The sequence below is a fragment of the Bemisia tabaci genome, chromosome 1 (assembly GCF_918797505.1).
Source record: "Bemisia tabaci chromosome 1, PGI_BMITA_v3".
NCBI lineage: Eukaryota > Metazoa > Arthropoda > Insecta > Hemiptera > Aleyrodidae > Bemisia > Bemisia tabaci.
In genome coordinates this window covers 74,623,650-74,684,597 of record NC_092793.1, presented here as the reverse complement: position 1 = coordinate 74,684,597, position 60,948 = coordinate 74,623,650, and the positions used below count along the sequence as shown (strand labels likewise).

The 60,948-nt window shown below is 37.5% G+C and overlaps 4 protein-coding genes across 6 annotated transcripts in view; 2 read left to right on the top strand and 2 right to left on the bottom strand.

The window, feature by feature from the left end:
- Window positions 1-260: 260 nt before the first annotated feature.
- ND-SGDH (NADH dehydrogenase (ubiquinone) SGDH subunit) lies at window positions 261-6,110 on the bottom strand. The gene is made up of 4 exons (XM_019045729.2): window positions 5,820-6,110; window positions 4,486-4,703; window positions 3,161-3,267; window positions 261-625 (listed from the first exon to the last, which is right to left on the bottom strand). Exons 1-4 carry the CDS (start codon window positions 5,914-5,916, stop codon window positions 466-468), a joined length of 582 nt encoding a protein of 193 aa, XP_018901274.2. The 5' UTR covers window positions 5,917-6,110; the 3' UTR covers window positions 261-465.
- A 3,020-nt stretch (window positions 6,111-9,130) lies between these two features.
- On the bottom strand, window positions 9,131-20,640 carry RpS24 (ribosomal protein S24). Of its 2 annotated transcripts, none has more exons than XM_019045605.2 (5): window positions 20,462-20,640; window positions 19,322-19,393; window positions 16,109-16,318; window positions 14,629-14,742; window positions 9,131-9,275 (listed from the first exon to the last, which is right to left on the bottom strand). In XM_019045605.2, the coding sequence occupies exons 1-5, from the start codon at window positions 20,462-20,464 to the stop codon at window positions 9,273-9,275; spliced, it is 402 nt and encodes a 133-aa protein (XP_018901150.1). In that variant the 5' UTR covers window positions 20,465-20,640; the 3' UTR covers window positions 9,131-9,272. The 2 variants fall into 2 exon arrangements, with proteins under 2 accessions (XP_018901150.1, XP_072162258.1); XM_072306157.1 differs by having other exon boundaries at window positions 9,227-10,981.
- A 211-nt stretch (window positions 20,641-20,851) lies between these two features.
- Sirt1 (Sirtuin 1) lies at window positions 20,852-43,606 on the top strand. The gene is made up of 13 exons (XM_019045602.2): window positions 20,852-21,035; window positions 22,968-23,055; window positions 23,828-23,943; window positions 24,908-25,029; window positions 26,486-26,608; window positions 27,579-27,772; window positions 28,954-29,060; window positions 29,556-29,678; window positions 31,339-31,482; window positions 32,888-33,098; window positions 33,587-34,212; window positions 35,509-35,653; window positions 36,351-43,606. Exons 1-12 carry the CDS (start codon window positions 20,888-20,890, stop codon window positions 35,649-35,651), a joined length of 2,145 nt encoding a protein of 714 aa, XP_018901147.2. The 5' UTR covers window positions 20,852-20,887; the 3' UTR covers window positions 35,652-35,653; window positions 36,351-43,606.
- Window positions 43,607-51,366: 7,760 nt separating this feature from the next.
- Window positions 51,367-60,948, top strand: part of LOC109033147 (carboxypeptidase E) — a 45,112-nt gene continuing 35,530 nt past the window's right edge. The window contains exon 1 of one of the 2 annotated variants that reach the window (XM_072306156.1): window positions 51,367-51,545. The gene's annotated coding sequence lies outside the window, so the exon portion shown is untranslated. The remainder of the gene's footprint in view (window positions 51,546-60,948) is intronic. The other variant, XM_019045610.2, reaches the window with a different exon arrangement.

Below are 60,948 nucleotides of genomic sequence, written 5' to 3'. Positions count from 1 at the left end.
GGAAATTTAGATTTTGAAACACCGCAAATAAGCTACATATTTTTGCAGTTCCCCTGTCGATTTGATACTTTTCAGGTGATGTATTGCCACTAAAAAGATACATAATTGGTTCTGAAAGTTGCAAATGCTGTCTCTAGTGACGATATCAAGTGTCTCTATCTGTCCTCGGTTTCAGGAAATAAATGAGGGTACAACCACACTAGCATTAAGTACTTGTAATACTACGTCAGATGTGTAAGGAGAAGAAACTCTTACGAAAATGCTTTTTATAACACATAATTTTATTAACATTTTTAACACGACCTTGAGGTTTACAAAATCTTTTTTTCATAGGTCTAAAAGGAGGTCGGGACTAAAAATAAGAAACAGTGCACAAAGATTAATGGACAAAATAAAAATTCTATAACTAGACTGCATAACCGTTGAGGAGAAAGAGAATAAGGCCAAAAGTGAAAAGAACATTGCCTATGGGACAGATGACTGATTTTCTCCGATAAGTTCTTCTTCGTGTTTTGCCCATTTCTTTCCGGAGTGGATGTGATATTTAGTCGTCACAGGTCTATGCCAGAACAATTTGTAATCTTTCTTTTTGGCCATTAATTCTTCCACTCTGCGTGTAAGATCTCTGAAAAAAGATAAAGGTAAATTTAGTCAGAGACATTTAAGAATGTTGAACCATTAGAGAAAAAATGATTCTTTTGTCTCGCCTCATATTCACTTCGATACTTGACTTTTTAGGAGAGATGGGCAAACTAGGAAGATTAGGATCTCATTATGTTGAGATCTGGGCTTGAATAAAAGATCATCAGTTAACACTGATTTCCCTGATGAGATTGTTTTCAATCAAATTATTATGAGCTAACCTCTGCCATGTCTTCCATGTGTAAAACTGGCAAGTTGGAGAAAATTTTCATGTTTCCTTAACTTAAGTGTTACATTGAAAACTACACAATTCCACTGGGGTCCAGAAAATTTTCTGGCGTGAAATCGTGCTCCCACCCTTTTCGTGAAAGCACTCGATGTTAAGATATTTTTCGTGAAAGCACTCAATGTTAAGATATTTCTCGTGAAAGCACTCGATGTTAAGATATTTTTTGTGAATGCAGTCAAGGCTTTTGAAAAGAGACCAACTAGCAAGTTGATTTTAGTGAAGAAAGTAACAGAGTGGATTACTTTTTTATTAAAGAAAAATGTCAAGTGCACTACTTTGCCCTACCTTGTCACTGTAATGTATTTTTGTGAGAGTGTTTTATTTTTATTTTTGTCATTTTACATTAAATAAATGAAGCCTTCAAAAGGGGCTTTCGTACTAGTCGACAATATGATAGTTACGAGGGTCATCCAAAAAGTAAGTTCATCCCTTTCATATCTCCGAAACTAAAAGAGATAAATCAAATCAGTAAAAAAGAACTTCTTACTTATATCCTCACCTCTCCATAGGTACCAAGATTTTTGAATTTGGACCACTGGTTGCCGAGATATTCGATTTTTACGTGAACAACTCCCGACCAGTTCCGTCCACCAAACGACGCGCTGCGATTCCCGGCACGCTACCTGAATTGACTGTGTTCCCCACACATCTACGTAGGAATAACCAACTCAAATATTCTAAGATTAGCTTTAAACCAATCTTACCGTATTTTTCGACGTAATTTCCGTTCCTACTGATGCATTTTTCATAGCGTTTCTGAAGCTTCTTAATGCCGTTCTCAATGAACACTTTTGGTTGACTCTTGAACCAGCCATTGATTGCTTCCATCACCTACTGATCGTTCTCGAAGTGCTGGCCACCTAGTATTCTTGAGTTGGGGAAAAAGATGATAGTCACTCGGGGCAAGGTCTGGAGAGTATGGAGGAAGAGGTGACACCTCCCACGCAAATTTTTCCAACACATTTTGGGTCTCTTTCGCCGTGTGAGGTCTGGCGAAGGAATAGGGGACCACGAGACAAGAGACCCGGTCGCTTTGTTTTTTATTGCCAATCGCAACGAATTCAATATTCTACAATACCGTGGTGCACTGATTGTACACCCTTTCTCCAAATAATGGACGAGAAGTACTCCTTGAGAGTCCCAGAAGACAAAAGCGACGCGACAGCGCGCGGTGCATCTCATATCAGCGCGTCGTTTGGTGGACGGAACTGGCCGGGAGTTGTTCACGTAAAAATCGAATATCTCGGCAACCAGTAGTCCAAATTTAAAAATCTTGGTACCCATGGAGAGGTGAGGATATAAGTAAGAAGTTCTTTTTTACCGATTTGATTTATCCCTTTTAGTTTCGGAAATATGAAAGGGGTGAACTTACTTTTTGGATGACCCTCGTACAACAACAAAAAATCACGAAAAAAATAACCTTCATTTATATTGAAACAAAAAACTTTCTGCTTTCCTGCTATTCCAAAGCCAGCTGAGATATTAGAAAATTAAGTTACATCTTAAAATAGGGTTTGCATCTGTTCCAGTAAATCTGTTTTTTACATTCCTTTAAATGATAATGCTTTATTGTCCTTTATACTGCTGCTTAAAAATCTTAAAATGTTTGATTTTACATTCTCCATTGTTAGTCATTGTTAGGTGCATATAAATAAAACCCACATGGAAATAGTTGAATGTATTTTTATGGGCATCGCAAAACTCCAAAATCAAATTATCCACCAAAAATTACTTTTCTAGCCAATTTTAAAAGTATCAAAGCGTACTTTCCTGAACAAAGGTAGAAAGAGTGTCTGCATCAATAGAGAATACACATACTAGTGTGCTAAAAATGCCGATATCTGAAAGTTTCAGTGACTTGCATTATACCTGCTTAATTAGGCGCCAGAGACACAATTTCGCTCAAATCCCGTAACTTTTGAAGAATTGAGACAGCACTAGAAATGTTTCTTTTTGGCAGAAAATGTTTGCACTAATTGCTTAAAGATTGTTTCACTAACTGCCGGTGAGTCACATTCCGATTTTGGAAAAGTCCAAAATAAGGACTGCCCTACTTACCACATCAATGACTACAAAGGTTTGATTTGAAACTATTTTCCTGCAAAAACAAATTCCTGCTCCCATCATTTCAGGGCTCTCAGGAATTTCCCTATTTTATAAAGATTTCTCTGACAATGTAAAACATATTTTTGTCGTACATGATCAAGCATAAGAGAAACATATACGTACTGCATGGCTTTTATCTCGTCGTCTTCGTAGAGAACATGCAAAGTTCTTTCATATTCCTCTTGAGTGGATGGCACCACATACTGGGCAATAAATCGCGTCAATGGATGCTGATACAAGAAAAAAAATTGATTAAAACAAAAACAGTTAAGTAGGTTACAGAACTAAGAGATACATTGAGCAAACAAACGAACTTAGGGGATTGGGTATTTGAAACTTATACCTACTCTCTAAAAACCTCCCCCCCCCCCCCTTAGCGTCGAGAATGTACTCTGAAAACACGTCTGGTTGAAAAATAACCCCTTCTTTGGCGGCAATGACCTTGACAGAAGGAGAAGTGGTAAGAAAAAAGGCACTGCCATGATGCACCTGAATAACTGCCCACATTTCTTGGGACCTCAGACTTGGGCTGCCTGGCATTGCGCAGAGATCATGTGTTATTTTCCTGCAGCTAAAAACGAGAGAATCAAGCTTACAGCTAGTATCAATTAGCTCGGACTCAGCGAACTCCTTTCCTGTCTCAATTCTCTGGTTAAGTCCCTTGTTTTAATTTAGCCCACAGCAAGCAAGCTTCTGTTGGTCCATGTCCTGGCTGCATATCACAGATTCATCATCTCTATCTTTTCAGCTCTGATACTTCCACTGTGATCTCATGTGTATTTCTGTTCCTCCCATTATATTTTTACTACAATTAATACATTTCTTGATCACCTGTTTTTTCAAATACATTGGGAGAAATTCAGTCAATTTTATACTAGTGATTTTACCTTGCTTACCCTAACTGCACACTGAAGAGCAGGAAGGATACTTGAATACATATCACACAATTGTCACCTCCATACCGTGGCAAGTACGCCATTTATATTTTTTTAAGATTTCCGTTCAGTTTTGAGAGATATTGAACATCAACTCCGGAGTTCAAATAGTTGCTCTCTCAATTTCCGCATGTGAAAAAGTGATTAATTGCGCACTTTTTATCTCAGTGTCATAGGAAATGCGCAATTTTTTCAGCGGTAAAATCATTAAAAATGATTGTATAGTAAATCCCTCTTTATTCACCTCAATATACCAGCACTTATTCAAATTTGCTCAGTAATGTTTGATTAAGAACACGAATACACAACTCTCACCCTCATATTGCGGGAAATTTGCGGTTTTTATATTGATGGGAGCATAATATTAAAAAATGTCAGTAATATGAGACACTTGAAAAGCTAAGATTTTCCTTCGGTTTTGCGTGATACTACATATCTACTTCGAATTTAAAAGAAATGAGTTTCAAGTCTAAAATGGGGACTAGTTATCAGTTTCTTGATTGGAGTACTTACTCTATGGTATTCATGTTCCTTAGGGACATAGCCTTCAGGTATTGGAGCAAGTTGAGCTGGTCCGATGAAAAGGTTGAGGTACGTAATAACGCAAACCCATGGGATTAATCCGATCATGATGTAAAAGTGCGTGGTGTCCTTATATTTCACCCACATATATTTTGATGGGTGGATTTCAAATAATCGGTGCCCACTCATTGCACGCAGAGGAACCAAAACTGTGAACAAAGAAAAGTTACTTAAGGTCACTTTTGAGTAATATGTGACATTGACTAAATTCATAACTGCTTAGAAAACCTAGTGTAACAGGTTGAACTTATCTGAGTAAGGTAACCTATGCTAAATGTGGCAATTCACTTTGACTAAGACATTGAGTAGAATAGAGTCGCAATGAACTAGAGCGCCAATGAGGTCAAGCCATGAATGGGCCATTCCGAGCCCCTTGTTCGCTGAAGTGTGAACCAAACAGCATTTTTTAACACGGCGGCTTATGAGATAAACACGGGCTGTAAGTGGTTTTCCAGATCTACTAATTAAAATCAATAGTTATTATTGCAAATTTTGGCTAATAATTATGTTGAACAATATCAAACCAAATTAAAAAATGTACAAAACTCTCGAGTTCTATGAAATAAATCTTATACCTGTACTTTACTTTCTGAGCAGAACACGGATCTGGGACCCTGCGTATACAGCCTTGCTAGTTACTACACACTTGTCTCAGCAGGTCGATTGTTGGATCGTTATCGAATGACCTTGATCGATAAATAGCATTGTAAAGATAGGGATTTATCGATCAAGTCCATTCGATAACGATTCAACAATCGACCCGCTGGTGTACTAGACAAAACAGTCTCAAAAAAGTAACTTCATCGGTGCTCCAGTTCATTGCAACTCTATGGTACTATTAGGCCTAAAAGGAGTAATGGATTATAACCTGAACTACATCCCTATTGAATGGTGGAACTAGAGATCTAACTTATGCATTGACATAAAGTCAGCCTGCTCTGTAGAATTGGCTCTCTTAGCCAGCGTGCAATTGTACTTAAACATAACCTCACTTTTTACTCTCGGAGATGGAACAACGGAGGTGTAAGTTGATCAAGCCCATCATCCAATCACCCTTCAGTGACAATTCCTACGAGCTTTAGGGAAATTTCATCCTTTCCAAAGTTGGAGAGTTCATGATTCTTGCTTGTTTGACCCTAAATGCCAATAATTGTTCAAACTGTACTTGTGCATCGATTGCTGTAAGTGAGCATTTAGATGCATTAAATGACTAAAAATAAGGAATCATGATTACAGAGGAGCGAATGTTAAAGGATTATACTTACCTCTAGATGTATTTGCAGGAGCAGTTGCGGAGGAGAGCTTAACGGCAACATTTGAAAAGAGGGAGCCGAAGGGCCGAAAGGAACTCCACGCGACCATTGTGGTATAGGTTGGTGTTTAAAGAAAGAGAGTAAAATGAAGTTTAGGTAATTTGCGCAACAAAAAACTAAACAGGACCCTCAACTCCTCAAGAATAAAGGGTCTGACGATTTTCCTGTGAACTTGAACCTGTCCCTACATGATAACTCATATCAGACAAAAAGGACGAATGAATGTGTGAGGTAAATAAACCCTTAAATATCTGGCATGACGTCATACTCTTCAACCCCGGTGTTGTCGGTTTTACTGTTATTATACTTTTCCTTGCTACTCTCTGTTGCAACCGTTGCTTAGGTACTTACTTAAAATATGTTTTAGTTAAGAGCGCCAACACTGATGAGTAGCCATGGCCGCAAATGAAAGGCATAAAGGGTTAATAGTATGAAATGGTATGATTAGGAGCTGTATCAGACTATCAAGTAAAATCGTAGGTAGCTCTGATTTGGACCATGGTATTGCTACCTTTTCCATGGACAGATTTCATTTAGGGTCGCCGTGTACCAGCTTTTTATGAAAAGTCACCAATCCCAACACAGAACCACAAAAATTATTGTGGTCTGTAAGTGATAAAGTTCACCCAAGTACGAACTAGAAATACTAAAATTCTTGTCTCGTTCATTCTTGTCTCACTTTCAACTCGTCAGTTAATTCCGTGGGAGATACTTCAAGGCCCAATCCAGACAATCAAACTTTCCATTCAACAAAAGCATTTGATAGGTTGAATTGAAAGTTGGCTGAAAAAAAAATTTGATTCGATTACAGTTGAGTACCGTGTGATATTGTAAATAAAACGGAAAGTTAGACTTCCAGCAGTCCCCTACCCTAAAGACACAGGGAAACAAAATAGAGGCAGATCTTATGACGCCTGATGAGAGAAATCAAGCTTTTTCTTTTAAACTTGACGCATTTCATGGGAATAGGTGACAATTGTCCCAAGCAACTTCCAACTCAAGACAATTTATGACTCTCATGGGTTCTTAGGAAAATTATCTGGAAACTGGAAAGATAAAACGGTCATGAGAAAAGATTAATGAATATGAAATGTTAGGTTCTCCTTAAATTTAAAACGGAATTACTTAAGATGATCTGATGACGGCTTAACTTGAATCTAATAGGTAGGTACCCTTACCTAGGTCTACAACTATCTATGAGAGGGTACTTACCTGCAAAATGTCTTGATATATTTTCATGACAAAAAGTCATCTAATTCCTGTGAGTCAAATTATCAAGAATGATCATTGTGTACCTATTACACAAATACTAAAGTAAATCTGACCAAGATAGGTACCTTCCTATTGAATGAAATGTTAATTTTAACTCTAGAAAGCAATCTTTAGAATCCAACATATCCAAAACGTTGTGCTTCCTTTTCCAGTTTGATTATGTATTTCCATGTCCAGATTAGGTTTTTTTTTCCTTCAGAAGATGGCGCGGATGCTTGTCTGAGAAAATTCTCTGAAACATAACTCTTTAAACCTAAAGCCTTTACCAAGCTATCACCTCAGAATTTGAGAACTACAATAATTGATACTTGATTGAGAATGAAATAGGTCCATTCTCCAACTTTACTGATGAAGATGACTTTTTCTTGAAAAATTTGCATTCCTATCCTGACTGGATTTGAAATTAGAGAAATACGGGCTAGATGGGTAATTAATTCTAAAAAATTGAAACATCATAATTCTCTCAAGATGGTTCCATAGTACTTTGGAGAACGATTTGCTAACTTGTTGATTAATTAATAATTTCTTGACTTGAAACCATGTAACCAAAGCTCCTGCTCCTCACGTCTTGCTGTAGTGTATCACGTAATTTGCATGAAACGTATGATCAGGAAATACTCTGAAATAACTCCTCAAGTGCATCCTAGGTTAATACTGCAAGTTCTTAGACAAAATAATTACAGATTAACAAATATGTAGGAATGTACTTCTAGAGTTATTGCAAAGTGGTTTTTGTAAAATTTGTCGATGGATACCTGACGCACTTTGATGAGATGTGACTTTCCAAGATTTTAGTAAAAATATACAGCTTAAAATCTAGATATTCTATACTAATGGGATTAATTAACAGAAGAACCGTTTAAAATTCGAAAATTTAGTAGAGTAGAGAAATAAGCTGTTGGCGATATGAACTGAACCTTAAAATTCTACAGGATAATTCTTTCTGCCTGATTCATACAGATTGTACGCCATTTTTGTCCTTCTAGGCGATATAAACTGATTGTGAGTCTTAAAGTTCTACAGGATAATTACTTCTGCCTGATTCATGAGAGTTGTACAGTATCTTGGTCCTTCTTTTGAGGACTTTTAAGGATGTCACTAAAAAAAGCTCCCAACTTCACCAGTGATCGAGAGGTGTAAAAACAAAAAAAAAGTTTTCAACTCCACTTGACAAAGATTGAGACTTGACTGAAAATTTCCCCTCAGTGGACTGAGGTCTCTTTAACTGTAAATGGTTGCACAAAATGATGCTTACTACTCCTGACAATATTAAGGATAAATTACAGCTAAAATAGTGGGGTTCTTGCCTTCTGATAACCAAAATGACAACTTTAATCACACATGATAAAAAAAGTTCGGTAATGGGTCAGTTTTGCTGGTCACAGAATCATGTTTTGATGTTTGATCCCTGTAAATTAACTAAAATTAATAAGATCTGTCCAAACAGCAACTCTCTACATTCAATGTTAAAAGCGAGATGGCACTTGGAAAAGTCGGGTTTTTGACATCATCCACCGCGGTAGTGGCACCCTTGGTTCCTTCCTCTTTTGTTCGATCGGTGATGCAGGAGGCGGAACGCGAAACCTCAAGTACACTAACATAAACAAACTCAAGAAACAGACAGATTCGCACTTCAAGGATCTTATATCAGGAGATAACGCAACCGACGCAAATCGGTTAGCCCGTCAGTCAGTTCTTCAGTTTGTTTATGCTTAATGCCGTTGCAGTTTCGCCAAACGCCTGCTGCATCACTGATCAAACATAAGAGGAGGAAACTAAGAGTGTCACTACCGCAGTGGATGATTTCAAACACCCGACTTTTAAAAGCGCGGTACCTCTGTTAATATCGAACGTAGGAAATTGCGATTTGGACAGTTCTTATTATTTTAAGCTAATTTACAATAATCAAAACATGATTCTGTGACCAGGGCAACTGACTCATTGATCATTCAGTATTCAGATGAAAGTTTGATGAATGTTCGTCAAATAAATGGAGCTTGAGTTTCACTCAAAGAGTGATCATTTTTTATTGGAATATCAATAGCAATAAAAAAGAATGTTGTAACAAAAATTAGTTATGTCGAAACTTTTCGGAGGTGTTTCAGGTCACATGTTGTTGGGTCTTCAATTGGATTACTGTGAACAGAAAGAGAGACAAGATAAAATTAGTTACAGTATTTGCCAACATGTGCTATCACTTTAAGAATCAAGATTCATTTACAATGGTGATGTTTGATTTAAAGATACAGTGAAAGCTCGCTAGTTTGAGTTGTTGAGAGACCAAAAAAAAAATTGGACTTCAGCAGCAATTAGTCTTTACCGCGTACATTGCGTCTTATGGATGTGTCTAGGGACCGAAAAAGACTCGAGTGGAATTTCGTCATAACCATAGTTCTACTTAGGGAGCTTTAACTGTGTAGTATTAGAAACGAATTTTAACAAGAACCTTTTCTCCATAGTGTTTTCAAACTTAGATTTAAAGATAACCCACAAAGCCTTGTTTTCTGCTCTCTAAATTGGTGTGGAAAATTCCAATTTTTTCGACATAGAATCTGGAGACAAGACTCTGGGACAAACCAGGGTATCTACCCATGAAGGGGGAGAAATTTCCTGACTTCTTACATCAACAATTAGCATGAGAAAAACTGAAAATGAACAGTCTTTCGCAATATTTTCAATGTAAATGACAGAAACATGTATGTGACCACCTAGAGCTTGTATGATATTACAATGAGTGTTATCCAGCATTCAGGTTCAACATGAGCCTGGCACACCTAGTCCTCGTGCTTGTTTGAACACTAGGACATTTTTCACTGAATGTGATGACATTCATTGAGACATGGAAATGCACACTCACAGTGATGAGAGTCAATAAACTGAGGATCACAGAAAAAAATGAGATACCAGATAAAACCGAACTCACCAAAAATATGAGTAATAGGTATGAAACAAAATTCAGAAGAGGAAGGGATGAACGCGGATGTGTAAAAAAGACAACTTTAAAATAAATCAATGCCTACTGATTAGATTATCACTACGAGGAGAAAAGACAAAAAACAAAACAAAAAATCCTACAGGAAAAACCTCAGGATATATTTTGAGGAGCCTGTTACAAATAAAAGAGGGGTGCTTAGAGAGTATTCGTAATTTTGGGACGAAGTGTTTCAAGTTGACAATTACAAGAAAGCTCATGCCACGAGGGAACTTTAAATTTGAGTAATGAGGCAAAAAAATGAGCTACTGAAGATATTTGACTTTTAAAAAGCATATCCTTAGGCTAAATTTACTCCGAATAAAAAACAGATCAATATTTATTTATGAAAATCCTAACATTTCATCTCATACTAACTTTAAATAGTAATCAAGTAGAAAATTTGTTTAAGCTTTCAGCCTGTGAAAATAAAATTCTAGTTAAACGATCTGATTGTTCCTTAAGAAGACATTACTTCTTTCCTTCTATTTCACAGTTACACTGTTTTAACTATTTAAAAATTGCATAGATTGCATTCAGTCTGAAAAAAAAACAAGTGAGAAGGTTCCCTCAGCTGTAAAGAAGTACTAATACAGGTATTTAGGCTTCCTGATTAGACAACAAAAAAAGAGTTAGTCACTAATTAAAACAGGATGAGACACACAGTTGGGAAAAATTCCTCACATGATTTACAGTTCAAAAAACGGCAAATGTTGAATAGTGAGCCGTACTAAAGAAGTATGGAGGGACAAACAAGGATTGTATGGATGCAAAGGATGAGCAATCACACCAAATGAGTGCTAGAAAATAGAATTGATCACCAAATAAGAATGAAGATGGGAATCGCATGGGATGCTCATTTCTTAGTTCCCTGAAAACAAAAATCAGTTCCTGGTGAAACATAAACTCGATTTTTTACCATCAACGAATTTGTCAACATAGATATTCTTCGACTTAGCATCATGAAAATTCCTCAAGTTCAGCAACACAAAAGTTGCGAGTCCATGCTCTTAGATGCTGATTTCCCCAAGAGGGCTGCTTCTTAATTTCAATTGCTGGGAAAAAATTCTCAACAACTAAAAGGAGTACCTAGAGCTTAATAAGAAAGACTACATTAGAGGATTGTAGCCTTTCTGACAATGAACTTCTCTACTACTTACGATACTGTTTCAGTCATTTTCCGTGCACTTCGAAAATTATTGGGACGCGGTGCAGCTGCTAAGTCATGCAAATTCTTGTGACCGTCTGCTCCTAAGAGTTTTGCCTATTGATACATTGCAAGAATCGGCAAGCTCATGGGTCAACACCAGTCGCGGATCCAGAGTGAGTCGGAGGGAGGGCCGTTGACTAATGTCGAGTGGGGGGTTTAGAGGGCCTCCTCCGGAGAATTTATAAAAAGAGGCCCTTCCAGATTGAATTTTAAGATGTTTTAGCATACAATTGGTGCTTTACTTGAAAGTTAAAAATTAATGAATGATACCATAATTTTATTTTAGGGCATGGACTGGGTAATTATTTCTGCGGTGTTGAGTAACCTTTGGTTGAACAGTTCTGTCTCGAAGCCGTTTCAGTAACTTTTTCAGAGCACTTTATTTTCCCTCCCTTTTCCCTTCTTGTCCTTTATTTTTTCCATTTTCCATTTTTGGGGATGCAAGGAGGGCCATGCCACCATGCCCCTTTAAATCCGCCACTGATCAACACTCTCACCAAGTAGTCCAGCAGCCGGATTGTTGAAACTTCAACTGGCTATATCGGCACGATAAGACAAGACATAGCCCTATCTGCGCCGTGTAATATATCGAATTTCGATTCTTGTCGTGCCAACATAAATTTCAACAATCGGGCTGCAGGCAAATAAGCCATGAAAAGGGCTATAGCCTACAAAAATCCCGGGTAGCAATGTTTTCATCGTTTCCTATGTAATTTTGGACGCTGAATCCGAATTTCAACTTTGCGCCATTAAATTCGGACCGGAAAGTTGCCAAATTTGGCAAAAATGGCCTAAAATCGGACTTTTTTTCCGGATTATGGCCTGTAACTTGCCAAAAATTGATCTGACGATAAAATTAGTTATTTTCAGAAATAAAGCTCGTTAAATTTCCTATAAAAATGTTCCTAAACACTTTTTTGCTCAAGGAAAAATCAAGCGCGCTGGCGGGCTCCAAACTTTGAAAAATGAGCGAAAATTTGGTTATTTGCGGGTTATGGCCTGTGACTCGTCCAAAATTGATCTAACGACAATTTGGTTGTTTTAAAAAAAAAGTTCGTTAAATTTCCCATAAAAAAGTTCCTATACACTTTTTTGCTCAAGGCAAAATTAAGCGCGCTGGCGGGCACCGAACTTTGAAAAATGAACGAAAATTGCGTTTTTTTGGCGGTTTTTGCAAAAATCCCGGGTAGTTATGCTCTCAGTGAATCCTACGTAGTTTCTGACGCTGAATCCGGATTTCAACTTTGCACCATTAAATTCGGACCGGAAAGTTGCCAAATTTGGCAAAAATGGCCTAAAATCGGCCTTTTTCCTGGATTATGACCTGTAACTTGCTAAAAATTGATCTGACGATTAAATTAGTTTTTTTCAGAAATAAAGCTCGTTAAATTTCCTGTAAAATAGTTCCTAAACACTTTTTTGCTCAATGCAAAATGAAGCGGGCTGGCGGGCTCCGAACTTTGAAAAATGAGCAAAAACTGTGTTTTTCGCGGTTTTTGCCCGATGTCTCCTGTTTTAATCGTCCGACGAGTAATTTCTGGACAAATTAAGTGAAGATGATAAAATTTACACTGAGTGAAATGAATTGATGTAAATAATAAGGATAACCCAACACATTACAGTATGCGCAATTTTCGCACATTTTACAAAGTTCGGAGCCGCAGCGCGCTTGATTTTGCCTTGAGCAAAAAAGTGTTTAGAAACTTTTTTATAGGAAATTTAACGAGCTTCATTTCTGAAAATAACTAATTTTATCGTCAGATCAATTTTTGGCAAGTTACAGACCATAATCCGGAAAAAAGTCCGATTTTAGGCCATTTTTGCCAAATTTGGCTACTTTCCGGTCCGAATTTAATGGCGCAAAGTTGAAATTCGGATTCAGCGTCCAAAATTACATAGGAAACGATGAAAACATTGCTACCCGGGATTTTTGCAGGCTCTTTTCCTTGTTTGCCTGGACTAAAGATATACCTTAGCATCCTATCAGGCTTGTGATGTCAACAACAGCAGACTGATGTCGCACTGATATCAACTTCTATCAACTAAGGGCAAACTGACAGGCCAACTGCCAGTTACTGTATGCAAACTTGATATCAATATCTGATGACCTTGCTTCTGGAGTTTTTCAGACCGTTCATTTAAGTTTCGCTCTTTGGACCATGTTTATGTAAAATCACAGGGAAAAATGAGGCAAAACATGTCGGCAATCAACATGTTCACAACTTCAATGCCACGCTGGTCATACCGACTTTTTTCTTTGTTGGTCGTGCCAAGCAAAGAAAGGCCACAGTGAGAAATGTTTTGTGTGGCCTGTTTCCATCGCGCTGTTGCATAGTAACTGTGCTGCCTGCCAGTCTTCCAAAGGATTAATTGCAGAGTGATGGTAACAAGTGTAACCGATGGCAAGTGTAGTATCATGGTGATCAAGATTGGAGCATTCACACTTTCCTGTTTTGCTTCGGCAAGTTTTTCTGGCCCGCCAGGGACAAATGCTCAAGAATATTGGCATTGAACATGTTAAAATAATGCTTTCAATTAGGAAATTCTTCAGATGACAGAAGATGCATTTTTCAGAGCTTCAAATATTACTGGTTAGGAATATGAAAATAAAGTTGCAACAGACTCAAAATTGACTACTACATGTGCTTAAAAACTCTAATAAAATAATTTTTCACTCATAATCAAAATGTTTCTTAAAAATTCTGATACATAGTCTAGCTGAATCGTTTGTTAAAAGAATTCCAAAGGTCGAAGAAACTTGAACCAAAAAATAAAAATTGTGGACAGACATGCATTTCAGGGCCAATATCCTGTTGGCATAACTTACTGGGCTATTTTTCTATGAGAGGCATGTGTGTTAGAATTGACAGTCCACTTGGTTCCAAATTATAAAGATACGGCATTTTAGGCATGCAAGTTCGCTGCACAAGCTGGCAAAGAAAGCACAAAGATCAGTCAAAGGAACTCGATCAGATTTCCCTTAACAGAGAGTTATGCCAACTTGCGCACCTAAAATGCCGCACCTTAAACTATTGATGAGGGTTTTTCATGATTTGCCATCCTGAATATTTATTCACTTATTCTTTGAGAAGAAAAATACCTTGGAGAGTAAAAGTTGATCTCACATTAGACACTAGCAAATTATTGAGTAAATCAACTGTCTCTCTTAACTCCATCGACAAACAGCTGTTTTAATAGTGTTAGCTATCAATATCCTCAGCCAACTGTTGAGCAGCAATTTAAAATTACTTGGGAGCGTCAGCTTGCCTTCTACACGAAAAGAAAAAAAATTAAGTAAGGCCTGTTACCTTCTTGGCTGCGGCTCCTACTTTAGCTTTCTTCGTTCCTCTGACCTTCTTCATTCTGTTCTTCTTTTCTTTACGCTGTTTCCTGGCTATCTGTTTCTTTTCATAGAGACCGTGCTGAAAAAGAACAAATAAAATGAGCTGTGCACATTCATAGTAAATAAAACATGACACTAACAAATATATTAATAAGGAAATGAATGAATGAATGAAATACATAATAATGAGAAGCGATTAAAACAAAACCCCAAAAAAAAAAAGAAAAAAGAATAGCTATTGCACGGAGCATTACATGAGCTCAGTTAGGATATAAATACGATTTGGATAATTAAAGAAAAACAAAAAGACTAAATGTGGGAAGAAAAACCGAGCAAGACCAAATTTTATTACCTACTGTGATCTGTGAAGTGTTCATCAGTTTTCTTTAGAATTTTTTAAGTACCATCATAATATGCTCAAGCTAATTAATTAGAATTAATTTTTGTGGTTGGGAAACCTACATTAGCAGGGTTGCTACAGGAATTGAAAAATGAAATTCCCTGACACTTGAAGATACGCTGGAAGGTTATAAAAAAAGACATAATTTGAAATACTTTTCAAGCATTCGGTGGATTTCAAAACGTCAAATCCATGATAAAAAGCAAATGAAGGTGACAAACTAATTTTTCCCAGCCACCTTTTTTTTTTTTTTTTTTTTTTTTAGTAAACCCTGCCTTTTTAAAATTCCCTTACATTTCTTGTTTTCCCTGGTTATGATAACCCTGCATTAGACATGACTGCTAAGTCGAAGTAGAAGGAAAATCGGATGAAACGATTACCAAGTGTGCTCATTGACCTTCAGTTCCTTGCGCACCTTTCACAGAAAGTTATAAGCCTGCAATATTGGCACAGACAGCCTCTTGTCTCAACAATCCTCTGGATCGTGAAAAATCCTGCCTTATCTTTGATATCCTTCCATGAATTAGTAGTTCTAGAACTACTGTTAGATAACATTTGTAATATGTATTTATCTACCTCTATACTGGAGAAAAATTTTGTTCAGATTGTTTCTGTTTTTCAAACAAGTAGAGGAGGTTGACCAACTATAGTTTATATTTGTTTGAAATCCTCTCAAATACCTATGAAATGAGAATTATTGAAGTTCTCAGGGTTAAAATTGAATTTTTAATGCCCTTCATGGAGGCGGGAAAGTAGAGATACAGTTGTCTGACTAATCAAACCAACATGAGTCTTTCGGTAAGGTAGTTCCTAAGCGCTTAATATTTTAAATTTTTTCGAAAGAAAAAAATGAAGTCTTGTGCTAGATGTGTTTTAAACCCTTTAAAATAGCAAGTTTTGGATCGATTTTCTCCACTTAATTCATCAACCACTCACTTCTTTCCTCTGCACAGTAGGTATTTAGTTTTTCCTTAAAAAAATTAAGAGTAGGTACTCTTTCTTACCAAATCCAAATGCTATATTGAAATATGATACGGGGACTTACCCTTGCTAATCTGTATTTGGGTTCAAATTTCTTAGCTTTGTCCATAGAGTCGTAGATTAATCCAAAACCTACTGACCTACCGCCACCAAATTTAGTGTGAAATCCAAAAACGAATACTAGATCTGGAGTTGTTTTGAACATTTTTGCTAATTTTTCTCGGACATCTGTCTTCTTTACTGATTTCTGACGGGGATGGTAAATGTCAACTACCTGCAGGACAAATCAAGGAGAAAATTAGATTTAAAAAAAAAAAAAGAAGAGAAAAAAAGCAGATACAGAAAACAAGATGAAAAATAAGGGAGGTATGACTAATAGGTATAGGCCACTAGACAAGGTCTGGGCTAAAAAAGGACATCACCCACTTTTACTTCAAAATCTTATGCAGAAAAACAATTCACAAAATGGGAACTTGAGAAATCAATTCTTAAACACTATATTAACAGGTATTTTTTAAACAGATAAAATGGATGTCAGATTAAAAAAATGATGTCATTTGTATTTTTGCTATTTAACCAATGTTGACTTTAAGTACTTAAAGGGCTTTTTTTTATGCGGATCGCAGTGGATTGCGATGAACATTGGTATTTTTTTATTCCGTTCCTCAGCCGTGATCCAAGCGTTCCGAGTAGATCAGGGTGGAACGCTGGATCGCTCTTCCGAGGTAGGGCGAGCTTGCGATCCAATGTGATCCTAACCTAATGCAAGGAAGTTGCCGTCCCCAACAAATCAAAACAATAACAAATCCAACCAAATTCCAAGTTTGGATTTTTTTATCACTTGGAACACTTTGGATCGGTCCGGATTGCTCAGGATTCCGATCCAGTGCGTTCCATTGGGGTCCACCCTGTTCCGCGATAAAAAAAAAAGCCCTTATATCATGATGGGAGTTGATTTCCAGACCTCATTTTGTATGATTCGTTTTCCTCATAAAATTTTGAAGAGAAAACATGCAGCATAAAACTATATTTCATATTTTGTATGGAGGCTCATTACTAGGAAGGCACTAATCTTTGTCTCTTAGGGAGTCAATTCCTTGAGACTAACTAAGGAATGATGGGGGAAACAAGCAATTTAGGAAGGCATACTGAGTGGTATAATGGTAAAGGAAGAAGCAAAGGTGTTTAAAGAACTTTCCACTTGACTTTGCCCACGATGCAGTCACCTTATAGTGGGAAAAGAGGAAAGAGGATAACTCACAACACTCAGCATGTACTTCGATAAATGTCTCAATAATTAAATGGAGGACATCTTAATTTAACAAAATATTAACATCCTGACCGTGAAACTTAACTTCAAATGTGATTTCTGGCGCTTTTAAGACTGAAGATTTTTTCCACCCTATTTTGACATGTATAAAAATAATAACAAAAGTGTCTCTCGGTCGAGATCAGATAATTCTCATGTATTTTTAGGCGGTAAATCCGAATATGACCTCCGTTTTGGTCCATCGTCCTTAAATTTTCCGGAAAAGCCGATTTTACCCGGAAAAATGGACATTTTTGGTGTTTTTGCGACTGTTGACCTCTGTAACATGTAGGTAAAATTTTTTCCAGGTACTAAATAGTACTATTTCGATGTATTTTGATCTACTGAGTCCGAAAATGACCTTTGTTTTTTCTTATCACCTCTTACTTTTCCGGAAAAGCGACTTTTTCCCGGGAAAATGAGCAAATTTGACGTATTTTTGTCATAATTGCAATTCATGTTGATAAATTATACTGGACCCGTGGTAAAGCGATTCTGTCATGTATATTAAGCTGCTAAATCCGAATATGACATAGGTTTTGGTTTATCACCCTCCAGTTCTCCGATAATGCCGATTTTTCCGCGCCTTTTGAGTAAAACCTTTCCCGGACTCATGTGTTAAAAATACGGTTTAAAATTGATTTCCATGTTTGATATATCGATTCTCATGTATTTTGACTTGCTAAACCCGAATATGACCTTAGATTTTTCCTATCACCCCTCACTATCCCGGAAAATTCAATTCTCCTCGGAGAACGAGCTTTTTCGGTATTTTTGCGCCAATATACGCCAACTCCCTATAACGACCTACTATTTTTAAAGAATCTATTAGCTTTTGATTCTGTAAATTCTACCATCAGTAAAAATACTGCCTTAAAATTCCGTCGACACCTTTGGTATTTGTCAGAGGAGCTTGTTAGCTTAGCATTTTTTGATAATACATTGCCTGTTAGTGTCAAAACGTCAATGGCGAAGTCTGTGTTTAACAATAGGTCTGCTAACAATAGGAACAAAGTAAAACGACTTAAAAGGGCAGAGATCACTTTTGAAGATCTAAAATGTATAAAAAATAAGGACTTATCATCTTTTGTGACACAAAACAGTCTAAATTTCTTTAAAATTCTAAATATCCCATATACGTTTTTAAAACAAAGTCCGACTAAATGGCCAAAGCTACATGATTTCCAGCTAGCTCTCAAAGTAGTGAAAAATCTCAAAGTTGTGAACGACAATGCCGAAAGAGCAGTTTCACTTATTCAAACTTTCAATAATACCATCACTAAAAACGAAGAGCAAAAACCATATTTGTTGAAAATTGTCATGGAACATGGAAAGGCATTTCCAACTCCTGCTAAAAAGTTCCTGTAAATCCAAGGGACCTCGTTTTATATTATCGTAATAAATGAGTATCTCAACTTCCGTGTGATTTATTTCACCCCATATCATTCATCAACTTATCGATGAGAAGGATCAGCGAGGGGGGGGGGGGGGGGTTGTGACATACTTTTTTTCAATGATATGCTATGCCATTGGTTGATTGACCCGTATTCTGGATGCTGCTAGCTCCATGCGCCATTACAGGTCTTGACGCTGCCGTTGCGCTTGAGTGCCAAAATAATAGCGAATCTTTAGGTTTATCCCCCCCCCCCCTCGTTCAACCCTTATCGACCCCTTCTATTATGTGGTATAGTGATACAACGAGGTCCTTGATGACCCCACATTGTTGGCATCTACTTGAAGAACACGATGATTGTTTAAACACCCGATTTTTCGCTGACTTGCTTACCATTGAAATTTTACACCATTCGGCAATGAATAGAACTACAAAATTGAAACAATCAACTACAAAATTGAGACAATCTAAATTAATTTAAACCAGAGGGTTTAAAATTCACCAGGGATTAAGTCACTGATGAAAGAGGATATTGCTGTATCTTCTACAGGAGGGAGAATGACAAGATCGCTTACCATCTGTTTTCTGCATAGAAGCCTGTTGCTCATGCAACGCCGGGTTTTGATGGTTGCTGTTTTTGTTTCCACCTGAGAAAAACAAAACAAAGAATTAATGAGAGACAGAGCATTGAATAAATTGGTACCACAAATTTAATAGAATGAACGAATGCTGATGCCAATGTCAAGTGCTCAGCATTACCTAATAGTTAGAATACATTTACATACACAACTTCTGACAGCTTGAACAAGACTTGACAGCTTAGTTCACATTAAAATGAATCAAATGAAATCCATAACATGACTAGCATTTCAATAGCCAAAATTTTATGTTCATGGACTGAATTAGATTAAAGTGAAATGGAATTGTGCAATAGGTCAGCTTTGACATCAGTCTTCGCGATCTTACTAATTAACCTTTCAAATAACCCTATTCTACCTCAATCTAGTCTCGTCCAGTCAACCAACAAAATTCGACCATCAGTCTGAGCACAGTTTTCGCCAAATGCTGTGAACATTATTTGGCCGACAAATTCGAAAATTGGGCAACAAATAAAGACAATGGTTTCTGATCAAGGAATAAATCAGAACAAGAGAGCAGTTCTTGCCGCTGAACAATTAATACCTACAATATCGTGTACAATAATTGTCATTCACAACAATCTTGGCAAGTATTAGATTTCTGTACTATGAGAGAGTAAGCTCAATAGATAATTTACACTTGGCCATTTAATCACAGCCTTAGCGCTTTGGAAAAAGGGACATTAGTGTGAAAAGAATCCTGACTCGCTCATTAGCTCAAGGGACGCAAAACTAACCTCAATGGGTCCAGACACTTCATCATAAACCCAGTGCAGAAAATTAACTTTGGAATAAGGGTCGATAATTGGGACAATCCAGTGAATCTCCCGAAGTGTACAAGACCATGATTTCCTTCGATGGGATGGTAGCTGGTCAATAAGATCGGAATTCATTCAAGATGCGGCATGAACCCCATGTAAACATTGGGTTAACACGTCGAAGGCTGCTTGGCTTAACGAATATTGTGCGACAATTAAGGTGTAATATGAAAGCTGAAGCAGTTACCTGCACTTAAAACTAAATAAATTGATGATTCCGACGGATAAGTGCAGGATGGAAGAGGATAAATTTACTTACCATTTTGGAAAATCACAGGACACTACATACACGATTCAGGCGCTCAACATGGACGAAAGAGGGAAAGGGAATTGCTGAGGGAATAGGGAAAAATAACAGGGAATTTACGATCAACTCAGAGGATGCAGAGAGGCCGCGGATAGGTCACTCTGTTATCAGTCTGGCCCCAAAATGAGATTTCCCAACTCTGAAAGTGTGTTTCGTATGATGATTCTCGTTTCGGCGGACTCCAATATGATACAATTTCTAATTAATTTAATTTATAACATAAATCAAGGTCGTAATATTTAAATTTTTGGTCAGTTTAAACTCTATCAATCAAAACTTATGCACAGTGAAAGCTTTTCAGGTCACTGTCAGGTTGGTATGACGGACGAGAGAGGTTGTTGGCCAGTTTCCTGTAACGTCACTACGTATTGTTGAGGAATGGGGTCGAGTTCAGAAGATCTTGATTACTTGTCTCCTGCCAAAAGGATTAAACTAGAAAATAGTGATGGTGACCAAAATTTAGTTAGTGCACCCAACTTAGGGACTTGTGCTTCGTCTGCGTACACATCAAAAGAGCCTGGAAACCGTGAGTACAACTTGAATCCGTGGTTTTAAATTTCTTCCATTAGCACTCAAGATGGCGGATTTTTGTCCGATTTCACCTTTTCTCCGGCTACCTAGCCGCCATGTTGAGATGGAGGCGTGTCCTATCAATTTTTCAACTTTGGCAGCTGAAGTCAAGATGAAAACAAATACCTTGCAGGTTAGAAATCGTCCCATCTAGCACAGGCAAGGGCCAAGTCATCTCTGTACCTGTTGACAACACTGATAACACTTATCAGTTGCACGGGCCAATCTCATAAACAATAAACACTCCATCTCTGTGTTTGGCTGAACCATACAAAATAAATCTGCTTCCAAAGCCACCTGTGTCAGACTTTTAGTTGACGCAACTGTGGTCGAAGAAAGTTGACCTTACGCCAAAGATTCGCACTCTTCTCAGATTTGCCTTTAGATGGGGCAATTTCAGCTGAAATTAAATCTCAAATATTTTTGGTCATTTCTTGGCTTCTCTTTTGGAACTGCTTAAGTTGGTCCATTGAGTACCCACAAAGTGGAATGTGAGATTGTTCACATCTCTACCAATTCTTAATGAACGCATAATTTTGCATACCTAGTTTCAGTCAGAAAGGTTGCTAAGGGGAGGAACCAAGATCAGGAGACTTAAATAAGGTGTTTAAAGGATAAGGCCCAAAAGTGCCATTCCCCCTGAAAATTTATTTAAGAAAGCCATTGGGTACTTGAAGGAAAGGTACTTTTATATATCTAAGGATTTTGCTGAAAACTCAATCTAGCAGAGAGAAATAGTGAGCAGAATAAGTGCACACCTTGGAGAACATGTCATCATCTAGAAGGAAACAGGATAAGGATACTCATGCAGGGACATGCCACAGAATTGAGAGGCTTGGAGGACAAGGCGCACAAGTGCGGTTTTTGAAGAAAATGAGGTATTCATGGTTTCAAGTAGAACTAGTATCAATGCACATGCTGTGATAAATTTGCTCCATTCCAATTTTTAAGCATCCAAAAGTCAGTTGGAACATTCTCTGTGCCACAAGGATCCATGTTATTTCGAAACTCAACGTGCCAAACCCCTTAATTCTCCTGTTCTACTAGGTTTTTATACTACAGACGTGCCATCAGATAAATTGGTATTTGTTTACTTTTGGTTTGCTGGCATTTTTTTGTCCCTTCCTTTTTACATGAAAACATCTGACTCTGGCAGAAGCGAGAACACAAGCTTGTATAAGTTTTTTAATACCTACTGTTAAACCTTGTAACACTTTAATGTTTAGCCACACCGAAATCACAACCACCTTAAAGTCACGGATCATAATTGGTAAGTACGTCGGTTGGTTTTTTATGATACGATCATGAGACGGATATTTTCAAGATGGATAGTAGCAAATGATGGTCCGTGCAGAGGCCTGAACTTGTTGTCTGCGCTTGCAAACGGAAAGTAAACAAATGCCAACTTATCTGATGACACCTCTACCTGTTTGTCAAGTTCTCTACTCTTTCAATGTTGCTGCAAGATTTTAGGACCAATTCCTACTACAATTTGTATGCTGTCTCTGTTTAGGTGATATCAAGTGCTTTAGAGACAAGATCTGCCACTATGCTGCTCTGCTCCAAGTTCTGTGTCTTTAAGAAACAATAATTTCTGTTTTGTACAAATTAATGGGAGAAATCAATCCATGACCTAAAGAAGCTATATTACTGAGTACTTAGTGTGATATCAAATTTATGAAGATTTGTTTAAAATTTATTTTGGAAACTACCTTAATGGACATTGCTCAATAACTCAATTTGTAGGAGAGACATTATAATGCTAATTCTCTCTTGATTCGTGTAAGTTTTTTATTGTGTGTGTGTTTTCAGGTTTTTATTTTTCTTTGTTTGTTTTCAATTCTATCTCAGTACCATAAATTTCTATTTTTCTTATTTGTACTTGCAGAAAATGGAGATAGTGATCCTTTTGTGGAGCTCAAAAACACCGTTGAAGAAGGGAAACCATCAGGACAAAGTGATCTCAACAATGACAGGTAAGATATTTTTACGTAAAATATGATGAAAGCATTAAAATTTCTCAGAATCAACTCGCAAGTTGAAAAATAACATTCCTCGTCTATTTTCATGCACACTTCCCACCCATCTAAAAACCTAAGTCCAATCAAGTTAAATCATGGACCAAATATATTCCAGTACTTCTTTCAATGGAAGAATTTTCCTGTGTACTACTTTTTTTTTACCAGTTAAAAGGTGCTTTGTATTAAAGGAGTAAGGAAATTTATATGAAGCCAAAGTTTGAATTAACAATCCATAATATAAACTACTTATGAGGATGTTTTTCCACTCAAGAGTTCTTACTGGAAGTTATTGGGATGTTAAAGATGTTCTCCATAAAATTTTAATCGGTAAAGGGCTTTTTTTTCAATCCGAACCACAGTGGACCGCAACGGAATGCATCACTTTTTTATCCCTTTCCATTGGCGCATTCTATGTGTTCCAGTGGAACGCTTGGACCACTCTTCCGAGGTAGGCTGAGGTTGGTTCAGACTGATCGAACCAGCTCGAACTGCTTCCATCGCGTTCCCTGGAAAAAAAAACCCTTAAATATATGTGGTCGTGCTTAATTCTTACCCTGTCTTATGGTCCACTTTGGCAGATGAAATGATTGAGTGTGACTAGAAAAGCACAGCATTGCTTCAACTAAAGATGTATTAACTTTTTTCATAGCCTATCTGTCATCTTTTGCACCAAAGTGGTACTGCCATCAATTAAGTAAATGCATTAACATGAATTTCACCGTTTCAGGGTGGAGGAAGAGGAAGAAGCATCGGATGATGACGAAGTCTCTTCAACAGTTAGTAACTGGTCAGATATAACAGGACTATCTGATATTAGTGGACAAGATTGGAAATGTTTTGCCGGTAAATATTGTATTTATGAATCCATTTATCATGCTGCTCTTTAAGAGGTATCAATTATGATCAGACCCCTTTAACTTATCAGAAAAGAAACTGTCTGATTAAGTAAAATGTGGGTCAAATGTGTCCAAATTGCACTCGTACCTTCATTGCACTGATAAAAAAGAAAACTTAATAAATATTCTCCTAAAAGATACCCAATTTTTTTTAATGATTAAAAATTAAAATTTCAAAACAGCCCTACCATCACTCAGATGCTTGGTGAAAGGGAAGCACCTCTGCTTTTCAGTTTGCATTTCAGAGACAATCCAGTCTACAGAATGAATCTTTTGTTTCATTTTTTAAGTTATTCCTTAAGGCTAAGAAGTTATGTGAAACAAAGTTCCTTCAATCTGAAGACCTAATCTGAGAGAATTTAGGGAGCAGCCTCTCAGGTAATATTTGGAGGACTCTTTTGAGCATCGTAGAAATTATTTAAACTCTTATCTGTTAAGTATATCACATCACACATTGTAGAGAATCTATATTACATAAAAGCACGGTTTTGAAAGGCCTGATGAAATTAGGGTACACAAGCAAATTTTTTCTGAGAAGGCACTAACATCCAGGATTTTGTTAAATAAATTTGAAAAAATAGCTTTTAGGATATGCAATATCTCTTCTAAGTTAATAATATCAAATTGAGGCAAAATCGCAGTTCCATTCCGTATGCTTTGGTCCATTCCTTTTAAGTTTCTGTAATACATTTTTGGAACTAACGTTTTGAACTATTTTTGTCAGATGTTAGACAATTTGTCTATTCATTCATCTGAGAAAAACTCTCAGTCTTCAGAGTCTAACTTACATGTCATTCAAGGAAAAAGTGAGCTAAACTTAATGAATGAACCAAGTTTTTCCATGTAAAGGTCTCGTATTGATTTTTTTATGCAACTTACTTTTCATTTATGCATCAATCATTTCTTTGCAGGACCAATGACTTGGATTCAAAATCAGATAATAAGTGGGGTTAATCCACGTGACCTCTTGAATGACATCCTGGACGACGCAACCCAAGTGCCTCCTCAAGTTCCTGATTTTACCCTATGGAAGGTAAACTAATCTAGGATTCCTAATCTGGTTCAATCTCGTTGAATCCGGAATGAAAATAATTCGGCCCTGATTAAAGTTTGCCATTATTTGATGTTGATTTTCATAACCCTCAGAGCTGCAAAAGGGGGTGGTGCTAAAAATTCTCTGACAAATTTTGGGATGAGGCAAAATTAATGCTTAAATCAAAAGGTCCTGAAATGTCAAAAGTGAGACAATTGCACATTGGTAGGGATACAAAGCCATCCACTTATGTAAAAACAGCGGATGCCGACTTTTTTAAGTTTTGAGAAAATTGTGTTCATTGCTTTCAAAGCTGTACATTTCAATGTCCATTCAGCAAACAAGGTTTGGTGAAAGAATTTATTGCAGAACAAATCCACCTCTGAAAAATGAGCTTTAGAAATTTAATAGAGGACCCTGCACCTTCCTCATGGAGATGTGTACCATGAGATTTTGAATTTTTGTATTGCATTAAACTCTTCTATAGATGCTGATCAAAAGTCATCATTGCGCCAGCTTTCTATGAGGCACTGTATTTGCACAATCTGTGGGAAAAAGTTTTGATAATTCCTGGCATAAATGAAGGTAGTGCAGTCCTTAAGTATGGTTCGGGTCGGTCGGATGAGTGTTAATCATGTTAACAGGAAAACAGACCAGCAGCCGAGCGACAGTCTTATCTCAGATTCCAGGCGCCTTTTCTTTTCACTGGCCAAATTCGTATTTTTCTCTCTTTCATTCTATAATCCTTACTACTGCACTCAACTCGCACTGCATTTTGATTTTAGGCGGCCTGTCCTGGAAATTACTGAAACTTAAATAGCGGATTGTGCAAAAACGGTGGCTCGTAGAAAGTTGGCGCAGTCATGACTTATGATCAGCAACCATAGACACATTTATTACAATAAATAAATCAAAAATCGATCGTGGTAACAATCCCCATAAGGAGTGTGTGGGGTCCTTTGAAGCTAATGCTAATAAGATACAGTGTTTTTAAAAAAGAACCACATCCGCTGTTTTCGCAGAAAACTTTTTTAGGCACACAATGAGCTACTTAGCCAATGTAAGAGAGGTAGAGCGACTGATATCAGTCAAATGATGATTCCTATTGAGTTTTTTGATGATTTTCGAAAAAAATAAATATTAGATAACTTCCAAATAAAAAATATCAAACAAATTATATTACTGGTCTTTTAAGAAAGAGAAAAAAAAATTGAAGAGGATGCCATCTTCCAGAGACCTTCATAGCGCAGGCCTTATTCATGGGTGAATTCACGGTCACCTTTCTAGGCTAAGATCAATCTAGACATTATCCATTAAATTTATCAGCAAAAATATTCTAAGCGAGCCCAAGTGTGAGCGGCTATTCTTTTCTCTTAAACATTAAATTAAACCTGGCAATCATACCAACCAACGTTTTTATTATTTAATACATTTGTTTCCTGTTTCTCTGTTTCAGCTCTTGGCCAATATGATGTGCTGTCCACCCAGACGGAAAAAATTAGAGCATATCAACACCCTTGACGACGTAGTTAATCTTATCAAAACCTGCTCACGAATCATGGTGCTCACTGGTGCTGGGGTATGTACAAGCTTAATACTTCAATTCGTAGATCATGCCCCTGTTGACAGCCTAAAGAATAGAATCAGCTAAAACCTTTGTTTCAGTGAGCTCTAAGACTGACAAATCGAGATGACTCATTGTTATTTTTCACCGTTCGGTATAGGCAAGAAATTGAAGATTAGATTTTATTCTGCGGCACCCATCACAGCTGTCCAAGGTGACAGCCTGCAAATATTGCACTACATGCTGTATGAGTTTTCCCTTTATTTTGGGGGTACAGAAACTCTCTGATCACAAGTTTGTCCTGGTCGTGAGCTGATGAAGTGACACGGGGAAACCCTGCAAAAACGAGAACAACACGGGTTCTAGCGGAAGGAGGGTAAAAAGCAGAGGAATCCTCATGAAATCAGATTAAATGGGAGGACCCTGTTCAAAACACAGTGTTTTAGCTTTGAAATAGGACAAAATGGGGAACCCTGTACGGTATATATCATTGTAGCTGTGAAATAGTTAGATTTTTTTGGTGAAAGGTTTTTTTCCTCAGACTTTAAAGGGAAGCGATAATGAATTTTGGTTAAAAATGAAGGAGGTTGATTGAATTTTAAAGGAAGGCTTGGTAAGTTCTTAACCCTTGCTCTACTTTTGGGCACTTTGCACCTGTCAATCACCTAATAAATTTCCATGATGATATGAAGGTCTGTGACGATCTGAAAAATCGGGTAAATCATGAAATTTTGCAAGTAGCAAATCAGCTTGGAAACTTCAGCTAGTTCCTTTCTAGAGAGCACCGACATAGTGCCTCCTCCCATAACTTGAATCTCCCAAAGTGAAATTTTTTTCCTAAATCTAGCAATTATCTGTGTGCTTGGGGGAAAAAGACAAAGTGAAATATTTGTGCGAAGATCGGGGATAGTTAGGTAATTTGAAAATGAAAAAAATTAAGTGAACATTGGTTACTTTATGATTGTTTCTTTGGATTTTCTTCTAGGTGTCAGTATCTTGTGGAATCCCAGATTTTAGAAGCCACAACGGAATCTATTCTCGACTAGCTATTGACTTCCCGAACCTGCCGGACCCTCAGGCCATGTTTGATATAAATTATTTTCGTAAAGATCCTCGCCCATTCTTTAAATTTGCTAGAGAAATTTATCCTGGACAGTTCAAGCCATCTCCTTGCCACAGGTAACCATATCGATGTTTCCATTTTTTCTTGTGGTTTTTAAGTGGTGGAAGTCATTCACTGATGTCTTTTTCCTGTAGAGAGGGCAAGAGAGAGCCCCATTTGATGTTACACTCATATATTTTTTCCTTTCTGTCTGGGGCTGCAATTCATCATTAGGGTATAAAAGTTCCTTTTGTAGTTTTGGCCCCTAAATGTATCGTAAACATGGATAGATAGGCAAGCAGGAACATCAGGCAAAACTCCAATGGAATGGGTGATACCTAAGGTGAATTCAGACTGGTTGACTCTTTCATACTGCAAGAAAAGAAGCAAAATAGGTCGGTTCAAGCATTAATGGGCTGTTACTCCGGGCTCTTGTTTTTTTTTCTATTTTTTGGTCCTGATGGTGAATTTTCAGTTTCTACCAAACCAAGCACAAAAAATGTTAGGTATTCCATTTACTGTATTGTACTCAAGCACAATAATTTGTGTCATTTTGATTTATTTAAACATTTTCTCTAAATGATGCCATATCAGTAACAATAGCGACTGTCGAGTTTTTAAGTTTTGAAAAATCGCATTTAAAGTTTCAAAAGTACCTAGTAGTATCTAGCAATTTCAATTTGGAGCATTAGTCTAATGTTGTAAGTTAACTTTAATGAGTGACAGTGAATTAAACGAAAGGCAACATCTCTGATGCTACGGAGAATTTTTTTTCTTTTGCGGAAAACTAAGTTGTGAGGTAGTGTAATGGAGGTGAAACAATTGCTCAAGGGTTAGGTAAATATGGTTTTTTGATTCAAAATCTAATAGAAAAAAGAAACAAATTTGACTGCTGAATCAAATTGAATGATATATTTATACCCATTTTTGATCAAAACTTCCTCTTTATTATTCAACTCAATTTTTAATGTATGTAGTTTTAATGAATATCTTATAAACAAAATAATATAAATGTATTTAATTGCCCCTTTGACCCCCAAATGTCCAGCCCTGTGCTGCTGTCATCGCGTGTCCAGCACCTATGTGGTTCAGTCTATGCTTTGCCCCTCGAAATCCTCTCTTGAATGTACTTCTATACAGTGAAGATTTGTTTCAAATTATTCCTATTTTCTCTCATTATGACGGTCAAATATAACCCAATTCAAAATTAATTATTGAATTTCTCTATTTTAATATGTATGTTTTTTGATGCCTGTAGATTTATCAAAATGTTAGAAAATCGAGGAAAACTACTACGGAACTACACCCAGAACATTGACACCCTTGAAAAAGTGGCAGGCATCAACAATATTATCGAATGTCATGGTAAGTATTATTCACTTCAACTAATAAATTGGTCTCCTTCGCCATATTCCAGTTAGGTGTCATAAAGAGGATACTTTTTCACCTAGTTTCAATCAAATTTTCATAATTACAAATAAAAGAAACACAAATCCCAAATGAAGAATAAAACTTTATTGAGTTAATTTTTCTTTAATTGTATCCAGAATTTACATCAAACATTTCTTCAATGCTTATCAAGTTTTTGTGATGTTGACTCATCAAGTCATCAGTTTTTTTTTTAGACCATTCGACTTATCTTCACTATCATCGCTCAATATTGATGATTACTTGCAAGACTATGAAAGTCATATTTTCCTAGTCCTTGACTTGAAAAGGTCATTTTCTTACTTTTTGAATTACTAAATAAATATTTAATTTAATTTTTTGTCAATGTTTGGGCAATTGAAGAGTTTACCAATACTTGATCCGGGTCTATTGGTCATTTCATCTTAATTACAATCATTTTCTCTCTTTCAGGATCGTTTTCAACAGCGTCTTGTATGAATCCAAACTGCAGTAATAAAGTAACATCTGAGGATATACGAGAAAATGTCTTTGCGCAGAATATTCCAATGTGTCAAGTTTGCAAAGACCCATCAGGTATATGTTTGTGTTATTCATTGATATTATGTCATATTAAAGTTGTCCAGAAGAATAACTTTACTTTATCCCTCGTTTAAACAGAAGTGACTTGCCTGAAATTTGCAGGTGTTTCAGAAAATTTTGTCCCTCGCCTAGAGTATACGCCACTTGGGAAAAGCATAGATGTGCTGAAAAAGCATGTCGTGTTAAAGATGTTACAGAATTACAGAGTATGAACAGATTTTTCACAGAAAGGTACAGAACAATGTACAGTAAAACTTTGATATAACGAATTTCTGGGAACCGGCAAAAAAATTCGTTAAATCGAAAATTCGTTCTATCGAAAACCGCGGAAAACCCGATTTTAGGCCACCAATTTTTTTAAAGTGTTCGGTTTTTTCCAGTTTCGTGTACCCCCCCCCCCCCCCCCAACTTAAACTATGACGATATCTTACGGAAAATCGGCGGGGAACACCCAGTTAGCACTTGATCAGTATAACTGCCCAGCAATAGTGAGGAGCCCACAGCAGGGGTTGAAATCGTACTGATGACACTGTTCATGTAGCTCCTTAATCACCCCGTTTATTCGAGGAAACATGTGTGCCTCGGAAAGTCCCAATCCCGCCCAATCGGAAAATGACCTTTGCACTGACACCGACGTACAATACGCGGGTGAAGACAAGCCTACTTTCTCCCCTGCGGTGTTGCCGGGCGCGCGGAAATTCCTGTGCATTCGTTAAATCGAGTTCGATTCACATGGTAAAGTTCGTACTTGGACGGAAGATTTCCTTCGTAAAAGCGAATATTCGTTACACCGAAATTCGTTATATAGAATTTATTTTACATTGAAAAGATAGGGATTTTCTCGGGACCGCAAAAAAAATTCGTTAATTCGAAGAATTCGTTATATAGACGTTCGTTATATCAAAGTTTTACTGTAATTTTTGTGATGAACTTAATTAAAGTAATCATTGTCATGTGCAATTTTAGTGCAAATAAATGACCTTCTCGCAAAATTTCAGAGTTTGCAGGTTTCATTTTATTCTTGTAGAATTTCTAAACTCTACTCTCTAATACTGAATACCTACCCTTCTCTTTGTGAAAATGTGTTTTATTTCAAGCTGAAAATATGTTTATGCACTGTAGGTTAGGAACAATAGGAGAAAAGGTCATTAAAAAGCAGGGGTGTAAGGAAACCTTTTGAAAGAAGAATTTTTTGGGAAGTTAGGAAAAGGTAATGAAAAATCAATGAGTTCAATTAATGAGGTACCCATAGACTCCCTGCTTATCTTACTTTATAGCAGATCAGTGTATCTATATTAACCAGAGAAGTATAGAAAACTAAAAGTATAGGCAAAAAAGGGTCAAATGTATCTTGACTCTACTCCTCTATGATCTGATATTTTCCCAGAGAACTCTTACTATTTTATTTTCAACTTGCCTGTAACAGCTTTCCAAACAACGCGAAATATGTTTTCCGGACTCATCTGGAAAGGAGCCTGTCAAACCACCTTGCAAGTTTAAAATGAGATACTATGATGAAGGAATTGTGAGCACCTAAAGAATCCCATTCCTGTATTATTTCACAAAGTAATTCTCCTGCTGCAAACATGTTGAATTCAACTCGTGATTTTTCTTAAAAATCATTTTAAACTTTATTCATATTATTCTATTACAGGTGTTATAAAACCAGATATTGTTTTCTTTGGAGAAGGCTTACCAGAAAGTTTTCACAGTGCAATGGCCGAAGATAAGAATGTTTGTGATCTTTTAATTGTAATTGGTTCCTCGTTGAAAGTTCGACCTGTTGCATTAATACCCAGTAAGTATAATGAGCTAAATTCAGTATCTCATCCTCATTGTGTCATTTCCCTTAGGTTATATGTCTGCGAAATTAGCGTCAATTGGTTTTTTTTAAATATTTTGTCTCACAAGTTTTCTAATCCATTTAGTTTGCAACATCATACAGTAAGACCTCGAATTTTTGAATCGCGATTTAACGGATCGATCCTCCGGTCCCTTCAGCAGGACCCACTAGCGCGTTTGAACGGATTCGGCCTCCGGTCCCGTGAAATCCAATAAATCAAGGTCTTACTGTACTTCCTTTTATTATTATTAGTTAGCAGCATTGAATTTCAGAAAGAATAGGACTGATAGCATTTTCTATTATTGCAGGATATCCTCCCAGTTCTAAAAGAAAATCAAAGGTAGAAAAATTTAAACTTTTGAAGAGTTGTCAAAACAGTTATTCATTTCAGGATTAACATGTTAGGGCAAAATTTTATTATGCTCCTTGAAACTTACTTCAATTAAAGTTCCTTTAGTGTTTCTTTTTTAATAACTCCTATATCTAAGGTAAGGTGCTTTAAAGGAGATATTAAGTCTAAGAGGTTTCAAGGAGTGCCTCAAAATTTGACCAAATAATTTTCATCAGGGAGCCAGGTTTCCGGCAGTCTAGAAAACCTGGAAAGTCAGAGAATTTTCTACACCTTGGGGAATTTAGAGAATTTTGTTAGTAGCATTGTTCAGCTGGTGCTATTCACGGAAGCCCAAGCTATAATCCGAAAGCCTTTTTCCTTAATTTGAATCTGTTGTCAGGGAAATTCCATCCATTGTTGAGCGAAAGTCAGCGCAATTAAAAGAAAACAAGTACGTAAAAATCCAAGTGGAGGCTTTAATCAAAAGCAGGATAAAACCGGGAAGATAGAAAATTTTTGAGTCTAAAAATTGAAAAATCAGGATATTATGGAAACTGAAGAAAGAGCTCTGATGAGCTCAGCAAATTGGTGTCCTCTCTGGAGAATTAAGTACCATATATGCCTGCAGATAACTTGTACCCCAAATTTTAAGAGGGTCAAAAAAAAAGTAAATATATTCCGGCGTAACCCACACGTGCCCATAGTGGTCTGTTTCACTCACATCGTCAAGTAGCGCCTGATGGGTATGCAATTTCCACGAGTTTCACAGATAACTCAGACCCTGATTTTCGATCGTTGAAATCAGGAGAAGAGGTGTGGGTTATCTGCGGGTGTACACTGTAGTCCCCCTTCCCGGAAGCGAGCCTTGTTGTTACTTAGCATAACCTGTCATTTTGTTTAAATCCGCATCATATCGCAAAGTGACGCAAATATCTTTGTGATCATTTAGAAAACTCAAAACTCCTTTACGGACCTTGCTCCAGCTTTATGTAGAAGAAAAATAACCCAAACTGTTTTCATCGCTTTCAGATTCCCTGCCAAGTGGAGTGCCGCAAATCTTGATCAACAGAGAAAGATTACCTCATCTTACATTTGATGTAGAGCTTTTGGGCGATGGAGATGTTGTTGTAGATACAATTTGTAGAATGCTTGGAGAAGATTTTTCAGAAATCTGTTGGAGGGAAACACCTTGCACAGCAGCAGAACGTTTGAACTCACCGATCCTTTCTCTTCCGTTCCGGTAAGTTCAGTTCCATAGAGCAAGTGAAACACCTCGTTTGAAAGGCGCAAGTTGTTCTGGTTCTTACTTTAGCTCTTGTTACGAAGATGACCACTCATGGCTATCAACACATACCACTATTATTTCAACAACTGTTTATTTTCTTTTTAGGGGTACATTAACAGTAATACTTAACCACTAAGAAAGCAATTGTCACAGAACCAGTAATTTTCTCTTATTTTAACCTGATTTATCAAAAATCGTCAAAACAACACTGTAATTAACATATAAATATTATTGAGACAGTTTTAATTATTACATGTACAAATTTTCTCATGAATAGAGCCAATCACCGAAAAAAACGACACATTAAATATTCATCCATTCCTATGGTGTACTATCGTTAAGCTGATACTTTTTTTTTTTTTACTATGAATGCTAGTAACGTTTTTGCATTATATATTTCTCTTGTGCTGAAAGAATTGTGATGTTAAATCACTCTTTTACAGAAGCGAAAATGGAGCTGACTGCAGTGAAGGTGAAATGTCCATTGACTCGACGCGAGACAGTGGTCTTGGTGGCTCCAGTAGAGGTGAGCGACAGACTTCCATTGATAGCTGCATGGAAGAAGATTCTATGGATGGCAAACAGTTCGAACCATTAGAACCGTGCAGCTCTACAAACCAATCTGAATCAGCCCCTTGTGCAGATTGCCCTCCCATCGACGAAGATCTTAAGTGTTGTGAATATATCAATCGACTCCACCACACAGCCCGAAGGAAAAGCACAACGAGTCGTGAAGCCGGGACCAAGCACATCTTGTTTGATGATAATGTTCAAGAGACTCTGATCAGCTGCGCAGAAAGCGACAGCAAGAATAAACAAAGAGGCATGCTCGTGGATGAGCCAAGCAGTAGTTGTAGCAGTAATCAAGTTCCTAGCTCATTAGTTGTGCAGCGGCACATGTCGCTGGACTCGACACGAGACAGCGGAATCGGAGATGGAAGCAACTCCTCCCACAGTGCAACGACAGATCGCCACATGTCGGTAGATTCTCACTCGCCAGACACTGAACCCATTAGCAACGAGACCAGCTGGGAAAGGGAGAAGATTAGCGTGGCTGCTCGTCTACCAGGTAATCATCCATGATGTAGACTGATTTGCCCAATGATTATTGAATATTAATATATCTAGAACGTGTCAGAATTCAGGTCAACATGTAATAGGTGTTTTAAATGCTTTATCAAAATATAATCATTCATGATTTAGACTGATTTTCCCAATGATAATTAGATATTAATATACCGAGAGCAGGTCAGAATTCAGGTCAACATGCAATTAGTGCATCAAATGCTTTATCAGAATATTAAACTACTGCCTGGAAACTGGGGAATTTTGTTTATGACCAATTTTAAGTTCGATTACCAAAAAGATTAGTACACTAAGTCTCCAGTGAATTAAAGTAGGTTTCGATACACTGTTAAAATTGATGCAGAACCCTGATATTTAGGATTTTTGTTTCTTGTGTGACTAAATTTTAACTGAAATTATGACTCTCTCCTGCATCTTTTTTCTAAATTTGATCAGAACTACTCCAGTCAGATCCTAAAATAAGGTTTTATCCGGGAAATTGGATTTGAATACATTCGAATTGTCTAGATTTAAGCATGTTTGTAAAACAAAAATTCCTCAAAAATATCACCATGAGAATCATGCAGGGGTCAATTCCAAACTCAGTTCATTCTAAATTGCAAAAGTGACAGGCACTTCATCTTTGCCACTATCAGTTCAGCTGGTTTCGCTGCATATTCTTTTTTCCTATCTTCCAAGTTGACATTATTCTCTTGCCAGCAACAAACATGCTCCATTTGCAGAAAGTTTCCAAGGGGTATAGCCTGACACTTCGGGGCTATGGCTGCGCAATGGACCAGGTGGCAGCAGCTAGGCATACTTCTAAACATCACAGTGGTTGTTAATTGAACACCCGCAGAACTCTGTTCTGGTGCAAACTGTACGATTTGCAAACTTGACGTGACTACGTTAATCTCAACTTGATTATTTGACTACATTCTTACTTTCTGCAATTTCTTCTATCTGTGTGACTCATTGATGAGCACCAAGTGTAACGAAGAAACATCTAACAAATATTGATGGAAAGTTTCAAGATTCAGGATAAGAAAAGTTTCCCTAAAATTTTTACAGAAAATTTGAGGATCTTCTTAGATCAAGATTGTTTACAAATCAAACAATTACGGTCATTTTTCCTAATTTCTTCTGTAATTTGGAAAAAAAATAAGAACAGTAAACTGCGATATTTTACTCAAGCCTAAAACAAGTACACATACACTTTCCTCTTTTTTTATTGTATGGTATTTATATTTAAAATCCACAATGGTCAATCAATTAATGTGTTTGGTATAACCTTTTTCAGAGAACACATATTTCATGTTGAAACAAGGCCGATACATTTTCCCGGGAGCTGAGGTCTATTCTAACCCAATGGAACGAAGCAATAGCCGCTCCTCTCTCAGCAGTACTGATAGTAACAATAGTCAATGTTCTCCTCCTATTTAAAGGTACTATTATTTATGCTCAACTGGTGCTGTACCATTTTTGCCAGCAAGTATATGCTGAAAAAATCAAATTGCATGCATTGGATATTGCTGTGTTTTTCGATTGTTACTAAAAACAGTACTAAGTATTCGCAATTCAAAATAGTGTATTCATCCTGTAAAGTAAACGGGTACTCATGTAGTGGCGTAAGTGTAGTTTATCCAAAAATTTTCTGAATCTGAGAAAAATACATAGTTCTGATTTCCCATAAATGTAAGTGGTCATCGGGTGTTCTATTGGTTGGAAAAAAAGTATAGGAGGATCAGGTGGTCTATTCTATCCAATGTGGGCTCTTATTTTCTCCTTGAAAAATTTTCCTAGCAAAGTGCTCACTTTGACATTCATCAGTTATCATAATGCGAAAAGTAGCATTGAACTCCGAACTCAACTTTTGCCTTTACCAATCTTATTGCTAAGATTGTTGTTATCTCAATAATATATTTTCTCTGGTAGCAATGACACAGATTTCAAATTTGACCTTGTTTACATTGTTTTGAATTGACCAATGTTTTCAAGTGAGTAATGTATTTGTGCTGATGTTCAGACATCAGCGTCCGCGTAGAAAAGAGAAGGACATTCTCATCTGAAACTGGCTCTAAGAATTATTGTGGAACTAGTTAAAAGTCTATCACCTGACCTGAAGTATCCTTTTTTTTCCAGGAACTAATGTGATATTGCTAGGGAAGGCAGTCAATCATGGTTCAAAATTTTCGTCTGGCAAAACATGTTCATATTTTTTGTAAAAAAGTATTCTAAGCTAAGGTAAGTAATAATCACCTGATCAATGGTTATTGTCTTCATTTTTATTTATTGTCTTGTTGTTGATTATTTTAGTTAGTAAAGAAAAATTTTCTAAGTTGAAAAAAAGTAGGAAAAAAAAATCCAAAATATTATGAAAAGTATTTGAAATAAGTTGAAACAGTTGACATTTTAGCCCAACTGATCAATTTAGAAGTTTATTTTCTGGAGGAACGTCTCCAGGTACACTTGTTCAAGTTAAGAAACAAAGGTTTAAAAAACAGGAAATTCAAAAAGAGCCCCTTAATTTATTAATGTTGATTTTGGAATCATGGAATTCCAAATTGCAGTTCCGCACCGATAAAAAATCAGCCTCCTCAATCCCACTAACCTAGTAAGAAATTCAATTCTTGGAGTCGGAACTGGAGAATTTTTTGAGTTGTGAAAAAGTGAAAGACACATGAACTTCTGAAACTTCAAGTACCTATGTTCAAAATTTGTGTTTATCTGAGGGTGTTTTTCAATTCATTTTAAGTATCGTGATAGGAATTCTGTGATTCAAAGATTATTATTGACCCTTTACTTTCCTCTTTTGTTCGGTCCTAAAATTTTGCAAGCAAAATGAAGGGCTCACTTTGCAAGATGGTTTTCAATTGTACAGTCCTTGTTAAAATCCTAATTACTGTTCTCATTGTCACATTGTACAGATTGTCCCTTCTTCTCGCAGGGTTGTAAAATTTTTTGTGTATAATTCACGATTGTTACTTTAAGTCGTGTAAAGAAAGCAGGAAATCCCTTGCAGCCTGGCAACTAAGTCAAGTCTAAGTATGTATTTGCAAGCAACACTCTAAAGGAGCTTTTTTAGTTTTGTCACCTTATCTTTTGCTAAGGCATTGTTATCAAACTATTTTTTTTAAGTAGGAGCCAAGGCTTGGTCATTTTGTTACAATGACCAAGCCAAAGTGTTCTCAGTCACCTCAAAAATTATCTAACCTTGAAAAGTGATGCATTAATAGAATTTTTTAATCTTTGTCATTAGCTCATTTTAGACACTTTCATCAGGTAAGGGCTGGACACATGTTCAAAGTGCAGCCTCAAAGTGGTGGCTGTTTAGCCAAGTGTTGCCATCAATTACCGCATCAATGCGCAACACTTGACCAAACAGCCACCACTTTGAAGCTTCACTTTGAAGGTGTGTCCAGCCCTGTATGTACCCGTGCTAGACAATGTATTATTTTTTTTTTTTTTTTTTTTGGGGGGGGGGGGGCGCAAAAATGAGGTTGTTTTGTCTCAAATCTTTCTACCTATTTTTTTTCACTTTAGTGTAGTTTCTTTAGAAAACTGATTCACCTGATCTTTCAGTGTCGTTTTCATTCCAACATTTTTTTTTTGGTTTAAGATAAAACCAAACACATACCAACACTAATCTTTTTGTTGGATGAAGGATTAAGTTAACAAAATCAGCCTTTAGACATACATTGGCTGTTCAATGTATTTTTCTTAATTTTTGCACGGATGTTCGCCATTGGCCGGTAACCAATAATGGTAAAAAATGCAAAGAATATCCTAATAATTTTTCCAAATCTGGACGAGTGTTACTGAGAGCACTGATAACTGTAATCAGTATCATTGCAAGATAAAGATCACTAACACAAATACTCTCTCATCACTTTAGTCAAGTAGTAATGAATTTCAGATTATTGACCACATTTTCAAATATCTTGTCTCTCTGAAATCAACAACATTATTTCTTCCCTTGTAATGAGATTAGCAAGGTGTAATTTTCTGAAACAAGATGCGCGGACAAAAATGTCATCATCTGAGTACACGCTGCGAGATCTCAGAAAAGTGTACCAAAAATAAAGTGTATCAGTAAGCCATTCTAAAATCATGTTCACTATCGAAATTGTGGCTGTAAATTTCTTGCTAAACTCGCTAATTTTATGTTTTAATGAATATGAAGGTCAGGTGATATCAGTTCTTTGAATCAGTTAGTTGTTGCAATCTTATAGTTTGGCCGGACGAAAAATGTCAGTCTCTATATTTTGTCTGTTGAATATTTCCTTTTTTATTTTTATTCTCTGTCGTCATTAACACCAAAACTCTTATGTCCGTTCAATTAACAACCAAATTCCTTTTTTATCTGTCCTCTTTTTTATGCTTTGTGTACATTTTGATGTAAGATCATGAATTAGTTAGGTTTTCAAATTTTTATCGCTTTTTGGGTAGTCTGTATTGTTTTATCATTTGATTTTTATTTTTTATATTTTTAACAGAAAGAAATAATTTATTACTGTAACTAAGCTAGTTTTAATAGATAAATGTTTATAAAAGTATTATTTGTATTGAAAGCTGTTTCTTTAGTTTTCTAAGCACAGTGAAATCCTGCTTTGCTAAAATCCCTACCCAGGCCAAAATTTCTTCAAAACTTTTATTCCTACAAAATATCCATTTTTGTTTTGATTTTTCTAGCTCTGCAAAATACTGATGCTGAATCAGCCTCTGGTCAAAAAAATATTTGCTTGTTTCACAATGAGAATGGAGGGACCATTTTCACTCGAAGTTAAGCTCACTATTATTATAAAGTTTTGCCTAGGCTTGGTGTTCTGGCATAGTTTTACAGTGAAAGTAATCTAAAGTTAAAAAATGTCCTTCTAAGAAGGGATTTTAGAAAGGCAGAAGTTTGCTGCATTTATAATCCACCTTTTCTTCCCCATTTCTCTCCACTTCATGCAGGATAGAAAGTTAGCAATAGATGAGAATGATTACTCAGGTCTACAAAAAATAATTTGTCTCCATCCGATTAAAAACTAAGACATGCATGTCTTGAAATTGGTATGTTTAAATGTCATACATATTCCAAATCGAAAATCCTCTCTCTTTATTTTTGATGTACCTTCCAAAAATCATTCAGATTTTGAAATTTGATGTTCATCTGCTAGATGTCTCTCTCATCATTACAACTGCAAAATAATTGTACAGTTGATGATTATGTTAAGTAGTGAATCGTATTTTTCTTTTGAGAAAAAATATGTATAATAAACTAAAATATATGATTCAAGATATTGTTATCTTGGCTACGTAGTTCATTATTCGCAATATCTCCAATTGTCTTCTAATTATCAGTAAAATTACAAATAAGTGAAAAATTTCTCCTTTGATTCTAGATAAATAAATAAATGAATAAGTGAGTGAATGAAATACACTCACAGAAAAACACTGTTTTCCTGTCCTTCAGTGGACTGCTTTTCGTACTAAAAGCTTGGCTTTTTTTTGCACTAACTTTTTTGGCCAAGTATTGCCTCCATTGGACTTGGGCTTTGATCAGTTTGTTCCTAACCCTCCAGATTTTGGTCTTTCAGAATTTGATCCTGGAAAGTCTGAAGAAGGTGAAATGTACGTGCCCCTAAACTTCCCTTAGACAATGTCCCATTGTTAGAAACAATTTTTCAATATTTTCGACTTTGGAAATTTTAGTGCTGCAAAATCATAATTTTCATAGTCTTCTAATATATTGGTAGCTATATAGTCATCCATCTATCTGTAATCCCAACTCCTCTGTAATGGATGCATTTAACACTTCACAGCTGTTGTAGCATATTTTAGATGGTTTGATTTGTTGTTAGGTAAACATTATTCAGGGCTGGAATCTTGTTGGCAGCAAATTAAGTCACTATCTTCCAAATCAAATGACCTATCTTGTATATATAATTTGAAAACAAATAAAACTCAATCTATTATCAATTGAGTTTTTTATGAGAACTCCGTCTGAAAATCCCCAACAGTGCAGACTATTGATTCATGATTCGATGATAGATCAAAAAAGCCGTCCAGAATTGGGGCCACTTATAAAATGCATAACAACGCTCTAGAGTGGAGAGGAGTCTCAGATCGCATTACAGGTGTTTTAATAAAACACCTGTAACACAGAGAAGGGGCTTTTTAGGACTGTCAAGTTACACTTGAATGGAAGCATAGCTTTGATTTCTCGAAAATCGAAAATGGAAAACAGACGCAAGTTGGTAATTTTTCATCTAAAATTCATCTTGAAATGCTAAATTGAGGGGGAGGGGAGGGGGGCTAACAAAACACTACGTAATTTTTTACGGGGTGTAGACCTGTCTGACAAGTGGGTCACTTGTTGATTTTCAGAGTTGAGTATTTTATGATCAATTTAGGTTTGCTGCTAACAGAATTAGGTTCCAGGATGCCCTCTTTGGTGCACTGCCCATGGTGGATACTACATCAATCCTTGTTGTTTGTATTACTCTAAATGAAACATGATGTAAATACTTTTAAATGCAAAATGTGAGCAGGTAGATTCAAATGATTTGATGTTACTGTCACTAAAGCCTCTCTGTCATGCAATGCTACTATCAGTAAGTATGTATCGATTTTGCCAATAGATCGTATTCGCCACATCAAACGGGTGAGATTGTATCAATATCGATTGGTTCAAAACATAAACATAGCCTCAAAAGTAAATTCAGAAATCTGAAAGAACGGGTCTTTTGTAACAGATTTTTTATTCTTTTGAGTACCAAATGCCAATGCAAAGTGAAATTGTCAGGAAATTTCTCATTTTCAGCTTTTCCAACTTAAATCCTTACAGTTTGGTTTGAGGTTATGTTCTATTGTTTTGAACCAAACGATACATCGAACCTGTATCGAATACGGTCTATTGCTGAATGTATGTACCAGGATCATTTTCGATTCAAATTACTTGTCGCTCTCTGAATAAAATAGTGTGACTGTTTGCATATTTGATTTTCTGCAAAATGTCTGTGTGGAAGACAGAGAGTAACATCTTGCATTTTGTTACATGCTCTTCTTGTTTGTCAAATGGATTAAGTTCAGCAGAGGAGAACCAACTTTCTTAGTTTATTCAGGAGCTACATATCTGCCATTGATTTCCCCATGTAAATGTATCTATAAATGTGTCTGTGTACTTGGTTCTCAATTGTTGCACTAGATCCGAATGTCAAAGGTTTTCAATATTGCTCATGCTCCTAACAGAGAGCTGTCAGTTGTCCAATATTTCGAAGGTAAACCTTGATTGAACTATGCATTTCTCTGAAGCGTGAGTGTTCAATGATCTTCACCATTTGTAAAAGTCAACTTTAGAGAAACACAATGTATTTAATCAAATACTGCAACAGCCCAAGGTGATAGTTCATTTGAGCTCCAGAAATCTCTAAAAAAAACCTATGAAGGGCACAAATTTGACAGAAAATTCCAACATATGTGTTCACAGCATATTATTTTCAAAATTTACCAAAAATGGGAGTTTTCTTTCTAAAAGAGAAAATTCAAATGTTTACCTGAGTGTCTGATTTGATTATTGGCCTCCAATAGAATACATACAACTTTGCACAGCATTAGTATTGCTAAAAAACCTCTTATTGGTTCAGTTATGCTTCCCATTGAATCATGTCTTGATGGTGGTAAATTTTGAAGCAATTAAAAATAATATCTCATCGAACTTAAAGTACCTATGTCCAACATTGACAGAAGAATTCCCTTTCCAAGAACACAGTGATCGACAAAATCTACCAAGGTAGTGTCTATCGTGGTTACTAACACTTGGTGTTCAGAAAGTCGTTTTTTGTTCAATCATTACTGCAAATGCAGCACTGATTAAAAAAACCTGGGGTAGAAGAAACCAAGGTATACATAATGAGGGTAGAGGACATAAGCACCTTGTTTTTTAGCAGGAGTTATCTCTGTTAATATTAGACATAGAAACTGCCTGCTGGGGCTGATCTCATCATTTTTCACTGCTTTACAAACTGCATCCATCAAAACAGGATTTTATGGTGTGTACATCCATTATCTCACGATCAAATTATTTTCTTCTTGAAAATTGCTGACATGTTGACTACATAATACTTTCAGTGAATTTAAAAAAAGTCGTGTTTTATTAGGATGTCTCAAAAAAAATTAAATGAGCAAGTTAGAAATTATCATATGGTTTTGCAGCTATGCTGTAAACTACTGTTGGTCTTCTTTGTTTGAATTTGCTAAGACATGGTGTCAGAAGTTTTGGAAAATTTGTGCACAATAAAACAAGTAATCTTTGAATCGAAGAATATCCAATGGTTACAAGTTATAACTAAAAGTTGAATAGAGTCAGTTGTTTTCCAATTATTCTTCGGCAACAGTTCATAGCCCAGCTCTTTAAGGGCATATCTTTTACTTGAACTTTTGTTAATGTAGGTAACTCAACAGGGAAATTTCATCCTGTTTTAATTGTTAAATAAATATGTATATCCTTTGCAGCTTATCTAGTAGTTATCAGAAAGTGTCAAATTACCGTCTCAAATAAGCATCCCCAGTTTGCAAGAACAGAAACTTAAAGGCGCTCTCATATTGTAGGGAAACTACAATATTCTGCTGCCTCAGTGTGAAAAATGAGAACGAAATTAAAATATCCAACATTGTTAGCTTCGTGTCTACCTAGAACAACATGTCTTGCTGGGAATTTTTTTCTACAAGCATGAATTAATGTCTATCATCAATGAATGTTCTCTCTTCATCATCTTTGCTGCAGTTTCCAGTCTCCATTCATGTACCCACTTCCGTCTTTAGTTTTCAAAAAAAATTAGCCAGTTGTATTCTCTAAAAATATTCAACTTTTGATAAGGGTCAGAATTTCAGAATGCCTCTATCCCTTTAATTTTCAGCCGAATGTAGCTCGAGCTGTTGTTGGTGTTCACACTTCTTTTGTCTTCACTTTTAGTCCAATTTTAAAATTTTCTGAAAAAGATGCAGAAATACCTGAGTGGCTCTCATTGTATCTAAATTTTTAAAAAATCTCATGCGCTTTAATTCATAAGTCCCCCTTTAGGCAAACTGAATCCTCCTGACTCCTTGACTGAAATTCAGCCAAATACTTTTTTTTGTATTAATCAGCCCTGCTTTGGAAATTAACATAATATACTTCTTGTTAGACACATTTTTTTCAGTATATTTTCGTCACTTTTTCCCCCAGCAGACTTATGTAACACTTTGGTGAGAGATTATCTCACATTTGCATTTATGTACTTTTTCAGTTACTATTTCTTCTGTTCATTCATTTTTTTACAATATCCCAGCAGATCCCTTATTTTTTAGTTTTTTCTACTTATTTAAAGTTGTTCAAGTACCTAAATAAAAACCGCTGTTCAATACCAATGAAACTCCTTGTTGTTTAATTTTCATCACAACTTTTGAACTTTTTAGTACAAAAAAACTTGTTCTCAAGCTGGCAGTCTAGGTCTTTGTCAATGGTTCCTTGCAAAAAGTTTATTTCTCATGGATTGTTGCGAGTGTAAATATGTATGTCACAGTTAGGTCATACACCAGAGGTGAATTTACCATTAGTACACTTATTTAGGTAACATTGTTTCAAAATTGAGTATTGGGTGCTCAGTTACGGTGTCTCAGAGTCTCCGTTGCTATATGTATTAAAGAAGAATCAAATGGGTGGTTTTTCCGGAATTTTTCCTGTAGAATATTGCGGAATCCTGAAGAATACTCAGTTAAAATTTCAATGAAATAGGTACATGCATTCACTCTCTTCATGATAAATGAAATATCAGTGGAGATTCTCTAACACTGCAGCTGAGAGTGTTTTTTTCACACCCAGTATCTCAACTTCTGCTCAACCTAGGTAGATTATTTTCATGAAAGAACATTTTCAGAGGGGCAGGGCAAATCTCCTGAGGCTACGCGCATCAACAAGGTCAGAGGAATCTGGCACTTGGCAAACTGAGACTCTGTGATTTTAGTGAACTCCTCAGTACGTGAAAAAATTTTATAAATCGTTAATGCCAGAACCCAAGTTTTCAGACCTCAAAATGCGACTGACGTATTTTGTAAAATGTAAAATGAATTGATTTGAATAAACTTTCAATATTTGGAATGAGTTAGGTATGTGATTTTGCTGTTTCACTCTTGATGTGAACATCAAATTGGATCCTTGTAGAGAAATTGGCCCACTTATTTTAATTTTGCTGCACTCCTAACATGGTAAAAATCCATCTGCTTCCCACTTGCTTTGCTTCGATCCAATAAAATAGGATCAATACCTGGCATTGTAAATTCGAAAAAATAAAAAATACCCTGTGATGTTTTTTAAGCAAGTTTCACAAAAACCGATCAGAAACGTGTTGAGATTGTTTCTTAAGGTGTAGAGATAAAACTTTTTTCAACACGCAGTTTCTCTTGACTTAATTCAACACTAGTTAGTCCAGGGCTGAAATCTTCTTGCATTGTATTCCAACCTCAAGAAGTTATTCTTACTTAATTTGAATATGCACAGTAGATTTATATTTAACATAAAATTGTCTGCTGTGGCTTGATCTAGCTTGATCAAGAGGGAAAATGAAAAATATATTCAACTTCCTTTGATCAATGACCAACATCATTGGCTAGTCTAAACTTCATACTGTCAAACATTCCAAGTAAAAATTGCTTTGGGGCGCTGAATTCGTGAAAGTTTTTAAGTTCATACCTTATTTTTGTTCTCCACTATTAGTCGATGCTGTCACTCAGGAATAATTCAATCCATGCTGCCAATGCCATTCCTTGGACCTATGACCTATGTGTTAATATTGAGTTGGCCATTGATTACAGGCAACCAACTACTATTTTTAATTACTTTTTATCTGATAAAAACTGTATCGGTGAGAGCAGGAGGTGAGCAAGAAGCCCAAATTTTATAAAAAGCTGCAATAATTAAAAGTTCACATCGTTAACACGAGTTTTACTCGAACCTCCACAGCAGAACGTAGAGGACAGATGACAATATTCAATTCCCCATGTTCATCACGTGGAAAGGGATCTGATAAATAGAAGATGTAAGTGGCTTTGATAATTGGCAGGATTGATCAATACTATCATCGCTGACACCCCACATTAAAGCACCTTCTCTCCTTCTGGCAATACCTACGCAAACCAAACATATCCCTTTAAAAAAAAAAAAAAAAAAAAAAAAAAAAAAAAAACACTGATATATATATATGTATACCAACATATTCTGTTCTTCAAAAATTATTTTAAACTAGGGGCTGAAAAAAAAACTACGCGTGAAAAATCGTAGAGCAACCATGTTCAAGTTATTTCATAGATGAATGGATTCAAAAGCCGATGGGTGTACGCGAAAGAAAGCGTGTTTAATCTTTAATCTTTACGTTATGCACCGCTTTTTATGTGTTATTTTTGAAGACCATTTTTAAAAAAACCACACACACGGTTTTTCTGATGAGTACCCCCCCCCCCCCCCCCAAAAAAAAAAAAAACAAAAAGCTACACGCAGTTTCTCAGAAGTTCCGAAATTTCCGGAATGATATAAAATAAAATCACAATAAAAAATTTCGACGCGATATTTTCGTTCGTTCTGTTTTCTTTTCATTAAACCAAAATTAATTTTATGCGATTCAAGTTTCAGAATCGCTGCATCGGTTAAACATCGTTCGCGTCTCTGAATCCTCGCAATTAAGGTCAGGGCCCGATCAAGGAATCTGGCGCGGGCGCCCCAGGCTAAAGATTTTTTTGCGCCCCCCCCCCCCCTCTTGCTCCTTTTCGTTTTGCCTCCGGGCTCAGAGAAGGGGCGCGGGGCGCATAGATTTACCTATTCCACACATTTTTGCCGCTCCTGATGACGAGGATTTTTTTTCCCTTCCTTTTTAGTCTCGATAAAATTCAAAATTTGGCGCCCCCAAGAAGCTCGCGCCCCAGACATCAGCCTGGCCAGCCTGTGCGGTAATCGGGCCCTGATTAAGATAAATATTTACCCTTTAATTGGGGTAAAAACCGGACAGGGATCGTCACAAGATATGACCCGTGGACATAGTTTTGCGGCGATTTTAGCGTCGCGCATGTCAGGGCCCAGGGAAGGGAGTGCGGTCGAGTGTCTATAGTCATCTTCACAGTGCGATGCCCCTTCAATCCAGCTAGCGCCAATGTGCCGTAGTCGAAAAGTTATCGCAAATAATTCTCCCATTGCGTTTGGTGCAATGCGAGAAGTATTCATGCAGTCTTGTAGGCGCCAACATGCGTTTGACGCCGACCGCAGTGTCTGGCGCAATGCATGAAGTATTCCTGCAGTCTTGCAGGCGCAGATAGGTATGAGTTTGACGCCGACCGCACCGTGTTTGGCGCGATTATTCGAACTCACATTAGGATAATCGCGGCAGCGAACAATGGGACTGAAAAGGCCCATGTTTTGTTTCCAAGGCCATGAGCACTCCAACATTGCCTCGTTTCTCCCGATAAAATATTTTCTCTGAGAAAAGTTAGGAAAGTTCTGTATGTTCCCTTTTCTAGATCGAATGGACCATTGAACAAGGTACGGATTTCAGCACTCTGATACATGACTCTCGACCTTTCAAATCGATCTTTCAAAGGGACACGGGACCCGCCGCGTGATCCCTCTATTTTTCCGGTCGTCGGGGGACCGAGACCGTCAAGTCGACACCACCTGTGCCTGGATCGGCCCGGCGCACGGTGGATCGAGTCAAGTAGATAGGTCGGACATGAAATTTTTGACTAAAACTGCAAATTTTGATATTTATTTCGTCATATTTTCAACTTTAAGGAGTGTTTCTGGAAGAGCATCTCACGAGAAAACCATGATACCACTTTTAGAACACGAAAGTTTGTGTAAACGGAGTTGTGAGCGTTTAAAGTTCCCAAATTTTGTCCGACCCCTCCTATTGACTCGATCCACTGTGCGGCGGTTCTCGCTGAATTTTGACCCGAAGGATCGGGCTTACGGAATTATATATTGTGATTAATAATGGATGAACGATTAATAAAAAAAAAGCGTCGAATACAATGAACAGATTAAGAAAAATCACCGTCTGCATTGCTTATGTCTACAATGTTCAAACTTAGCTGAAAACTCATGAACTCAACCATGCGCGGTCGTGGCCCATGTCCATGCTAGCCGCGCATGCGCCATGGGCGCCATGCAATTCTTGAATGAACCATTCGAAACAGAACGGACCAATGAGAGACCAAGAATTCGTCATCGTGTGGTACTCTGCATAGAATTTTGTAGTAAATGTTGCCGGATGGAACGAGAGAATGACAGTATGAGCTCTCTAGGCCGTGAAACATGTTGATACACCCGAGATTTCAATTCGAATTTCGCAATTGCTAATCTCACGCGCTCTAGTAGTAACACGAAAACAACTATACGACCCCTCGTAAATTTCCTATTTTATTTTTTCGAAGAGGAACAAGACAGCCTCATGGCTTGTTTGTTGAACAGTTCAACTTCGAAAATAGGTCCTTACCAAGAATTACGGCGATTTGCCTGCGTAAAAAATACAAAACGCGAAAGAAAATATTTTGCAGGTTTACAGTACACAATGAAACTGTTCAATCTAACTCAAGTTTCACAAAAATTATCCTTGTTGTATTTCTGCGTCAAAGGCGTCCTTATGCCTCTTTAATCACGATGTAAATCATAGAGGGCGGCTCTCTGAGAGCTGATTATGGGATAATTATGACTACGGCCCTAAAGCGAAGTGTCGCACCCCCCAGTCATAAGGGATTTCGAGCTCAAATCAAGCAAAATGGACGTCAACGCTTTGATGCAACTATTCGTGTTCTTAGGATGTCCGTGTTGCATTCAAAAAATTGAAGGCGCTCTAGCTTTTCTCGCTTACTGCTCAGCTGAGCAGTTGCGGCAGTAGTCGGCACACTTCTCGTGAAACAGGAAGAAAATAGGTATGTTGGCGAGTGGTATTGCTTCAATGCATGTGAAAAAGAGAACAGGAGTAACGCTCAGCATTCAGGAAACTGTGACAAAAGAACAAAAACAAAGGAAATGTATTAGGATGTTACGTCGATTCTTCTGATTTAACATTAGTGCACATACCTACATAGCGAAAACAAAAACGCATTCACCATAGTTCCATTTGATTTATTTTCTTTTATCGTTTTAGCATGAATACGTCAGTGTTTGATATCAATCTTTTGTTATCAGTGGGCGATAATCGATGGACGATTTCGACTGATCGATTAATCAAATTTTGTTTATTCTAACACTCCGCGATTTATTGAAAACTCGCATATTTCGTCGTCTCCCGGACGGAAGAAAGAAACATGTGCCTTTGGAATTTTCATTCAAAGTTTTTCTGATTTCTGCATGAAATCTGAGGTAAAATAAGTGACATTTTCGGGTATACATGCCCAAAATTCTTCTGGTTAGTACGCAATCTGCGAGGGTAAATTTGGCAACATTGAAATAACGTTACGTTTTATCGTGCCGGAAACAACCTCGCTACGATTCTTGAGGCATTTTGAACACACATAAGACCACAATGAGCATATCTGCATGCTTCGCGAACCTGATGGTAAATTTTCGGAGGGAAAAGTGTCACAAAAAATCATGAATCACAGCTATGACAATTTTCAATAGATTCGATTATTCTCATCGATTATCGCCGTTGACGTGTTTATACATAGGTACATAAGAGTTGCTTTCACAGCGCTCTCTAGCGCTCTGCGACGCCTAATAACCGCCACAAAACTCGGTCCTCCCACAGACCATCAGAAAGCTGGCACTTTCTCATTCCATCTAAAACTCTCTGTCGCCACTCTTTCACTGGGGGTCCCTTCGTCTCCTCCCAGGAGGAACCCAATCAAGATCTTTTTTGGCAGCCTCTCCTCCGTCATCCTATTAACAGGACCGTACCAGACAAGATGTTTGGTCTGCCGTCGAACACGATTTCTTCGCCTTCCATTTCGTCGCCTTCCATTATCTGACGCACTCTATCATCACGGACCCAGTCTCTCCTAGAAATTCCTGAAGCTCCTTCAAAAATCCATCTCCGCTAATCAGGGCCGGATTTACCTACTTGCCGCCCATGGGCCGCCTGTATTTTGCCGCCCCCTTCTCATTCGTTTTGAAATACCAATAAAAACCATCAAGTAAGCGTACCAGTGGGGGAGGGGTGCATAAGAATCGTTTACTCGTGTTAGACGTATTTTTTGGGAAAGCCCTGTTAACACTACTAGCAAAAGTTCACGGAACTTTGCGCGAAAGTTAAGTTCCGTAAACCTATCTCTGTGTGGACAAGGCCTTCCATTCATAAGAAATGAACGAACAAATTATGAAAGAACAAACATAGATGTAGTTTAATGATTTTAACTTCCCCCGTCCCGTCACGCCGCGCAGACTGCACTGCGTTTGACGCAATGCGTGAAGTATTCACGCAGTCTTGTAGGCGCTATGCATCTCACGCGTATCGCACTGTGTTTGGCGCAATGCGTGAAGTATTCATGCATTCTTGTAGGCGCTATTCGTTTCACGCTGACCGCAGTTACCGCACTGTGTTTGATGCAAGGCGTGAAGTATTCGTGTAGTCTTGTAGGCGCTAATATGTTATACATGCCGACCGCCGCGACGAGGGCTTCTCCTTTTCATCTCAAGTCCTCGTCATCATTTCTCTCTAAGTCGCGCCGTTCCAGGCCAAATTGCGTGTTTGGTTTCTCTCTTAACTCGATTAATGAAAGGTGCTGTCTCTTTTATCACTAAAAGACAACAAAATTAGAAATTACTATACTCTCAGGAAATGAGAGATTTTGTCGCCTTTTCTCGTTTGTAATTTGTTTTCAAAATTCAATTTATTTTTAAAAAATTGCAAAATTTACCGCCCCTTTGATTTGTCGCCATGGGCCGCGGTCCATGTGGCCACCCCCTTAATCCGGCCCTGCCGCTATTAGCATATCCTGTGTCCGATCCTTCAGCTACCGAACTAATGTCAATTGGTAAATGGGTCAGTTGTGCTGGTCACAAAATTGTGTTTTGATGCTAGATTCTAGTAGATTAGCTAAAAATATTAGGATCTGTCCCAAACCGCAACTTTCCACGTTCAATATTTATCGAAATATCGCCCTTTGAAAAGTAGAGTTTTTGACGTCATCCACCGCGGTCGTGACACCCTAGGTTTCTTCCACCTTGCTTTCATCCGCGTTTCACGCAGTGTAACCAGTGCTAATGTTTGTCTCCCTGACTGATAAAACCGAAGTGGAAGAAATCAAGGGTGTCACTACCGCGGTAGATGACGTCAAAAACTCGACTTTTCAAAGGGCGATATTTCGATAAATATTGAACGTGGAAAGTTGCGGTTTGGATAGATCTTAATATTTGTAGCTAATCTTCTAGAATCAGGCATCAAAACACAATTCTGTGACCAGCGCAAGTGACTCATTCTGCCGTGCTAAGGAAGAACGCCGTATGAACATTCGAGAGTTGCCAAATTTCCTCCGATAAAATGTTTCTTTTTGAGTAAAGTTATGAATATTTTTCCTTGAAATTTGCAGACACTTTAAATCAAATTACAATCAAAATTATCTGAGATATTGGCAGAGGAATATTCAAAAACTTTCCTGGAAATTAGTGATTTTTTGAAGGAAATCTGGCAACGCCTGAAGGCTCATACGGCGTTTTTTCTTAGCACGGCAGCATTTTCCTCCTGTTCTCTTTAGAAATCCGCTGATCCTAGAGGATTTCATTTAACATTGCTATAGTTTCCTTCTCTAAGGTGTTTCTTTCCTTGATAGCTTGATCCGACGTGTTTACAATTTCATCAATGGTTCGATTTTTGATCAATCGTTGAATGAAATCCTCGTCCTTGCAGAGGCGTTGGCGGATGGACACGGGGCAAGCGGATACGTGCGCGGACGATGAACGGGATCCCGGAGGAACAGCTGACCGCCGCGCCGCGCCGCGCCGCGACGTCCGATTCCTCAAGTCGACGCTGTTGCGTGGCGTCGCGCGCGTCGTTTCCGGACGCGCCAGGGCCTTCCGCGGGGGGCTCGCACGTCGCGCGACCTTGCCCGGCGCGCGGCGCGCGAGGAATCAATACCGCCATCATGACGTCACGCGGCCCGGCGTCGGCGCGCTCTGATGGCCAGATAGAGCATCGCGTCGCGAGCGAGTGATAACCACGGCGCGCAGTGATATTTGAAATTCGGTCCAACGTCACACGCGCCGTTTCTTCTTGGTCCTCGAGTTCGTCCTCTCCTTTCGTGGTCCGTCTTTAACCCTCGCGAGGAGTGATCGCCGCGCTCCGACCATGTGCGCCCTTTGAGTGCTCTTTGGATTACCAGATTTTTCCGGTGAGTTCCCTTTTCACAGCTCCATGGGCTCGCTCCCTCTTCCAAGTTTCTGCCGAATGATATTGATTGACAACGGCCATACGACCTCACCATGGTCCAGATGGATCCAGCTCAGCGGAGAGGAATCAAATCACCTTTTTCTCCTCTTTATCAAAAAATTAATTGCAAATAAACAAAATAGAACCTTAAAATCTCAAGATTTTCAGCTCAGATGATAGTTTTTCCCGCCAAAAACTCAGACCGCGCTGAAACTGAAACACTACTTGAAAGTTCGAATTAATATTTTTTTAATCTAATCTGGGGGAAAATATGACTGTAAACCTTTAATTCGATTTTTTCTTAGTGTGGCATACTTTGTCTCTGCCAAATTCAGCCCTTTGGAACGAAGTCACGTTTAGAGAAATCGGGTCATGTGTATATTCGAGCCTAGTTAGTATTTCTACTTTTTTTTACCGTAAAATCGAAGTCCATGAGAATCAAAACAAAGACTCGGAATTCATCTTTTTTTCTGAGGGTCCTGAAGGAGGAGAGGAGTTTTTATATTTCATGGGATGACAGCTCTGAAGTTATTGAATGATTTAACGGGCGAATCGAATAAATTATGAGAGCCAAAAATTAACAAGAAAGAATAAAATTACAAGACTTACCTATTTATATAACTTAGCTTCGGGGTGTGGGTGGATTTTGAATTTAGCGATGGATCAATTTTGGGATGAGATGGAAAGACATTCGTCTGCCATTCCATCAAAAAGAAGTATGTCTAACTACAATAGTTACAAAACGTAAATGAACAACAAATGAAAAAAATTATAGACGTGTGTTTGGGCTGATCGAAAGAAACGCGTGTTACTACGACTATTTCAATTTCAAAGAAGGGGGAATTGCATATCTACAAAATGAAGGAGAACATGGTCTAGTGAAGGGACTCTAACTCGATGTAGATTTGTTGAGAATAAGTTATTTTTTTATGAAGAAAGAGCAATTCAGGGGCTTGGAGGAAAAGGCACATAAGTGCAGTTTTTGCATTTCGAGAAATACGTGTTTGAAATTACAAAAATACATGGATCTTTACGGCGGAAAGAAAGTTCAAATCGACTTTTTGAAGCTTAAAAATTGGAATTTAGGACTAGTTTTACTTGAAATCATTAATATCTCAATTTTTTCAAAAACTGCACTTTTGCGCCTCGTCCTCCAAGCTCCTCAGTGGTTGTTATGAGGAACCAATTAAAATAACTCAAACCAAAGATAAAAATATCACAATGAACTGAGTTTAGAGGTGGGCTTTAAGTTGTAGGTAGAATTTAGCTCAGTTTTGAATATGAAGAAATTATCAGCATTGTTTTATAGTATATAGTAAGTAATTATATAGCAAGTTCAAAAAATGTTATCAGAGAAAAGGAAATCAAAGAAAGGTGGATGAATTTTCTTACACCTGACACTCGAAGCAGATGTTTTAAATTGGAAAACGGTCCGAGAGTGGCTAAAGGTCAAGCATCGTTACACAATTCTATTGATCGAATTTGGGATCTTATCCTCTTTTCCCAGAAAGTTGCTTTAATTGTGAAATCTTCTAACCCAAATTTGAAAATTCAGATACTATCCAGATTTCGTGTTCTGTTAGAAAGGACATTGTACCTGGCTAAAATTTCGTAATCTAAAGTAGGAATCTTAAATTAATAGAAATAAGTTTAATTGTTGCATCGACGTCCAATATCGGTCTGTCATCATTTAAACAGAGAGAAAAAAACCCCCAGCCTTCTAGAATTTCTGAAAAAGTGCAACTGACTTTAGCCAATCGTTTATTGCATAGATGGCGAGTAAGTAGTTATTTTTGTTAAGTCCTCACTTTCATAAAATCCCAACCACAAATCAATGGTAATATTAAGAGCTATGATCCAAAGATCTTAATATTTTGTAAGTACATTCTATTCAAATTAAATGGTACAGACTTGTTGCTAAGATTGAGTATGCCATATTTTTACATTTAATTAGCGTCGAATCCATGTGAGCAGACTGCAGCTGCCCAGCACATCCGATCTAGCGATCTGTCTTCGGGTAACCGCATTACATGATAGGAATCTCGTCTTACCAGCCTACCAGACACTGGAATTGAATTTTTAGACTTTCAGCCAGCGTAAGATGTTGAACATTGAGCTGTTGGTTCTGTAACTTGGTTAATTTTGAATTTTGTTCAATCAAAGGGAGGGGGGGGGGGGCTTACCGGCATTACTTCAGGTACTTCATCTCTTCATGCGGTTATTTATGTTACACCCCACTGGCGAAATTGCCCAGATCCCGGTTCGGTCCATCTACCCTTGGCCGTCCAAATTTTTTGTCCCGTCCATAGACAGGTAACCCCACCCCCGTTACCTAGACCCCGAACTGGCCGATGTTTTTGCCCATTCAGTGAGCTGATCAGCCCAAAGACCGGCCCACAGTGGATCGAGTCAATAGAAGAGGTCGGACAAAATTTGGAAAATTTAAAAGCTCATAACTCTGTTTACACAAAATTTTGAGGTTTTAAAAGTGGCTCCATTGGGTTCCTCGTAAAATTTCTTTCTGCAAGCATCTCTTACAATTTAAAATGTGACGAAATAAGCATAAAAATTTGCAGTTTTCAGTCAGAGATTTTATGCCCGATCTCTCCGATTGACTTGATCCACCGTGCGGCCTATCAAAAGTTTGAAAATCACGCAAACGAGCGGGTTTTTAATTATTTTAAATGCAAACCAATGTGCTAGTTCCTCAATGACCGACTCCAGACGAATTCTTCGCAAGATTTTGAACAAAACTCAAAGGTATCAAAACAATTTAAAGGTCGTGGAAATAAATTTTAGAATTTTTTACTTTTCTCAAAAGTTTTTAATGCAAATTAACGAGTTATTATTAAAAAAAAAAAAAAAAAAAAAAAAAAAAAAAAAAAAAAATTTGCCTTCATTTTTGGTATATTAGATGCGCTTGTTGCATATTCAAAAATTGGAGGCGTTTCCGCTTTACAAAGACTAAACTGAGTTGCCTGTAGCGCCTTCATGCAACTATTCGTGTTCCACGGATATGCGTGTTGCATGTTTAAAATTGAAGGCACTTTCGCTTCTCTCACTTCCTCAGGAATGTATGGGATTTACCGTTAGTCGTAGCATCCGAATAACAGGGTACTTATGTAGGGAGTGTATTACACGGAAAAAATGGTCTTGCTGCTTTAACAATTAAATTGTAAAAAAAAAAAAAAAAAAGTTTCCAGCATGTCTCAATGTAAATTTTATAATAAAAATGTTACTTTAAACACAGTAAGTAAGTTAGCATTTCTTAATTTTGAAAAATCTACATTGAGCCATGTCAGACACTTTTTTTCATAATTTAATTGTTAAATCAGCAAGACAATTTTATTCCGCGTACCATAGATAGAAACTCGAGGTCAGAGTATCTAAAGGCAATAATTGAATGGGTCATTCTTAAAATGACTTAAGCTCTGGTACGAAAACAAGAAAAAACACTATATAGGAACTATTATAATTGACCCGTTAAAAATCGAATATTTTATAATAATATGATTAAATAATTCATCGCTTTAATATTTCAGAGCTCTGAAATTTAGAATGGGTCAATTCAGACGTTTTTTACTGTTTTTCTTGTATGATCATTTCTGGCGCTTAAGTTCTTTTAAGAATGGTCAATTTAAGTCTCTATACCGATCGTGAGTTGACTGTAGCGCCTTGATGCAACTATTTGTGTTCCACGGATGTACGTGTTGCATGTTCATAATTGAAGGCACTTTCGCTTTTTTCGCCCCTTCAGAAATGAATGGGAGTTATCGTTTGTTGCACCTTAATAGCAAAGTGCCTATGCCTATGTAGAGAAACTAGGCATTATATAATCATAATCTTTTTACCAAAGAAAAAAAATATGCCGCACTCCAATTGGACCGCGTTAAACAGGATGGAACCAAGTCACGTCAGCTATTGCCAAAAATCGGGAAATTTAATTTTTTACATGAAAACGGTTGTGCGGATTTTTGTGCAAATTTCTATGAATTTTTTCCATAATACAAAGCAAATTCCTTTAAATTTTCAAAGAAATCCGCACAAACGTTCTCTCGTAAAAAATCAAATTCCCCTGTTAAATCTGGCAGGAGCTGATGTGGCTTGGTCCCTTTCTGTTTAACGCGGTCCAATTGGTCAACGAACTTCTAGGCTTCCATGGATTTTCTTATTCACAATTTCTGTAATCATTTCTGTACATTGTGTGATAGATATTCCCGCCGTTAATTATCCTTTCCTGTTAGTTTTATTCGTCTCTCCCCCGAAAAAACCAATTTATTTGATCGCTTTTGTTCACTTGGATACATTGCTCAGACTTTGTGTCCTTTCATTAGAATAACTCTGGACCACAAAGGTGGCTGTAAAAATAAATCGAAAGAGCTACATACGCGAATTCCCTTTCTTTATAAGTGCACACATCGAGCTCAGCTCCAAGCTAAATATAGACCTCCTCTTGATAAAATTCTGCGTAACTTTGTCCTGTGTTTTTTTACAAGGGTGTAAGTGGAGCCTCAAGTATCCTAACTGAGAGCCACTTTGTAGGATAATGGAGTGAAATATATTTTTATCAACTCGACTTATCTATTGCATATTCAGCCTCCGAAAATGAGTTTTGTTGTGGGTTTTTTTTTCGTTTTCTTTCTAATCCGAAAGTTTTCCGCGATGATTCCGCAGCGCCTGGTAAACACTCGCAACCCCCCCTCCCCTCCAAGCACAGGGTGCGGTGGTGGTAGTGCGCCGCCTGTCTCCGCCGTTGAGTAGAGTGGGCGGTGGATACGTGGGTTGCCGTGGCTCTGGTGCGGAGGCGGCCTCAATCACCCACCCCGATAAGCCTTTCCCCTGGCGGGGTTTTTCCCGCTGTCGTTTCAGCACTTTCAGCTGTGTACAGGGTGCGCATGATCTGGGCCGCGGCGAGAGCAAATTGTCACTCGCGCAGACAGCAAGTTTGGAGCCCCCTCTTCCGGACCGATGGGGAAGGAAAAGAAGAGAATAGAGAGGAAGAAGGGGAAGAAGAAGAAGAAGGATGAGATCATAAATAGAGGGAAAAAGAAGAGAAAGAGGAGGAACAAGGAAAAGAAAAGGTGACGAAGAGGAAGATGTGGAAAAAGAAGTGAAAGAACAGGAGGAAGAAGTAGGAAAAAGCAAATGAGGAAGGAAAAGAATAGAGAGGTAAAAGAAAAAGAGGGAAATGAAGAGGATTCAATAGAAGAATAGAAATATTACATAAATAAAAGAGGTGCGAGAAGTATTCCAGGTTTTTCATTTAATACTGATCTAAAACTGTGTCCGAAAAGTAAAATTGGGAAACATTTTGGTGAGTTTATATTTTCGGTAGTTGACAGAGATCTCTAATTTTTACCGAAAATTTCTTAATATGACCCTCTATTTTTTCCTTAATAAGCCCCCCCCCCCCCCAAAAAAATAGACGTTCGAAGAGAGGAAAAAATCCTTCTTAACTTATGATGTTCCCGCTGAAAAGAAATGTCATGCTTGCTATAAAGATGCCGTTTTCAATCTCCAAGCAGTGAGAAAAACCTGGCTATCGCGAAACTTGTTGCACACCCTATACCTATGCATACTTTAATAAACCCGAGAGCTTTTTGAAATATTGATGTCACCATCCGGATTTTCATCGAGGCACGGAAACGGAGCAGGTTTTGCTCCTGCGTTTGCGAGAACATCGGAGGTGATACCTAGTTTTTTACCTTAGCTCTCTCACAAAAGACTGTCGTCTCGGTACATTCTGGAAAAGAAGGGAATAATTAATTTGTCATGAGCTCTCATCAAGTCATCACAATCTCCAAATATCTCATCTGCAAAGTTTTTTACCCCTTTTTTCTCATCTTTATTTCTTAAATTTCCCTGGATGTCACTAAGCTCTCACTCTATTGATCTTGTTTCCTCGCCCCAGATTATATATCAAGAGTGTCCATTGCTACGAAAAAGTACCCATCTGGGTTTTTAATGTTGCAGATGTTTTCCGAACGTAAAAAATTTAGCGTGCCTTTTCTTCACACTGTAAAAAGTTTCTCTGACAATTTCCTATAAAACCTCTGGGCATATATTCTGGGGGAAAAGGGGGAGGGGAAGCACACATTTTCGTAGTTTTATCACCAAATACAATTGTCCAATTGTAACGAGAGTACATGTTGTATCAAATGTTGATCGAGAAGACCGTTACAGAACCATGATTTTAGCAGTGACAAATTAACTGCGATATAATTTGTGGAGCTGCTTCAGATTTGAATTGAAATAAACGATGCTCTCGTTAATTTTCACAGACGGATTTTTTTATCGACGCTCAAAATAGGTCGCGTTGAGCAATCATAACGAATTGACCAGGTAGGACTATTGTCTGATTAGAATGTAAAGCAGAGCTTCGGGAATTAAGATTATAGCGCTTAACAATTCACAAATCTTCTTAGTGAGCTTTGATGGCTGTGCCTCAAACTCTCGATTTCTTCGCACGTGAGTTTACCCTATTTTCTTTGTTAGTTTTTCTTTTTCAAATTTCCATAATTGATTGCCAATTGTCACAAATGATAATCTTTAGTTCTGATTTTAGAATGTGAGATTTTTGTGTTTCGGACTCTGTATTATATTTTAGAAAAAATGAAATCGTGGAATGTATGCACCCCTTGCATCCCTTTTTACGAGAGATATGCTTTTTGACAACAGATTCAGATTTTTTTCTCTCTTTTTTTTTGTAATTTCGTTACAAGTTGGAATTGTTTTGAAAGTTAAAGTGTAACGGTTCCTCTTTTTATCATTTGATGGCCACTGATGTCATTATCGAAGGATACCTGCACGGTTTCAATGAGTCATTCGACTGGGAAATGGTCTCAGATTAAGTATGCTTATTATATCTAATTTTTTTTCCGATTTCAATTTTAAAGTTCATTTGCTTCCTAGGCATGTAACGCAAGTTACCCTCTTTAAATGTATGTCCTCGAAATCATGAAAATGTCACTTAGTCACTTCATCTGCCGTAATGCCGGAAGAATGCCGTATGATCACTCGAATGTTGCCAAATTTCCTCTTGGAAAATATGTGTTTTTAAAGAATGTTATGAATATATTTCCTTGATACTCTCGAACACTTTAGATCAGATTAAGAACAATATTTTGAAAAATTGGGGAAAAAGTACTTAAAAGTTTTCCCGAAAATTCGGGAAAATTGAAAGATATAGGAAAAAGTCGAATTTTTCGAGTTGTCAGAGGAAATTTGACAACGTCTGAAGGCTCATGCGGCGTTCTTTCTTAGTACGGTAGCATACCCTTCTGCAAACTTAACTCGGAGAGAGTCTATCAAATTTTATTCTGTTAATCTGCAAAATACCCTCCGGTTCCCCTCCTACACCCACGAGAAAAAAGAAAATTTCCAGGTAATCAATTTAAGTCCTTCTTAGCTGAAATGCCTCGTTGTCGCTCACTAAGCCGAAAAGAGAGACCAAAAATAAATGCGAGAGAGGGAAAAGGAAGGGGAAAACAGCAGTAACATCTTGCAGTTTGTTGAATTGTCACACGAGGTCGCTAAATGTTGTTTTGGACATGCGAGGAGGCCGTTTTGTCAAACAATAAACACGCCAACTTGTCGCTCTTCTTGACGTCCACACACGTGCGGCTTCTTGTGTGAGTCGCGGCACGCGCGCTGGTAGTGTACAATTGTGCATTGTACCTGTAACAAGTGGGGCTAATGCATAACATGTTGAATGCTGCAAGCTCAAAAAATGTTCATGTTGAATATGCTCAACTGGAATTCTCGTCGCATCCACCACAGTGGCGTAACTACCATATGCCTGCCGCCACCGCCGAGCAAAATTTTGGGAAAAGAAAACGGGAAAAAGAGGGAGAAAAAGAAAAAGAAAGGAAAGAAAGAAGGAAGAGAGGGCGAGAGAGAGGCAGAAAAGATGAAGAAAGAGGAAAGCAAGGAGAACAAGTACTTAACACTCCCACGGGTGACTAAGTGTAATTTGCGACTAGATCTCAGACATGTCAACTGATTTTGCTCATAATTTTATAAACAAATTCTGAAAATTTCAAGAAAAAGTATTCATGACTTTCTCCAAAATGCCCTGGTAAAAATTGGCGATAAGAGCTGCGGCGTTTCAAAATACCATAGGAATTCTGATAGCCGGCTAAAGAAGGCTACAGAAAATCATATAGCTGGCTGTAGAATGCGGAGAAAATCATACGGGCTATACGAAGCGATAAAAAATTATGCAGCCGGGCTATAGTTCTTATCGCCGGGCTTTACACTTTATCGCCTGGCTGTTGCTTTTTCGCCATCGATTATAAAAGGCTATAAGAAATTGTGTAGAAATTCGTGTGCTTTGGAAATCATTAAGTTTGATACGGAACCACTTTAATATTTACAAAACACACATTATATTTTCCTTTAATACAAATTTTTTTTCCATCAATTAAAATGAGAATAATCCATACAGGATGTGCAAACATTTCAAAATCATGAGTTGAATAACGCTGACTCCGCCAGATTAAGTATTAGAGCCTAACACAAAGCGGAGCGGCGATGCACTGGCGCCTACAAACCTAACAGGGATACTTCACGCATTGCGCAACGCGTGAAGTATCCCTGTTAGGTTTGTAGGCGCCAATGCGTGTTTTGCGCTGGCGCCCCGCCTGCCACGGCGCTTGAAGCAACTATTTCACACCAGAGGTATTGCACAGTATCATACGAAACTGAAGGCGCTCTAATATATTAGCAATGGCAGGCATCCATCAAAAGTACGGAGCTTTCCTCGCAAAATAAATCAAGATACTACGGCCCAAAAAGAGGGCAGTATTCCAAAAACTCACTAAGTCCTAGCATCCGTAATTAGTAACGTTTAGCATACACTTTATCGCCTGGCTGTTGCTTAATCGCCATCGGCTATAAAAGGCTATAAGAAATTGTGTAGCCGGCTATAGAAGCTATTGGAAATCTTACAGGCTGTAGGTCTATAGTATTTTGGAACACAGATTCTACCGCCAATTTTTACCAGGGTGTATATTTTTGAGAGGAAATTTGGCAACGATCTGACGATTATATGACGTTTTTACTTAGCACGGTAGTATAATTAATGAGATGGAGCGTGAGCAGTTATCCCGAGTCGTTCAAATTTGTACCGGGGTAAGAAAAAAGAGGAAGAAATCCTGCTATAGGCATGATCTCTGAAGACAAAAGCTAAAAATGCTATTCACGACCGGGAAAAAACTAGTACGCCCAATCTCAATGTGTTCAAAGTGTATAGAGAAAAGGTCATTAACTTCGACATGATAGCAAAAACCTTGGTTCAGGCAATCGTCTCTCCTCTCCCCCTCTCTAGTCCGTTTTGAGGAGATGACGGATACGCCCAAGAATTC

Bases quoted from the DNA above. Each gene is read 5' to 3' on its own strand.
- ND-SGDH (XM_019045729.2), bottom strand. From the start codon at position 5,916: ATGGTCGCGTGGAGTTCCTTTCGGCCCTTCGGCTCCCTCTTTTCAAAT. The intron at 4,704-5,819 runs GTAAGTATAATC...CTTTGTTCACAG, and splicing joins TCCTGCAAATACATCTAGAG to TTTTGGTTCCTCTGCGTGCA. The intron at 3,268-4,485 runs GTAAGTACTCCA...TTCTTGTATCAG, and splicing joins AGGAACATGAATACCATAGA to CATCCATTGACGCGATTTAT.
- RpS24 (XM_072306157.1), bottom strand. The intron at 16,319-19,321 runs GTAAGCGATCTT...TTTGTCCTGCAG, and splicing joins TTCTATGCAGAAAACAGATG to GTAGTTGACATTTACCATCC. The intron at 14,743-16,108 runs GTAAGTCCCCGT...GTTCTTTTTCAG, and splicing joins CCAAATACAGATTAGCAAGG to CACGGTCTCTATGAAAAGAA.
- Sirt1 (XM_019045602.2), top strand. From the start codon at position 20,888: ATGGGGTCGAGTTCAGAAGATCTTGATTACTTGTCTCCTGCCAAAAGG. The intron at 27,773-28,953 runs GTAACCATATCG...TGATGCCTGTAG, and splicing joins AAGCCATCTCCTTGCCACAG to ATTTATCAAAATGTTAGAAA. The intron at 33,099-33,586 runs GTAAGTTCAGTT...ACTCTTTTACAG, and splicing joins ATCCTTTCTCTTCCGTTCCG to AAGCGAAAATGGAGCTGACT.